This window comes from Helicoverpa zea, chromosome 5 (genome assembly GCF_022581195.2).
Source record: "Helicoverpa zea isolate HzStark_Cry1AcR chromosome 5, ilHelZeax1.1, whole genome shotgun sequence".
Lineage (NCBI taxonomy): Eukaryota > Metazoa > Arthropoda > Insecta > Lepidoptera > Noctuidae > Helicoverpa > Helicoverpa zea.
In genome coordinates, this window is record NC_061456.1 from 12,357,286 (window position 1) to 12,429,374 (window position 72,089).

At 35.6% G+C, this 72,089-nt stretch overlaps 1 protein-coding gene across 1 annotated transcript; it reads right to left on the reverse strand.

Moving 5' to 3' along the window:
- Window positions 1-2,369: 2,369 nt before the first annotated feature.
- Window positions 2,370-43,778, reverse strand: LOC124630454 (elongation of very long chain fatty acids protein AAEL008004-like). The gene is made up of 7 exons (XM_047164365.1): window positions 43,509-43,778; window positions 10,639-10,698; window positions 5,705-5,895; window positions 5,323-5,403; window positions 4,974-5,136; window positions 4,521-4,657; window positions 2,370-3,789 (listed from the first exon to the last, which is right to left on the reverse strand). The coding sequence occupies exons 1-7, from the start codon at window positions 43,513-43,515 to the stop codon at window positions 3,583-3,585; spliced, it is 846 nt and encodes a 281-aa protein (XP_047020321.1). The 5' UTR covers window positions 43,516-43,778; the 3' UTR covers window positions 2,370-3,582.
- Window positions 43,779-72,089: the final 28,311 nt, after the last annotated feature.

Consider the following 72,089-nt stretch of genomic DNA (forward strand, 5'->3'; position numbering starts at 1 on the left):
CATTCCTATAGAGACCATTTAAAAATACCCTTTGAACAAACATACATACAAGTACAATTTATATGGTATAAATGCACTGGTTTATGTTAATTGTAAATTCGAAGGAATTCTGATTGTTTATTGTAATTTTTGTGGATCATTTCACACCTTTCATTGATAGTTTTATCATCGTGACAAGTAATAGTGAAAACATCACTACATGGTATAAAACAAAGTCGCTTTTTCTGTCCCTATGTCCCTTTGTACGCTTAAATCTTTAAAACTACGCAATCGATTTTCATGCGGTTTTTTTTTAACAGATAGTGTTTCAAGAGGAAGGTTTATATGTATAATAAAATCCATTAAATAGTGGGAAAATACTGTTATCCAGTGCGAAGCTGGGGCGGGTCGCTAGTAACGTAATAAAAAAGTCAAAACATTGTTGCAAATATGCCAAACACATGTAAATTAAATGCTAGTATTTATTGTTAGATAAGCTATTTCGCTATTTGCATTTTCATGAAAACTACAGTTAAGTAAAAATAGAGTATTTACCATACATTGTGGATTGGGTCTTAGTAGTTAATACTTTACTGTAAAGGCGCGGCTCCACCGCAGTGCACGCTGTGCACGGACACGCGGCGCATTTTAGCTGCGTGTATTCATTTGTTTGACAACGTGGGTCTATGTTTCCACTGAAGTACACGAATATGACCCACGACTATGTATAGCGTGGCATGGCGCACGGCTAGACCCACGCTGACAGCGTTGAGCTACGTAACCGCTTATTCGAGCAAGCTATGCGTGTGTCAAGATCATCAATCTCACTTTCGGATTCATCGTCAGAAGAACTGTCTAGCAAAGTCAGTACCAATGCCATTCTATGAGTACCTCGATACGATATATGTATACGAGAAACACGAAACGCGTCCGTTCCACAACGTGAATGACTGAAAACTGCTCTGCGATAACCGAGCTGTACATAGTCGTGGGTCTTATTCGTGTACTCCAGTGGAAACGTAGACCCACGTTGACAGCGTTGAGCTATGTAACCGCCTATTCGAGCAAGCCACGCGTGTATCAATGACGTCAATTCATGCGTAGCCTCTCCGTGGGTTGCAGTGGACACAACCACATACATTTTCTTACAAAGCGAAGCTTAATACACGTGCGTAGCCTCTCCGTGCACCGCGGTGGGCCCGCGCCTTAAGTGTACGTTCTTTGCAAGTTTAAGGTGAAAAGGTCAACACAAATATGTGGAATTTCTATTGACTATTACTTTTGTAATTGTAGTCAGTATTTATACATTTTTTATTTTTAGAACACACAGGTGTATTTTAAAAAGTTGTGTCATCATCATCTGTTTAGTCTTCATCCAACTATGTTGGGGTCGCCTTTCAGTTTAACAGGATTCAGCTTAGTATGTATGTCGTGAAGTGATAGAAGAGGTAGGCAGCTATCTGAGCTCCTCAATCGAGTTGCCTCGGCAACCAGGGTGAGGGGTATCCTCTTGTTAAGACTGGTTGTCAGACGTTTCTGGCTTCTGATTCGTCATTAAAAGGTCACCCCATGCCAGGCGTTTTATTCAATCTTGTAATAGTTCGATCCATACGGTTTTGATTTGGTCACGAGAGCAAAGAATGCTAAAAAGTGGTGAATTAAGTGAAAAGTGTGATTTAAAAGGTGTCTTATGACCACAATCAATCCTGGTTACAGGGGCCATATTACTTGGTCCCTTTTTCAGTAGATAGTAATTAGTTTTGAAAGTGTATTTGTTTAGCCTTGAGACTAAAACTATTGTTAGCATATTATTATATAGTGACAATCATGTATGTGTCACATGATAATTATACGGTTAATCGTATTTTGCGTGTAAACAATTTGTGTTTTTCGATCAAAATAACTAGACGATTCTGTGAGTTAAAACCAGAAACTTCTTTTGTTTATTTAGTTAAACAGCATGTTTTGTTTTGGTTCCAATATGTTTTCGAAGTAAGGCGATTTTTGTGAGTTAAATGTGACTTCATTATGTTCCAAAATATATTCAACTTTTTTTTTGACGTCAAAAATCGTCAAATGACCCCTCCCGCTGCCTGTGGGTTGGCAGCGGTGAGGGAGTGTCAGACTCTTACTGACTAAAAACCGTCGTGTTCCGTCGTAGGCTTTTTATGTAGGTACCAGGGCCGCGGTAACTCTTTCAAATAATCCCGCAGCCCCGGCAGAATCAGGTTTAACACTTCAAAATATAAATGCAAAGGTGAGTAAATAGTATTAGGTACTTCTCTTTTGTGCTATAAATATTGAGCCGAAGGATTCTCCAGATATCGGAAGATGTTCTATCAAGACGCATAATATAAAAATAGGGATAAATATCATATTAAACAACAGACTTATATAAAATTACCCATATATTTCAGATCTCTTAAATAACAAGTCTTATGTGATGTTTGATAAACTAACATTTTCTTTTCAATCTTGTATCTGATATTTTATGAAAATAATAATCATAATAAAAATATAGTATAAACAAAAATAAAAACAAACAAGTGTTTAAATTGTTATTACAAATACGAGTGTATTTCAATCGTATTAAAAAATAAAATAAACTTCAAAATAAAACAAAAATTACGAGTTTGATTTGGAGTATGGAAAAAGGTAACTTAAATTCAACGTAGAGTGTCTTAATTTCCCTACTTATTGATCTACTTAAAAAAATCTGGTATATCTCAAACAAACCTCTGACTTTACAGACTTGTAATTCAACTGTATCGTGTATGCTGCAATAAAATTATTTTATGTCATAAAACAATATAGGAAATAACAAAAAAAAAACTTACACAGTAAAGTAAAAAAGTCGAAACGCAAGTAAAATCAGCAGTCTTGTTATAATGAGATTATTATAAAAAATAATGAAGCAAAGATACATTTTGTAAAGTTTCTTCTCGTCTTTTCTTCTCGTGATGGCAGTATAAATCTACTTCAAACGAAATAGCAATATGTATTAGCTCGTACATAATAGGGCTCATAAATCAATATAGAGACGCATATTGCGCTCATCACAACGATCTCGTATCAGACCAAAATAAAGAAAGCTTCAAAAACATCAAAAGGCAATAAAACAAATAAAAAGTCGGTAAAAAAATAATTGCAGCAGCATACACAATAATACACATTCCATCCAAAGTCGAAATAAGGGCAAATATATCAAATAGTTTCTATCGATATAATAATATATTATACCTAAACCAAAAATTAAAACTATTTGTACAAATATACAGTCGTAAACCTAGTTTATGAAATGGTGGAAGTCTATACGAACGTTTACTTAGAAACTTAATTATGTTTAAGATTTTGAAAAATGATTGGACAGACTAAGAATGTTTGTACTTTCCAAAGAAGATACAAAAATAAACGAAGATAAAACAAAGCTTGATCACGTTAAAACTTCTTCAATAGACAGAGTAAGTATCGATGAAGACGAAAAAAAAGAATTGGCACACAGATTCTACAAAATCTTAAACACAGAACTATCACAACAAAAGCCAGCGAAAGCCAGCTTCGATTAAATTAAACTAAAATGATCACATTTATAAAGTCTTTTTACTAGCACTCTTTCGATTTCCCATTTGCGGAAACCGGGGTACTTTGAGCAGTCTGTTTGCTTTTGACATAGTTGACATAGTAGAAGTTTCCGAACATGTAAAGAAAAAGACCAGCGTTGAGGGACAGTAGGAAGTTGATGCCCTTAGGGTAGTTGCAGTCGCTGAACATAACGGTGAAGTTATGGTAGAAGATAATGCAGAACTGGATCTGAAAAGGAACAAAAGTAATGATGAGATTCAATTCTAGAGTGATGATGAAATAAACGACCTTGTAAGGTATGCCGGTCAAAATCTAGATAGTGACTGTGAAGATTCTACAAAAGTTAAATTGAAAATGGTAGGTACATATATTGATACTACATATATTAAACGTAATCAATTTTGAATATCATGTTTGTGAAACATATTCACTAATATAGTTCAGTTATTTAGAAAAAAGACATAATATTGAATTGGCAAATCATGATTAGTTTCACGTTACACCGAGACTCTTCAAATTATTCCGACTCATTTACAAAGTTAATGTTCATTAGCTTTGTTTTAATTCAATTGAATACTTATATCAAAATTATTCAACAGAAGTCATTTGGCACAGCAATTTCACCGTGACACGTCAACTATCACGCGAGTGTCATCAACCCACCAAACTTATTTTAACCTTAATTTTGGAAACAATGGTAATACTCGTAAGTTATTGCCACAATGTAAACCACAATCTCAATTTAAAAAACTTAGGTTTGATAAGTATCAAATTAATGAGGTAACTTTAAACACCCCAATCTGTCAAAATCACTGGGGAATTCAAGTCATGTAGAAATTCTTCGAGTATTTGTTTAGGGACATGTAGTATAGAAATAGCCTCTGTAAGGTTAATGTTCCCATCTCTCAGGTTTTCGTCCAGAATTTAGGGTTTTTGATTATCCTTAAGTATCAACTTACCAGCTGCATGGTGGTGAGGTGTTTCTTCCACCACAGGTACTTCTGGTACTGAGGACCAAGACCGGAGATCAGGTAGTAAGTGTACATGATGATGTGGATGAAAGAGTTAATCACACCGAGGAGAGTTCCGTGACCACCTGAAATAAAACAGATTTTATTAATAAGGATGAAACATTTGATGCAGGTAGCATTTTTTGTTGAGCACTGTTTCTCATTATAAGTTTTTTACTGGAGCATGAATCAAACCAAAGTTTAACATGTTTAATTCATGACGAAGAATCTCAAACAGGTATTTGTGCCACCATGATAGACATTTCAGAATTTACATAGGATCCATCTTTTCTGACAATTATTTTCTCTGTATCTGTTAATACAATCTAATATCTTAGATGAGAAGATTTTCGTCTATTACCAATTAAATGAGTTACACTATACTAATAAGTTTGTACATACCTGGCAAGAATTTGACACCGATCCAAGCGCAGATGGGCATCATGAAGTGATGGTACAGATGAAGGAACGTGACCTGTCTGTTCTTCTTCCTCAGGACGAAGAAGATTGTGTCCAGAAGCTCAATGATCTTGGCTGCGAAGTACCACCATACTGCTGCTGCCATCTGTAAGAGATTTATTTGATCTTGTAAGAACTGTCACTGACACTTGATTTTGATGATCCTATGAAAGTTTTTTATTTTTCTTTACCTAGCTGCAGAACAAGAATTTCTGAAGTGACGGTATATAAAGGGGCTATCATAGTAAATATTATAATCATGACTTTGTGGTTATAGAGAATTGGTACTTACTCTGTGAGCCTTAGGGTTGTTTGAGTAATCTACTGGCTGGCATGAGAAGTTGTAGTCGTTCCACCATCCTGCAACCATACCCTGGAAGGAAATAGATACATAGGTTAAAAAGGAAAAATAAATCTTTTAGCTAACTTTTGTTCTATCATTATCATCATCATCAGGTTGCTGATGAATCTGATTGTTTAAATTTTTACTCTACTATCCACTGCACTACACTTAACGTCGAGATCTGATACGAGCTTCAGGTAGAGTGTATTGAAATCCATCATGCCTGTAACCAGCTCTTTAAAACAAAAGTACTCATCACCTTCATGTCCAATAGAATTTGAAACCTATTCATCAGCATTAAGATCCAAACTTCTTTAACTCTCAAACTCACCTCATACACCAGATAGATGCTCATCAGTATCTGAGACACGTTATACAGAATCATGGTGTTCTTCAAGTCATAGGGTTTCCTGTCCCTCATGTACCGAGGACCGACAGAAGTGCAGAAGTAGATGTATGAAGCGAGGATGGTGAGTAGAGGACCAGGGCCTGACATTAGCCACCAGTTTTCCGTTCGCGGATCTGCAAAAGATGTAGGGGTATGTTTCAATATGATGTGTATGGCAAACTTGCTTTCAGTTCTGCTCTGTACCTTGTAAAGAGTGTGTCTTAACATATTTTAGTTGAAAATATGATTTTTGAACTTTACTGGTTCAGTATTTTTGTGTGCATGCTCAGGCTAACATAGATGGTAAGACATTTATTCATCGAATATCAGCTGAATAAAATGATTCAGTTCACAGCAGTGTGTGTAAATATGTAGTACAATTTAACCGTTGTGTGAGAAATAGGTATCCTATTAATTTTGTACTACAAATTCGATGGAATGTATTACATTATTAAAAGTTAAATCAAAGACTTTGTTCAACCAATTAACATAGTTCGATAGACTTATGACAAGTCACCTCATCATGTACGAAAAAAAAATCTTTCTCGTGTCAATTTGGTGCTAAGCAAAATCCAAGGTTGCCAATTTAATAGAATGCAAGAATTTATTACAAAATCAACATTGAACGCTAACATGTCGACGTCAAATAGAGAAATGCGTCAATTTGTAAATGACTATTCATAGTGCGTTTATTGTAACAGGGTAATTTGTTTGAAAAGTTGTGAATTAAAAAGATGCTAATTTTGTTTTTTGTCTACCTATGTAAAAATAAACTGAATAAAAATAGTATTCGAAACAATGACTGCGTCAATTAGAAATTAAAATTTAGTTTCATATAAAAAAAATATGTAAATGCATTTATATATAATAGATATACATTTGTATATATAATATGTAGATACTTCTTATTTTAATTTTTTTTTCACTCTTTGACCACACATGACTATTTCATGTGTGGTATTTTTACTGGTATTTTTTTTCAGTTGTTTATATGAACAAAGCGATAAACTTCTATGCATGTATGGGTTACTGGTTTATTAACCTTGAATACTACATATTCAAAAATAATCTAAAATCGATTATGCATTCATAGTTCAGTATACTACGTTGTATTTTTGTTCCTATTCGATAACAAATAAAAACCAAACAGTTCTGCTTACGACACATATGACTCAATATGCCCATAACAATACGATCGAGTATGCGTGAGCGCATCAGTACGCACACAAATATGAATATTATTGTAATTGCCAGGTGTTAGTTCCGCCTTCTTTTAGATCAGGTTTCATTTGTTTAATCAATTTTTATTTAAAATTTTATTCAAGATTTTGTTTTTACGTACCCACATACGCACGTAACATGTTCAACTTGAAATAACAAAAATCCTTTGAGATGTTTCTGCACACAATTAATTTTTATTTTGTGATTTTTTTACATTACTTCATGTGAATTTATAAAAGTTTGTGGCAAGCTTTATACTTAGATGAATTGCTACATATAAATCATCATTAAATATTTAAAGCTTATTCATGATTTTAGACTACTCAAAGATTTTTTAGACAGTTCGATATCCTGATTTTTATGATGTCTAACACCATTGTTGTCCAAGGTTTTGTGTAACTACCGCGGCCCTGGCACATAAAAGGCCTATGACGGCACACGACGGTTTTTAGTCAGTAAGAGTCTGACACTCCCTCACCGATGCTAACCCACAGCGGGAGGGGTCATTTGATGATTTTTGACGTCGTTAAAAAAAAAAAAGTTTTGTGTAACGGAATTTAAATCATGCGCAGATTATTGGATCAAAATCAAAACAATGACATATGCTTGGACCTACCAGTGCGAAATGATTGGAAAATCTTCTCACGTATTGGCTATAAAATATAGTTAGCACTTACTTAACTAGTTACGGATAGAATGAAGATATAAACTGGTTAATGACAGGGTTTGGAAATAATTGTGTAGAAAAAGTATCAAATCACAGCAAAATTTTAATATAGGGAAATCAGTCTTGATATTATATATTTTTTGCACCTAAATATCCAAAAGTTCGAAATAAATTAATTTACTACTCTCCGCTTCATTCTAATTATGATTTTTCATGTAAGATGGCAGTGATGCGAAAAGGTTTTGATATAAACTTAGATATATTTTTGCTGAATTACATTATATTTATGTTTATTTACATTTTTGTATCTTAGTTGGATCACAGTTATTGGCGTTCATGACATAAAAATAGTACAATTCCTTGCACGTAGCATGCACACATTGTGCATAGGAATTGTATAATTATTGTGATCAACAATTAACACAGGTGTTTATAAATTAATAATTATTGAATTTATTTTATTCTGGGTGGCCACATAAGGATTAAGTTATTTATATTTTGTATGTAGGTTATTCTAATTTATTGAAAAAAAATTGTTATGAAAATAAAAATGTTGCTGTCTTTAACGCAAAAGCAATTAGTAAAGTTTCCATCATTAAGTTACAAATACGTATCGGACATTTTATACAACATGCTGCTATTTGATGTTTTAGCAAGGAGTGCTTAAAAACAAATTTCTACTTAAAAAAAAAAAAACAAATGCAATGTTACAAGAATTGAAATGCGTCTGTCACGCACGTGTGATTGAGAACAAAAGTTTTGTTTTATTTGTTTATACATAGTAATGTCAAGTTTCACTTTCGTAACCTTTTTAGTTGTAACCCGAGGTTTGTAGACCGTTGACCGTTAGAATTTGTCACCTACACTTTTGTATAAAATGGACACAACGAATTTTCTAGTTTTATTATTTATTTTTTACCTAAGTTAATAGTATGAGGCGTGATCTTATCATCTTAATAATATAATTAAAATTCAAAGTAATTTTTGATGTCTTTGTCTAATCTAAAAAAGTTTATAGTTTTTTGAATAATAATAACTTTGGAAGTTAAATAATACATTACATACTACATTTTGGTAACTTACATTACATACAAGAAAACCACGTTCATTAGTTTTGAGATCGTAAGATTTGCAAAATTCACATTCACGACAACTGAACTACGCTAGCAAATCAAATAACAAATATTGAGCAGAGTAGAATAAATAAAAGTAGCTAAACAAACAGAGACATTACTGTTTTGCTTATTAGTAAATAGTAATTATAATAATTTATAATTAGTTCCGTATAGCAACAGAATTTGAACTTAGAAATAATACAGTTCGTTGCAAGTTAGGTACTCTGCATTTCTGAAGTTCGCTATTTGCCACCAGCAGTGTTTTGTTTATATTTTATTTGACTTTTGTATAGTAAACAAATAGTATCACACATAGTGAGCAAATGCGCAATTAGTCAAATGTTTTCGAGTACCGTAAGTCATGAATTCACTGTACAATTACTATAAAATTCACTCTTATTATTACTGAAAAAATGCCTAAATCTTAATAAAATACCTATGCTTTATATAGTGCTTATTTATACACCGGTTAAGGATGGTCGTATAGTTCGGCCATTCAGAGAATGCGTTCCTGACACGTCGCGATTGAACTGACGACGTAATAACATTCATTGATTATTGATATAATAATGTTGTTTTAATGCTCCTCAATTGTTAAAACGGTAAACAACCAGCAAAAATATTTTTATCGTAACTGCAACGCCATTGCAAAGTTACGTCGTCAGTTCAATCGCGACGTGTCAGGAACGCATTCTCTGAATGGCCGAACTATAATCTACATTATCTCAGAAGCCGTGACGGTTAGTAAATTATTAACAAACCATACACGGATCAACCTTAAGTAATTAATATTGGAATACATAAATAATTAGGTATAGGTTTTCTTTTTCTATAACTAAATCAGGTACAGAATATTAAGTTTTGGCATTAAAGCAAAATCGATCTCAGTGGCGTGCACTTGGAGAGGCCTATGTCCAGCAGTGGACTGCGATAGGCTGATGATGATGATGATGATGATGATTGAGTTGGTTAAGCTTATAAAGAAGGATTACTCAGTTACTCATATCATTGTTCTAATCTCTCATTTCTAATCCACTACCGAGTTCAATTGTTTAATTTCTAATACCTTTGCTAATCCGGTTTCAAAGGATATTCATAATTCTTTTGTTATTATTTTTAAATTGATTTTTATGGACTCTACGATTTTTCCATAAGGTTCAAAGTTCATGTAATTTGTACATAAAGATAAATTAAAAAATATTAAATGTCAATTCAACTCATTAATTTTGGAAATAAATCTTTTTTCATTAATCCATACATAATAATTTAACCTTGCAATTATTAATATACAAAACGTATTTAATTCATTCATAAGGTAATAGTAAATGTAATGTATGGCTGTTTTGCCCTCGATATTATGATATTATATATTTATATCTGTTTATAAATATGTGCGTTTGTAACCTTGACCTAATGGCAATGAGCATAACCATACCATTTCTACCACGTGGTAGAAATATTTCAGGTACAGTCAGCGTTCTTAATTTGTTAACGTAGTAGGTAATTGAGTTGCATTTTTCGCCGAAGCGCTTTTGAAAATGTGAATGTGTATGTGTATTTTTTATTGTATTTTATTATTTATTCTATATTACTTTAGTATGTATTTTATTATATAGTTTTTGCTCACATGTTGCAAAAACAATTTAATGTACTTGAATTCGGATTTAACGCTGAAAAATGTAGAGAAGTTTTATTTTTATTAAATTATAAAAAAATCTTATGAAAAATTTGCAAATGCTATATCCTGGTTCTCACAGTCAAACGGGCTTTTTAATTTGAATAAAAACTTGTCACAATTTATATAAACGTGTTATTTAATAATAATGATTTTAGTTTATTAACACGATTTTTATGATATACCTAATAAAACTTACCGCTATTGCGTTCCATGAATTTTCGGTACGAGTCGACGAACGACATGGTTGTATTTGGCCCTGGAGACAAAAGAAAATAAAATGTTAAAATAAGATAAGAAGAGAGAACCTGTAAACTTTGGCGCTTAAAATACAAAGAAGAAAAAAAAAAATATAATCTTGGGTAAGTGAAAATATAAATAATTCCGTTCATCACTTTGATTGTAATGATTCAAATAGTAATGCATTTTCATGTGCATTTATCGAATACAAAATAAAAAAAAATCTAAACGACCAACACACCTTATGTCCAAAAACAAATCCAAAAAATAACACAAGCACTCCAAAAAAATACAGTTCAAAAAACGAGAACTACAAAAAAAAATCGAATTATTAGAGAGGAACCACACTACTCATTCAGTGACCGATCGGAAACTAACATTCAAAATAAATTTTGCATTAAAAGTAAATTAGTCTATTGCGAAAATAATAATTAGCCTTGAGATGACACTGGCCCACTTGTTCAGCAAGTTATGCGTCATTAGTATTAAAGCTTATTACTTAATAGTGCATTGTTTCACTAAAATATGGAAATATTTCTAATTACGCAACTTAATCTACGGCATTGCTGTCATAATGTCAATCATCTGCCTTTTCCCAACTATGTTGAGGTTGGCTTCCAGTCTTGTTGATTTGAAATTGAATATGGTTCTGGACTGCTGACTGACACTCCCTCAGAGAGCTGAATACAGTGAAAAATAGGGATGTGATTGAAAATCCCTTTTCTCCGGCCAGATCGCATAACAGGGTTACAATTCAAAATCGATAAAATATACCTTCACAATTTATTGAATTGTAAAGTTATGTAACTGAACCATATAAAAATACATGTTATCAATGTTACGAAATATGTTTTTTTTTTTTTAAAGGCGTGGTCGACTAGAATAGCCGGTTTTTGAAAAGATTATTAGATGCTGTTTGGTATCTAACTCAAAAATAGCATTTTTATGCTTCGAAAATCTACGCATGATTTTATTATTGTAGCGCGGGGTTTTTGAAAGCCATACGTCTCGCGCCGCGCGGCTAACGGAACGCGGCCGCATCCCCGCGCCCGCTTCTACCGCGACACCCGCGACCCTCACCCCGCCGGTCCCCGCGCAGCGGCGCAGCCCGTGACGCGCAAGAGAGCCACCCGACCGCCGTGTGATTCGGACGCGAGATTTGATTTTTTCCTCCGCGGTGCTCCGCGTTGAGTTTTTATTGTAAATTCTGATTAAGTTACTTTTGGTTATACCTATTGTTGTAAACTTGTGTTTTGTTTATTACACGAACTATATTTCTAACAACGTGTTTGGACTTGTAACAAACCCTGTGTTATAATGGCGCCCTACTCGTGGCACGAACTTACCTACTGACTAAGTGAGTAACACGTGCAAGCTGTGAACATTGTGTGATTTGTGCGAACTGTTGAAGTGTGCAACTACGCGTTATCCTATCCAAAATGCCGTTAACGAGGCAGGAAGCACTCCGGCAGCGAGGCCGTGATGACGACGCCACGCTCACGGAGGACGAGGACAGCGTCGTGGAGCTTGGTCGCGGGGACGCCGCGAGATCCAGCAGCACGGCACCGACAGCGCCGCACCCCACAATGCAGCCCACGGATCAATTTTTATCCACGCTAATCGAGGCGATTACGCGTGCGCAGATGGAGGCGAACAAAAGCCTCATCACAGCGTTGACGTCCACCGGCGAGTTTAGGACATCCACTCCCATCGGGGCCTCTCTTCAACCGAACGCGTGCAGCGGCGACACCGGCGCAAGCAACGGGGGTGCCGCGGCCGCGAGCAGCGGCGACGCAGGCGCGAGCCGCGCCGATGCGCATGCGGGACACGCCGCAGCGCGCGCGGGCCGCGCCGACACGAGCGCGAGCCGCGCCGACGCCGGCACGAGCGGGACCGCCGCCGCCGGCATCAACTTCGCCAAGTGCACGGCGAGGTTCACCGGAGCCTCCAAGGACGCCGAGGTCCTGGAGGCGTTCCTGGATTCCGTGCAGATATACAAAGAATGCACGGCCATCAGCGACGCTCATGCCCTTCGAGGTCTTCCTATGTTGTTGGAGGGCGAGGCAGCGGTGTGGTGGCGCGGCGTGAAGGCGTCGGTGAGCACATGGTCCGACGCGCTCGCGCGCCTGCGCGATACCTACGGCGTGGCGCAGCCCGCGCATCAGGTACTTCGCGAGATCTACGCCGCCGAGCAACGTGACGACGAGCGTGTTGATTCTTTCATATGCAAAGTGCGTGCATTAATCGCAAAGCTACCATATAAGCTAGATGAACAATTACAAATAGATATGTGTTACGGTTTACTACATAGACGTGTAATTAAGCGTGTACCCCGCGATAGTATAATAAGCTTAGATAAGTTATTGTATAGCGCCAGAATCGCGGAGGAAAGTTATTTTAAATTGAAGAAAAATCAAAACAAACATTCGTTATCTAAGATACCTACCGATAACACGGGGACCGAGACCGAGACCGCGACGCGCAACCATAATAAGACGAAATCGCGTTGTAGGCATTGTCGTTCTTTCGGGCATCTTAGTGATGACTGTCGTCACCGTGATAAGACGACTGGTGATAAGGCGTCAGGTACGGGGCCAAGTAGCGGGCCGCCCTTCGCGAGTAGGTTGCGGTGTTACGGCTGTGGTAAGCCGGACGTCGTGAAGTCCCGATGTGACGTATGTAATGATAAAAGTACAAAACCGGTCGAAGCGTCGTTTAATAATTTTAGTGATAACGATTCGAGTTACGTACGCATCAATAACGTCACATCGCGGGAATTATACCCGATGGTAGATATAAATGTTATGGGCCGTCACGGCGTGGCCGTGGTGGATACGGGTGCAACACATAGTCTTGCGAGCCCTTTATATACCGAGTTTTAGTTGACTCCGGAGTAAGTTTCAGCGACACGAAAAGGTACGTTCACCTTGCTGACGGAACACAAGGGTGGAGGCACTTGTTGTCGGCCGAGGTAAGTATTGTCATTGAAGGTCGTGAAATTGTTTGCCCAATGTTAGTGTTGCCAGGGGCAAACACCAAGACATTACTAGGGGTCGATTTTTTGACCCGGGCGGGAATAATAATTGACGTCGCCCGCCGCGTCTGGACATTCGCGGATGATCCCGATGTCGTTTATAATTTTGTTTACTCGTATGTTCTTAGTGCAAGCGATGCGAATACGCAGCGGCCCGCCTCGTCTGACACAGGGCTGATGTACGCCGCGCCGTCGGAGTTGACGCTGCGCCCGGATGAAGGTTGTAAGTTAACCCCCGAGCAGCGACGTTCGCTCGACTCGTTTATTGATAGTCGTGCGCCGCAGTTCGCGCGCAACGGACCGCCCACGGAATTTGCTACGCATCGGATAAAGGTGAGTCCACACCAAGAACCTATTGCGTGTCCACCGTATAGGATGTCCCAGACCAAAAGAGAGGCCTTGCAGAAGGAGTTGGATAAACTGCTGCAAGACGACGTCATCGAAGAGTGCGAGTCACCCTGGGCATCCAACGTTGTACTGGTAGGTAAGAAGGACGGGAGTCTGAGGTTGTGCATTGATTACCGTAAGCTCAATGCAGTAACAGAGCCAGACCGATACCCGCTCCCACGCATTGAGGATGTCTTGCATGCTGCTAAGACCAGTGAGTACATGACCACGCTAGACCTTCGGTCCGGATATCACCAGGTGAGCGTCTGCGCAGAAGACCAGGACAAAACGGCCTTCACGACGCCGCTTGGAACATTCAGATTCAAACGAATGCCAATGGGCCTACGGAATTCCGGGGCAACTTTTCAAAGGTTGATGGACCGTTTCCGCTCCAACCTAAAGGGGGTTGAGCTGTTTTGTTATTTAGACGATCTGATCGTGCTGTCTCCTGGACCTTTCGAGAGGCACCTGGCAGACCTGGAGGTCGTCTTCGATCGTCTAGCAATGTTTAAGTTAAGGGTAAATAGAGACAAGAGTTTCTTTGCCAAGGAGTCTGTTCAGTTTCTGGGGCACATCATCGTGCCAGGTGGTATCCAGGTAGATCCGGATAAAACGGCAGCTATCGACAACATGGCTGCCCCTAGGAACGTTAAGCAGTTGAAATGTTTCTTGCAGACGTCGAGTTGGTACCGACGTTTTATTAACAATTATGCAGAAGTCGCGAGACCTCTCACGAACCTGCTGAAGAAGTCCAGTGTCTGGCAATGGGACGCTGAGCAACAGGAGGCCTTCGAGCGCATCAAGTCTCTTCTTGTGACCGCTCCCATACTGCGTCAGGCTGACGAATCGAAGCCGTACGTACTCTGCACTGATAGTAGTGCGTATTGCCTTGGAGCAGTTCTTATGCAGGGGGAGGGCCAAGACGAGAGGCCGATTGAATATGCGAGCCGACTTCTCACCAGCGCCGAGAGAAATTACTCAACGACCGAGCGCGAGGCCCTCGCTGTCGTATGGGCACTTGGTAAGTTCCGCGGTTATGTTGAGTCCGCGAGGATTGTAGTTAGGACAGACCACCAACCCCTTCGGTGGCTGATGAGTCAAAGGTCACCCAGCGGCCGACTGGCAAGGTGGGCCCTAACATTACAAGAGTTCGATCTTGCTATCGAATACACTCCCGGTCGTTCGAACGTGGTGGCGGACACACTATCGCGACCCGTTTGTCCGGACGACCCGGATGAATGTGAACTACGCACGACAATTGTGGACATGCCGAAAAGAAGCGGCGCGGATGTCCGCAGCAATCAGCTCCTGGATCCAGAGGTTCGTAAAATCATCGAGGACATGGAGTCCGACGAACCCTCTAGGGGGAGACCATGGTCAGATCGGGGTTACGTGATGTCTGACGGAATCCTTTATAGGTACAGTTTGGAATCAGACGACGGAGAAGACTGCTGTTTGGTTGTTCCAGAGCAGGAGCGCAGGCAAGTATTGGTTGACCTTCACGACGCGCCTACAGCCGGTCACTTCGGAGTAGAGCGCACGTTGAGCCGTGTCCGGGCCAGGTACTATTGGCCGGGCATGAGGGCATTCGTGACCAATTACATCAAAGAGTGTGTACCATGCCAACGGTACAGGGTCGACAACCGCAAGCCGGCAGGGTTGCTCCAAACCCCTGCCATGGCAAGGAGGTTCGAAGTAGTTTCGGTGGACCTGTTTGGTCCCCTAGTCGAGACGCCTCGCAAGAACAGGTGGGTACTAATCGTGGAAGACGTTTGCTCGCGATGGGTCGAGCTATTCCCGCTAGAGAGCGCCACCAGCGTCGAGTGCGCACAGACGTTGGCTAATGAGGTGTTTTTGCGGTATGGAGTCCCACGCCGCCTCATTAGCGACAACGGCGTGCAGTTTGTGAGTGAGGTAATGCAGCAGGTGTGCCATGTTCTGGGAATTAGCCAGGCACTCACACCATATTACCACCCTGAGGCTAACCCGATAGAGCGCAAAAACCGGGACCTCAAGTCTCAGCTGGCAATACTTGTCGGTGTAGACCATGCGACCTGGGATCTGCATCTGGCGGCTGTCAGGTTCGCAATGAACTCCGCCGTCACCAGCAGCACAGGATTTTCGCCGGCATACCTGACTTTCGGGAGGGAACTGCGAGCTCCCTCGGACTCTGCGGCAGACATGAGGGCTGTCGTGGAGAGTGATAATTTTGTACCCAGCATTACTCCTTACCTAAAACAGATGGCGGCCACCCTGGATCAGGCCAGGGACACTCACGAGGAGGCTCAAGCCGCGAAGAAGGAGTATGCCGACAAGAAGCGGAGGCCACCGCCGGACTATAAGGTAGGTGACCTCGTCTTGCTAAAGACACAAGGGCCAAACGATGCGGGCCGCGGACAGTCCGCAAAGTTCATCCCGCGCCGTGACGGCCCATATAGGATCGGGACGATCGTAAGCCCCACTACGTACGGCTTAGAGCACATCCAGACCGGGGGGAGCGTTGGGAGGTTCCACGTCTCGAACCTGACGCCTTATCATGGTGAAGTAGAACCGCCGGTCCGCGAAAAACGTAAGCGTGGTAGGCCGCGCAGGTACCTAGACTAGTCCAGCTGTGGGGGCACGCTAGCTGGACTAGAGGGGGAGACTGTAGCGCGGGGTTTTTGAAAGCCATACGTCTCGCGCCGCGCGGCTAACGGAACGCGGCCGCATCCCCGCGCCCGCTTCTACCGCGACACCCGCGACCCTCACCCCGCCGGTCCCCGCGCAGCGGCGCAGCCCGTGACGCGCAAGAGAGCCACCCGACCGCCGTGTGATTCGGACGCGAGATTTGATTTTTTCCTCCGCGGTGCTCCGCGTTGAGTTTTTATTGTAAATTCTGATTAAGTTACTTTTGGTTATACCTATTGTTGTAAACTTGTGTTTTGTTTATTACACGAACTATATTTCTAACAACGTGTTTGGACTTGTAACAAACCCTGTGTTATATTATGTAATTATGTTAATCGTAGACACGTAACAGAATCCGGATTTTGAATTCTTTAATTTTGCTATTTTTAAAACTGCGCATTTTTACGCAGTTTTTTAAATTCTTCTTTTAGTAATAAAAGCGAATATTGTTTTTGTTTATTTGTACCCTAAAGGCTCAGAAACTACTGAATCGAATAAAAAATCTTTCACTATTAGAACGCTACACTCTTTCCGAGTAACACAAGCTATATTTTATCCCGGTACGAGCAGTAGTAGTCCCCACGGAACCTGGATAAAATTTCACGCGAGTTCTTCATAAAAAACCTAGCATACTATAAAGGTCTTCAACCTATTTACATAATCAGCAATCTCTTCATTCACCATTGTAAAACAACTAATCGTCAGCTGTCTTCACCTCGAATTCAATTGTTACCCAAACAGCTGACTTTTGCAGTTCTTATTATAAACACTTCACAGACTGATTAAATTAGATGGTTTTTATAACCATGTAACTGTGTTGCAATTGAAATTATTGCATCGGGACGCCTATCATCATCATTTCTGTTATCTACGCCTATATTGTTAAAATGTGTGTAAAATTACAAAAAAGTGTACAAAAAAAATAGGAAATAATTTGCCTCTAATGCATTTTTTCGCAATCTATATTTATCTAAGTACACTATCTTTATTTTCTTAACAGAAAATTATCAAATAGCTTGTTAAAAATTGAGCTAAGTAGTCACCTGCCCAGCCATTTCTTTTGATTTTTTTTATTGCCGCTGAGTACCTGCTACTTTACATGAAGCGACTATCTGATCTCCTTAATCTATTTACCCAAAACAGTCTGATAGTCTTTGTAAAATTTCTAGCCTGCCACGAAGATCGCCTACAAGTTCGAATGACAGCCGAGACCCATCAATTGTGATTTCCAAAATATGGCTAGAAAAATGCATCTCAAATATTTACTGTGAAATTCTATTAGATACGTTAATAATTAACAAACTACGTTGCAGTTATGAAAACACAATATATTTCAAGGCTAAGTTTAGTAATAATAGTAAATTGTTATTGAACAAATCAATATTTAAAGATAGTAGGTACCCATAATAATATTGCTAGTATTTGATGTATATGATGAAATATTTTTTTATGAATGATAAATGGTTTATTAAATGTCAACAGTTATAAAATTTTTGAATTCTATTAGCATTTGAATAAAAAAAAAAAACATTAGTTTAATTTACGCATTAAAAAAATACGATGACTATATTTGTGTAGCAATATTCAAAATCATTCTGTATTTAGATATTTAATGAATATTTTGTAATTCAAATACAAGAAATGATTTACGATTTAAAAGTAAAGTTAAAGTAAACGCACACTACAAACTTTTAGTCGGCCGATAGTTTGTTCGGGCTCAAAAAACAAGTGAAGATGAATACTATAACCTACCTACGTAAATTACAAATATCAGGTATTTAGCTGTGGTGGTAATTGGAATCTTTAAAAAAAATTGACGACCGTCAAGTCAAATTGTCGGCCGACTGTCTAGTCTGTATGCAGTACTTTGTAAACCGCACAATAGTTGCAAAACTTTTACAACAGAAAAAATAAAATATGATTATTTCCTAAACTCGTTTTAAGAAATTTCAGCCTATAACAAATACACTGATTTCAGTCATTGCCAAATTAACATCGTACTTCATACAATATTTTGTAATAATTACTCTGAATTCCTATTTATAGCAAGCATTGTTATAAACACGTTCAAACTTATCCAATTGCAAGTAATTTCAAAGAATTAATAACGTAATTTTTGAGTTTCTACAAAAACATATTTAATAATATATTAGGAAATTCTTAAATAAAATTGTTATTTTTACTGTGTTTTTAATTTTCAAGTAACTTTTACTGAACCTTATAAAATATCAAACCTTATAATAGACACTTAGACTACTGATTTTCAATTCAAATAAATAATTCTAACCGCAATATTAATTGAATCCATTAAGAAATGAACATTAATAAAAATTCCTACTTTTAAAATTGACCTTAAAACTATTTAAAACCACAAAAACTATTAAATTACAACATCAGCGTAATTGCAACGGAATAAAAACTACGACAATGCATTTTACACTGATTCTTTCTTCATGTTACCAAGCTATTTCAATATCAAAACTATTCATACAACATTCTACCTTATTTCCACAGTTTACGGTTCATTTTCAAGTGAGTTATAGAACGTGAGATAGGACTTTCAGTCTTGAATCGTGGATTGTTTTCGTGAGAAAATGATTATGGTCTTGTACTGTTTAGTTCTTTGAGTGTATAAATTGCTCTACTAACATGTAATGTTGTTCCTATTCATATCGGAAATGACAATTATATGCGCTGTAATTTTAAGTTAAAATTAAACTATTAGGTACCATTAAAATGTGCAATAACAAAACGATCATTTTGTGCACCTCCATTGAGAACAGCATTCTATGAGTATTCCAAAATACATAACATTTTCCTAAAAAAAAAACAGACTTTCATTTGTTTTTTTTACTTTTAAGTCTCAAATTTGGATACTAATCACAATCAAGGGATAATTAATGACCCTATATCTAGATTAATCATAGAGTGGTTCCATGAAAGAAACAAATATTTAAATGCTTCTTATCATTTTGTAAGGCAGTTCTAACGTTGTTGTTAGGAAAAATATAAGTTTTACGACATCTTTTATGAAGGTTTATTCCTAAAAGAATATAAAACGGAAAATTTGTATGTAAATATAAAAGTAAGACAACTAGAAATGCTTTCGTTCACAATACCTTGTACTTACTTGAACATTGTAAAGACCTTTGCCCACTAATCTATGTAAGCAAAACCAAATATTTATCTTGTCAATATTACCCGTGTAAACTACGTCACTGTATGTACATTTGTTAAAACACATAAACCGGATCGGAATATAGAAATAACAGTAAACAAGAAAGTGCATGGTAACAAAAAATACTTGGATAAAAAATACAGACTAGACTAAGAAACTGGTAAGCTGGATTTTTAGGGTTAAGCATTAGTAAACATTAAAGCCTTTTAAGCCATGTACCTATTCACTGAGAAACAATTGTTTATAAACACTGTTTCAGAAACAATATCTACGTGTTTCTGTGGACGATGTGGACGGCAGAGTTTCCGAAACATTGTTGCTGTAAACATCTACGTGATGTTTCAGAAACTGTGTATCTGAAACATTGTTTCCCAGTGAATACATGGCTTTACGGACTTAATTCAGCTGATTGAGCTATGGCCCACTATGATGTCTCCCAACAATCATTCAGTTATTACGTACATAAATAAGTCATCATCATCTGCCTAGCCATTTCCCAACTACATTGGGGTCGGCTTCCAGCCTAACCGGATGCAGCTGAGTACCAGTGTTTGAGAAGGAGCGACTGACTGTCTGACCTTCTCAACCCAGTTACCCAGGCAACCCAAATACCCCTTGGTAAGAGACCTAAGTATAGATTCCGTATTTGGATTTATTTGTGTGGTCTATTCTGACAGTTATCACAAATTTTATACCGTGTAAGTACAAACGCACATACAAGAATTTTCTATCAACCTTCATTTTAAACTTATAAAAATCTAATTACACATTGCAACACTCAATAACGCGTGCCGGTGCGTGTCAGTGACATTCAAATAATTAAGTCTGCTTAAAACGGAACGTAATAGCGTACTGAGAAGGCGTGGCCTCGATTTGACAGCTGGGTTCCGTATGATATAACTTAAAGTGATTGACGATGATCGGATGCATAGATAAGGGGTCTGTTTTTTTTTGGTGGGTTGAACTTGAATTTTGTTTGAGTAGGTAGGTGTAGTTGGTGTATGTAAAAGAAATTGTTACCTACGAGTTACGGGCTTCACTTTATAGATCCCTGAAGTTATTCGGAATGAATGACACTAGAGTTTCAACAGTTGACAATTAATACTCAAAACTGAATAAAACCATAGAGCAGTGAAATTATTAAATGTAGAACTTAAACTTTTACCAGTATGTTTTAATATACTTATTGTTTTTTTTTTTTTTTTTTCACAGGACTAATTTCTAGAAATTCACGCGATGTTTTAATATTTCTATTAGTCTAACATGGAGCTTCACCAGGACCTTTCGTATACATGCCAATAATAAGTTATACAATGGGAAAAATCACGAAACGTGTACATATAGGTATGTATGGCAAACAAACATACGGATGCGTGACTCTCGTCATATTAGATATAAGTTGTGAATTAGCAAACAATTTCTGTTTACTTAATGAGGCCCATAATTGAAACATGAAGAAATCTTCATCACCTGCCTCGCTTTTTTCCCAACTATGTGAGGCGAGTAGGTACCAGTGTTTTACAAGGAGCAACTGTCTGTCTGACCTCCTTAACCCAGTTACCCAGGCAACCCAATACCCCTAGGTAACACAGGTAGTCAGACTTACTGTCCTCTGATTACCCGTAACGTGCCAGAGATGTTCAAATTACTGAAATATGTAGAAATCAACTTGATAGATCAGTGTTTTCATGGTAATTGATAAGTACATGAAGGTTTTTAAGCCTAACAATAGCCGTGAAAATCAAATACACATTCCTAATAAAAGTCGGCCTATTGAGAATAAAAAAACTTTTAGATTGTATGGTCTTTGCCACTTTACGCACGATTCAATTTTAATATAATTTGTTCGTGGACAATTCTGGACATGATTTTTATCCGTGTGCAGTAGCAGAAATCAAATCATTGTTGTAATGATTTTTTTATTAAATAGTTTATGATATCTATGACTATGACTATAAAAGACTGCATTCCTGAGACCCATATACTACAATATTTATATCCACGTCAAACCACTAATATGTAACTCCTAAGTCACAAACTTCAATAATAATATCTAATTCGGTGATCATCTAATGCTGTCAATGAACCTTGATATATAATCCTGTTTCACTAGTTGAGACTAGAACTGGCATCATAATAGGATGAATAACAATATGGTAATCGGCCATCTGTTCAACGGTCATTTTTCAATCGTAGTATATATTTAGTAGAATTTAAGGAGACACGTCTAGTAATAAAATTCTTTTAAATAGAGGCTGTTTTAAAAAGGCAGACGTGAAGTCTACAAGCAGTGACACTCGACAAATTGATATGTCATTTAATGTGGGCTAAGCAACATCTCGCCCGAGTCAAATCTAAACCGAGGGCGAGGTGTAACCTATGGTCAAACGTTGCGGCCGAATTCGCCCAAATGCGTTTTCATGACTAGGCCAGTTGTCCCCATGGAAAACTACTGGGAGTCAAGTGGTCTGAGGTAAATTCGCGTTGGTCACCAATTGAAAGAAGTTGAAGATTTTAAGATGACCCCAACATAGTTGGGAAAAGGCTAGGCAGATAACGATGATGATGAAGAAAGATGAAGATGCTTAAATTAACCTTTGAAGGTGTGGTTTCCCAGTATTATAATCGCGGAAATGAATGATGCGATTTGTAGCTGTTGTTTCATATTAGTCAGATTTGGCCATAGCTATTTAAAATTCTGCGCAGTTGCTTGATATTTTGGATAAACCACAAGTTCTCTTTGAAGTTAATAATAATAGAGACTCTATTGAATAGTTTTTATTAGCTTACTCATCAAAACACTCTGTGTGGAATTCCCCTGGTTACAATTTCTTAATCCGGCATTCATTTATTCTAGAAAGAGTTTCGATGTTACTTTTCATTCTATGTTGTACCGTAAATAATTTTATTTTTAAATCAGAAAGGAGACTTTAATAACTTATTTCTTTGACTAAGCCAATAATTAACCCAATTTCCTTCATGGAGTAAATCATTAGTCTTGCTTTGGTACAACTTAACTTACCAATTTAATGCCCAAGCTACAATTATTAAAGCACATAATTCACAAACCACTTAATAATTACGCGAGACAAAAGAAAATTGCTTAATAAAAAATTAAAGACTGTGAAGTCAAACAATGAGTAATGGGCTAGGGGCGTTGTGCGACGAAATTGTCCTTACTTAACTTAAAAAACTACCTTGGGTTTAAAGCTAGTACTAGGAACATGACTGTGTATTTTCTTTATTAATTATGAAATCTTCGACTTGTAACCGCATTTTAGGTACTAAGGTTATGTTACGCCAAAATACAGTTTTTTTTTTTGTGTTAAAATACCTAAAATGCGGTTCTTTGGAACGCAACCTCGACCTATTCAAAAAAGACCAAACCGTATTGGGTTACCCGGGTAACTCGGTTGAGGAGGTCAGATAGGCAGTCGCTCCTTATAAAACACTGGCACTCAGCTGCGTTCGGTTAGACTGGAAGCCGACCCCATACAGACATAGTTGAGTAAAGGCTAGGCAGATGATAAAAAATTTAAGCCTTACCTCGCGTAGTTGCCTAGGAAGCAACCTTCGCGAAAACCATCGAACGAGTTTTCTTACAACACTGAAAATACTCCAGGGCTTCATGGCTTAAAAATGTACAGAAATAACGGTAAAATAATAATCATTACAATCTTAATATATATAGCCTTTTCAGTACTAAATGCATTTCTAATGGATTTGCAGAACAATGTTCGTAATTGAATATCAATTGAAAAGCAGGTAAGTGTCATGTTAACCATAATTGGATTTTTCATGTCGTAGTCAAAGCTACTTTCCCAATGTCGGGGATTGGTTAGTACCATTCAGCTTAAAATGAGTTTAATACTGGTATCGTAGCGTTAAATTAATCAGCTTTCATTCGTAATGGCAACCGTTGTAATGGAAAACATAGTAATATACTTTTTATGGTGTAATAAATTTAGAAAAGTTAAGAAACTCTTTAATAAATATATTTATTTAAATTATTGAGATCTGGTACAGAAAACCATTAAAAAACATAACAACTACACACGTTGATATCTTCATTCTTTACTTCAATTTATGTATAAAAATAGATATAGGTAAAAACCTAATAATAATTAACTGATGGGTTAATCAACTTATCTACGATCAACTAATCTATAAATGAACGTTCTCTGTGGAAGCAGGTCAAACCGCTTGTGAACCAAAAAAGCATGTGTCTTAATAAAACAGCTTTATAAAACAAATGACATTTGATTTCCAATAGTGGTGAAAACAATAACATTAATTTATTATTGTAATATTTAATTTTAGAAAAAATCCTAATTTTATTCACGGGTTTATCCAAAATCCAGCTAGATTATTAACCAAATAAAATTATATACTTATCCTAATCGAAAATATCATATCCTATTGGAAATTACTTTTTTTCAGGTACGGAGGAACAGGGCTTTAGTCAGTAAGAGTCTGACACACCCTCACGTTGCAACCACAGCGAGAGGGGTCATTCGATGATTTACTTCCAAAAAAAGACATGGAGGAACTCATCATGATACGTAAATAGCATATCTATGAATAGAGATGTGTAGCTGTTACTTAGACACGAAATTACATAATAATGTCCTCAGTAAAGAATGTGAAGGTCAAGTTAATGTAAACAATTGTATATCGTCATAAAAAGAACTTTGATAAATCATTTAGAACTTTGCAAGTATGGTGATATTAGATCCTGTCAAGTGTAAAACAAACATTCCATAAGCGGTGATCATAAAAATTGATTTTAGATTTATTTAGCACCTTTGTTACTAACTGGGCTTTTAAATTAACGTAATAGTATATTATGAAAATAACCATAATAATGGCCTATTTGGCTTTTATTAGTTAGAAGCTAGACACTCGTGACTTTCGATTTTAAACAAATGTTTGAGTTCAATCTATAGGTAAAATTTAAAGTCACGAAAATTCATAAATATATTGTATCAGTAAATAAATGGCGGTCATTTATTTATAGCTTGTTTTGCAAATATATAACTTGCAGTAGATGAGAGAAATATGACAATTATTTAGAGAGATCTGTTTAACGCAGTTTTCATTTGAAACAGGAACTAATCAGAACAACAATGTACCTAAATATTGATGCCGTTCCATAGGTAGTATATTGAAATCAAAATTCTCCAAAACATAAAAGGCATGACTGCCTTTCTTTGAACGAACTTTTCTAGTCGTTGAATGCATTTAAAACGGAACCCTAAACTTCGTAGTCATTTTAATATCATGGTCACGGTCCCCGCACATAACGAAATATCTTGTTCATGAATATTGCTAAACAGCAATAGTAAATAGCCTTAATGTATTTTACATCCTTTCACATAGGCTTTATTATGTGGATAATGGTTAATTATTGTGCCTGTTTACAAAACTTTCAGATTGTGATCTTTTATTGAGACCTTCAGTTTTTTTATTAACTGTGTTTCACGATTTCGGACGTGTGGAGGGAACCCCTAGCCGTACCCGGACAAAATATAGCCTATGTGACTCGAGAAGAGTGATAGCTTTCCAACAATGACAGAATTTTTCAAATAGTTCAATAGTTTTCTTATTAAAAAAATAATAAAAAAGGTTTCGTCTCTACTATATTACTAAACTCTATTTCAACTATTAAGAGTTAAAACTTCAAAAACTTATTTATTTTTAATGGGATTTTCAATCTCATTAAATACAAATTGGTGAAAGGGAATCTTAAAAGAACGTTACAAAATTATCAAAACATTTTCAAATCATCCTTGAAAGAAGTTCAAAAATAGAATTTGCCATTCGAATATGTAAATGTCATAAAAAGTGCATTCCGAATTTGAATACTGACTTTTTGAACGTTTTAATACGGTCAGTGTATGCATTCCAAATTCGAATTCTATTTTTAATGTGCACCGTTTTGAAATAAAAAAAATTGGTAAAAAAACTTTTAAGTTAAACGGTTTTATCTTATGTGCACTGAAAACTAAAAAATAAAAAAAGAGTTACTTACCTGTCAACCTACGTAGGTGGTCCCGGTCATATTAGACTAAAATAGAAACGTGGGGCCCATTAACTATAGAGCTTCTTAATATTTTAAAATATTGGTACAGCAATCAGACTAATAATGTACGCTGGGCGGATACGTTTTCAGATCCGTATAAATTGGAATGTGGCGTAAGACAGGGTGGTCTAAGCTCACCGCGTCTTTTTAATTTGTATATTAATGCCCTTATCGAGGAGCTCAGCAGCAGCCACATCGGTTGTCACATAGATGGAGTTTGTGTTAATAATCTTAGCTATGCCGACGATATGGTGCTGCTGAGCGCCTCGGTTTGTGGTACGAGGAAACTTATCGAAATTTGTGAAGCGTATGCTGATGGTCACGGCTTGAAATATAATGTGAAAAAAAGTGAGTTTGTTGTCTTTAAGGCGGGTAACAGGTGTCCATCTAGCGTGCCCCCTATAAGGCTGAATGGAGTTCAGTTGGCTAGAGTGCGTGAATTCAAATATCTGGGTCACCTTATTACCGAGGACCTTAAGGACGACATGGATATTGAACGTGAACGTAGGGCACTGTCCGTGAGAGCAAACATGATTGCTCGCAGATTTGCACGATGTACAAGGGAAGTTAAAATAACTCTCTTTAGAGCCTTTTGTACATCTTTTTACACCTGCAGTCTGTGGGCAGTCTATACTCAAAAGACGTACAGTGCCCTACGGGTACAATACAATAATGCTCTCAGAACGATGTTGCGGCTGCCCCGGCACTGCAGTGCGTCACGTATGTTCGCGGAGGCGCGCATCGATTGCTTCTACGCTACTCTGCGCAAGCGGTGCGCGTCAATGCTGAGCAGAGTGCGGGCTAGTCGTAACAGCGTTTTGAGTATGATAGCCAGTAGGTTGGACTGCCCGTACTTGGGTCGATGTATTAATGTTCACATGAATATTGATACCTCGAGCCATGGGTCTGGCAGGGGGCGAGTAGAGTAAGGATTTTTATTTAGCTTTTATTTATTTTTAATTTTGTTAACTAACATTAGTTTATAAGTTATTAACTACTAACAATGTGGATCTGTGTTATCTGAAAATAAATGTTTTATTATTATTATTATAGCTGTAGTACTTTCTTCTAGAGGTATAATAGGTGTGGATTGCATCGACTTACTATAATCGTAACTGGAGATTTTGACAATCAATAATCAGCCGTAGCGGCTTAACCAGCGAACGCCGAGCTCATGATCTACCAGAGTATAAAGATATGCTTTGCCATAGGTAGGATTTCAGAGGGCCCCACGTTTTTATTTTAGTCTAATATGACCGGGACCACCTACGTAGGTTGACAGGTAAGTAACTCTTTTTTTATTTTTTAGTTTTCAGTGCACATAAGATAAAACCGTTTAACTTAAAAGTTTTTTTACCAATTTTTTATTTTCTAGTTTTTAGTATTTAATGATAATGCCTACCGAATATTCTTCTTTCTATATATGGTTCAGCAGCGGTGAGGGAGTGCCAGACTCTTACTGACTAAAAACCGTTGTGTTTCGTCATAGGCCTTTTATGTACCACGACCACGGTCACTCTTTCGGACAATCCCGCAGCCCAGGCAGGCCTTGGCCCTGTTGGGCAACGCTGGGGTTGCTGACAGTATTCTACTTGAGTAGCCCTTTCATTTGATACCCATATTGAGGGGGTTGTAGAAAAATATGTAATCCGCCATTTTGTATCGGCGGCCATATTGGATTTACAATGTTATTGATATTACTATATTGTATTGTCATCGGAATTAAAGGTGTGTACCAAATTTCAGATCAATCTGACAACAGGAAGGTACTTAATTTTGAATTACTAAATTTGACCCAAGAATAAATAAAACAAACGGGGTGAGCTAAATAAAACCGTTTAAAAATAGGATAGTAATTGGCTGTGAAATATTTTCTATCTGCGTGCTCAAAAATAGTTGTTAGTGGTTAAAAGGCGCATAAAATCAATGTTGAAATAACCATCACAATTTTAATATTTATCATCAAAAATTCAATATTCCATTGCAAAAGACCAAAGCAATCATTCATATTTAAGTATTTTTAAACCTTGATAGAAATATTCCGTGAGTTCAATCTAATTGAATCATGATGATATTCATCTTCATTTTATAATTTGGTCGTTATAAATAATTATGGTCCTTGAAAATATTATAAAGCGGTAACTATAACCAATACAGTTACCTATTCAATTCGTGTGTTGATATCATCATCATCTGCCTAGCCTTTTCCCGACTATGTCGGGGTCGGCTTCCAGTCTAACCAGAAGCAGCTGAGTGCCAGTGTTTTACAAGGAGCGACTGCCCTATCTGACCGCCTCAACCCAGTTACCCGGGCAACCCAATACACCTTGGTAAGACTGATCATAGGAGCGCGTTCACCTACATACAAACTTTTTAGTACCTAGATTATTATTCATTTCCACAGTTTGGCAATAAATTATTGGATAGCAATCAACAACATCTTCTTTGTTTGATAAACAAGCATATTTGACATTTCTGACCTTTCGTTGCTTGACCTGTGAAAATGCACCAGGACAATGCAGTCATAAAAACATCATTAGTTTTTTAACACCCATAAAATCGATGGCATAAAATAACTTAAGGTTAATCTTTCAACCTCTCAAATTTACGATTGGTAGGTACATAAGAGTGTTTTCGCACTTTCGGATTTTGCTACATAGGTACTTGTCTTAAAATCATATCGCAGTTGTTATGATCGCATAAGCCAAGCGTATTACTATAGTGCGATCCTAATTCACTAGCATAAAAGCACTCTCACGGTGGCTGTCGGTTAGATGAACTCGCGGTATAAAATACAGGACTCAAGCAAAAGCCTAATTTTTAAGGATTTGTGAATACTTCTAGTTTGATTACTAAAATAACAAAAAAAAGTAGAATATATACTCGTCAAGTTAATAAGGCCTCAAAATTAACAAAAAAAAAAAATACTTCTGTCGGTCTACACTGTTTAACGTTATGCAAATCAATATTAATCCGTCAATATTTAATCGTCGTTTAAGTATAAATCCATTTAACTTGACATTTCAAGTGATCAAGTGAGTTCAATACAAGTTTACATAAGAAACTTTGTATTCCTAACTTGCATATTTTCATATCTATGGTTTGATAAGCAATGCTTACTAGAACAGTCTTCGATAAAAATTGATCACTACTTGTAACTGAATTAGCAAAGCAACTTGCTTATTGCCGCGGTTTGCCCATGTCCCGAAATTCTACTTCCCATACCAGGATAAGGAATATATACATCCCTTTACAGACCAATAAAGTATTCTATTTGTATTACAGATCAAAATCAAATATTCTCAGTCTCCATAAGATGCCAGAAATTACCTGTTATGCTGATATACAGGTACGTATCATGATTTCATAAAATAATAACCACTAACAATATATATCTATACATAAATTATATAGTGACTCTAAACATGGGGACACCTTACACTAAATATGGGAAATTAACATTGTGTTTCAAAAAACCAAGGTGAATGAACTTGATGAGCATCAATAAGAAAATGATTCTACGGTCATTCTTTTAATAAAATGCTGACCATTTAAGAAGCGTTCCTTATATAGAAATATTTGTCACACATATGGTGATACTAGCTGTTGCCCGCAACTTCGTCTGCGTGAGCAATATAGAATCGTCAAAATACTACTTATCCCGTAGGTGCATTCTTTCACGTGACAGTATAATTAGGATTAGCACTTAGCAGTCGCATAGATTCATTGATCAAGGTTGTGTTGTGGATGTGACTATTTATCTAAACAAAAGAAGTAAAGTTTGTGACGTTGTTCAGCCAATTTCTAAAATTATTACGTATGGTGCGTAAGTAATTTTCACAGGAAACAGGTATAATCTATGTCTACATGCTTTGAGTCTGACAAAGCTGTCATTTGTACATTTTCTGCAGCTGCTGCGACTAATCAGAAGCCAGAAAGTCTGTCAGTCTTACCATAATATGGATATCGTCTTGTGTAGTTGACTGGATTGTAGATAGGTAGTCGCTCCAAGCAAAATATTGGTACTCAAACAGATTCGGTGACTGGAAGCCAACACCAACATAGTTGGGGAATAGCTGGATGGATGATAAAATGAGTCATCATCATCAGCAGGCGCATAGGGTAGGATAGTTTCACTTACTCATGGTAAGGCTGACCCCACATTAGGCGTGCGCGATCCTCGGGCGTGTGAGTAGCGCGGGCTTCGCGAGCGCGCTGCGTGAACGTCGCGTTTTGCTGCCCTGCGGCATGTGTGAAGAGTGCAGGCGACGCGCTCGCGGCGAGCACGCGGCGCTCGAATTGCGTTCTTACCCCTTCGCCTGCTATCCCCGCCGCCCGCTAAAAGCCTTAACAGTTAAACGTCAAGGAGAGCGGCGCGCACGCGCCGCGAGCGCGCTGAAAATGCCGCAGGGCAGCAAAACGCGACGCTCACGCAACGCGCTCGCGACGCACGCGCGGCGCCCGCGCTACTCACACGCCCGAGGATCGCGCACGCCTAATGTGGGGGAGGCCTAAGCCGGGACTCCACCGAAATGTTTGCATTAGTTCACGAATAGGCAAAATGTACGTATCTGTGAGAGTCCACTTCATGTGTTCGTACTTGAAACCTGCAGTTTTGCCAAGATTTTCAGAATGTACGCTCGCAATTTGTCATTTCTTGGTGGAGCCAGCAAATCAAAAGAAACATAAGTGTTGTATACTGTGCGTCACTACCGCACACCGGGAAAATTTCGCTCTTGCGGAGGACGTTTATATACCATATTTTGTGTCACACGTAAACAGGACGACAGTAAGTATCCACCGAAACACTTTCAAAGATCTGATGAACGAACAAATCAGACCTGACTTGGTCACCTGGGGCCAATCAGAGCTCTATGAAGCGATAATACGCTTTGGCTCCTACTGTTATTGTGGTTTCTGAAAATTTATTCACCTCATTCAACGATGTAATTCTGATGGTACTATTAAGAACACTTGCTTAGCGCAGAAGCTGACGTTGGCAGGTCAACTCTTTTGACTTCTCGAATAGGATACCATTGGTTTTTGTGCAATGCACACCTGCAATGCATTCTGGATTAGGATAGGATATAGGTAGATAGGATTTGCAACAGAGAACAATTCTGTCTTTGTGATTAAATGACATCAAACGTAGTTTTATATAAAAGGTGTTTTTTAGGGTTTTTAGACTTGGCTCGGGTCTTACTGAGACTGTTCGTAATCGTGAACAGTGTATTTGCGATCAGAAGTTGAAAGTAAGCATGTCTCTGGTATGCGGCGCGTAATTTGTACGTTTTCAGACGCATAAAGCATTTTACGTGTGTATGGTATTAAATAGAGAGAGCTCCCATTTCTTATCTGCACTTTGTATCTGGGCTTGTTTTTAAAGCTACAGAATCCTACATTACCTTCCTCACGCTTAGCAGCGCTTGCGAGAGATAGATCCTCATTTCTTCTAGGATTAAGTTTACATATTTTGCATCAGAAAAAATAATTAAGGTCTACTTAATACTACTCACTCAAAGTAATTTGTTTTAAGGCCACCACATTAGTGGAAGATAAGCTAAACTATGTTTATGAAAAAATCCTGATATGAACTCCATCTGTAACTTTAAATGATAATTAATTGTTCCACTAAAGTCATCATTTTTGACATAATGTTCAAAAAATAATTTAGATGGCACCGTTTTAAATTTGGCTGAGAACTATTAATTTTCTTTTTCATCAAGGTAATAATTATAGTTGGATTTTGATGTGGCACGGCAAACTGACAAACACTATTGAAATGTCTATCGAAAAATTACTCTACGTGTTAAAATATGGTGAATTACGGAAAATACACAACTCCATCTGTTGAAATAATAATCCTCTATAAAGAATGTATGGTAATATTGTCATTTACCACCTCGCAAATCGCACTCTCTCCTTTGACAAATTTGATGTATTTTATTTACCACAGATGGAGCTACTTTAACCTTGGCTAAACAAAATTTTCATTTTTTTTTTTCTTCCGAAGTTACGTATAAAAGTGTGATTTTCTGTGTAAAGATTAATAATAGGCCGATCAACTAATATAAGTACAACATTCAAATGTACAATTTTGACAAATAGATTGCGTGTCGTGATATTTTACATCTTGAATTCACAAAATTAATCATATCTTTTGATAGAGTGAATCGATTTCGATGAAACAAAAACTAAATAATACCCCAAGTTACGTAGAATTTTTGTATATAAGCATTGTCTGCATTTAATTCGTAGATTTTACGTGAATCCCGAACAAACAAACAGATAAACAGACAAACAGACAAAAATGACAAAAATGATTGAAATGGGTTCTGTTAGTTATCCTTTAAAATGCTGGCTATTTTTTTTGTCAATTTCTTCAATGTACAAAAATTACTTTTCTACAGATTTATTATATATGGTGATGGTGATGGTGATGGTGATATTTTTTCCACTGATATAATAATAAACCCTAAGTATTTAGTGAATCAATGGAAAATGCGATACTTTAAAAAAATATCAATCTGCAGATGATAATACGTTTATATAATAACTCCCATTATAGGTAAGCAAATGGAGTGTAAAACACCAATTAATGGCCTAGACTAATGAACTATTGTGTAGCGGAAACTTCCCTAAGACGTCATAACAATTTATATTGCGCAGGTTAGTAGTGCTTATGCATATTTACTTCAGTTTAGGTTTAAAAAAAATGTAAACATTAAAGAGTAGTATTGACTGTTATATTTTGGTGATTTGTAATTTGTGACCAATACTTGAACTTTCCCAAAGAAACTTTTTAACATACTCATTAGTTTAATCCATGGAGAACAAAATGACTAGCGGAGATGTCATAACGCAAAATCTCCTAAAAGTAATGCGCCAAAATGCGGGTGCTGAAAACGTTGCTAGCTCCGCCCTTAGATGCCTTCTATGGAACCTGACAAAATATTATGACCAATCCATTAAAACCAATCTTTGACAGATTGGTTTTGATTTCACAAGGAACATAAACGTTTTTTATTGATTTCTGACACTTACTCGAATATTAGACATTTAAATAAGACTACTTTTACGGATTGTATCGCGGTTAAACGTTATAAGCGATGTTTATAAACGTTTTTTTAGTTCTAGTAACTGATCATGCCTGCCGTAAGTTGCTTGACCTACAAGAAGGCGCTTGACCTATCTTCCTAATGGCTTCTCCGCTATCTTTCCTTCCTCCGTGGTTTAATCATACAGACAGTTGTTATTTTTGCCACCAATTTAAATGTCTGATTGCATAAATCTTCGAAATACTAAATCTAATACCTAGGAATGACTTGCAAGGCCTGCATGACGAAATGAACTTTGGCTAACACTTCGAAAACCTTTTGCGTGATATAGCAATACTTTTAAAGTGCACTCGTTATGGCCGTAACAAAATAAATACAATTTACATTACTGACGCAAGTACGCAGCGATCCTTAGGAGTAGCCGCACACTAAAGGCTAAATAGTCGGCCGATAGTTGTAAAAAAAAAATAAAAAAAAAGTTTTTAGTCAGTCTCGAGACCGGTCAAATTTCAGATCGTTGTTATGTGCGTACTACGATTCATCTTCATACTGATTTACGAGCTCAAACAAACTATCGGCCAACTAAAAGTTTTCAGTGTGCAAGTACCTACTATTAATGCAGCTATTTTACAATAGGTAGGTATAATGTTTTTAACGCTTATTTAATCACTAACGTATAGCAAATGACAGTTTAACGCCAATAAAATAAATACTTGCGACACGACGACTTCTGCAATTATGTCATTCTGTGTTGCATAATCTAGGCTCGTGTAAACAAACAAATAGGCAGCTGTTTATGTTTTTGCTGATCCTTTCCAACAAATATTAGAAATACGAAAGTTATCTACTTGATAGTAGTCCTACCTGATAAAATGTCCCTTTCTTAATAATGATTCATGGGAAAAAAATCAAGCCAAAAAACTATCGATTTCACTCCTGAAAAAAATATCATTATAAAAAATATATAGAAATCAGTTTTGAAAAAGAAAATTGTTACGTTTTCGTACAATAAATCAATGTTTTCATAACATTCACAGATATATGATTGTATTGACATTACAACGTGTTTAGTTAAAAATGCAACGTTGTAATTTGTATTTGCTATAACATGTCGAATTGAGTCACGATTTCTTACGAAACAGGATTATTCTTCTATTGATTCATCTTCATTAATTTATTGTGATGACTTCATAACCCATCATAGTTCATCATAACAAGCTTGGTATTATTTTATTCAAAAGGAACTCCAACAAAGGATACACATTACATGCATAATAGGGTGGTCCTTATTTTTCGACTCTTGAATTATCCCCGGGGCACTTTCTCATTCGATTATATACCTTTAAATATGAAATTAGCCTTTTTGTTTTTTTTTTTGGTTAAGATTTAGAGGTCGCTACCAGCTGTCAAATTTTTTACAAAAAGGAAGGATATCTTAAATCATGGTTTCATAAATGTTTTATTTAAGTGTTTATAAAACATTTTACGTGCAAATGAACATCGCATAGATAGAATAAACAATCGCTTCTTGTCAAAATATTAAATTAATTACGTTCAATGAAGAACAAAAGCAATATTTGCATTTGTTGGTAAAAGAGTAAAGGAAAAAGTACCCTAATACTAACAAGTCAACTCTTATATCTTAAAAATAATTGATTCAAATGTGTACATTAATAACATCTTAGTTCATAGCAACAACAAAATTTGTAATATTTTTATTTCTTGTCTATAAAAATAAATGAATCTAACAAATACAGATTTTGTGTTTTTACTTTAAATTCAAACCTTGGTAGCGACCCCAAAATGTCTCTTAAAAAAATTTAAAAAAATAATGAAAGACTTTCTTATGGTATATATTCAAATTACGTGGTGCCCCGCAAAATAAAAGAAAATTTTTTTTTTCGTAGGAATAAGGACCACCCTAATGCATAATTATAAAATGTTATTTATTCATTTGTGCTCCTTCAGTTACAGGAGAACACATCATGCATACATCATCTTCAAGTTAAAATCAAAGAAAGTTAAACAATATTAAATTAAACAACACATGAACTTACAAATTAAATTAAACATTTGAAATTAAAAATTAAATTAAATAGTAAACAATTAAAGAGAAACATTTAAAAAAATTAAACATTAAAAGAATAAAATATTCTAAACACAATTTAAATACCTTATTCTAGCTACTATTCTGTATTTACTTCAGTTCAATACCCCTACCTGCTTTCCGTCTTTTCCCGAATTTCCTAACACCTTCTACATATTAGAGGTATGTAATAACATCCCGTCGTTTTTGCGTCGGGGGTTAAAAAAAAAAAACAGTCACATATTTGCTAGCTAACTGTGGTTTAACATAAATATTGAACTTTGAAATAGATTTTATAATGCATAATCTTCTTCTTTCTTTATAAATAAAAAATCATTGTTGTTCGTTAGTTTCACCAAAACTCGAGAATGGCTGGACCGATTTGGCTTATTTTGGTTTTAAAATGTTTGTAGATGTCCAGGGAAGGTTTAAAAGATACGAAGTTTGCCAAGTCAGCTAAAGATACAATAAATATGGTCTAAAATATTTATTACTCGAGAATTTGAGCTTATTTGCGTGTTTCTTGTCTATACATTGCTTGCTATAGTTTTTTTCTACATAAACAATAAAAATGCTTAACAATGTGCTAATAATTTCCCACGATCATTGAATGTAACTTGATAAATGATTTAATTGATATTTATAGGGCATTATTCCTTCACAATTAAACTTTATTAGCTACTAAGTTAATGTGTAGTTGATTGTACTACATAGATTAATACATTTGGACATAGTACAACGAATAAGATTTTTTGTAACAGTCGAATCGGGTGATTTTTATTGTCGAACATATTGTTTTGTTGACTTTACCTTATATACTTTTGCAAAAACCACTGGCACTAAGGGACCCATCCCTTTAGTGCCAGTTAATTAATGCTTTATTATTATAAATTATATACAAGTCCCTATAACCATGATTCTCATAAGTACCCGTTGGGTACTAACTAGGAAGTATGTCTTTACAAAATTAAGATTCTTAAATATCAAACTCTTTAAGACGAACACAAAAATATGGCAACCTGGGTCTGTAAAAAATCGGCGAATTTTAAATAATATATTTTTTAAGTCAAAACCATAGAACCTCTACATCTACATAGATCAACATCCCAAAGTCTTGGAGAAAATCTGCTATTCACATAAAACAGTATTTTTATAATAAAATCGATATAAAAAGATGCGTGTGCTCCGACCTTAAAGGCGCGGCTCCACCGCAGTGCACGCTGTGCACGGACACGCGGCGCATTTTAGCTGCGTGTATTCATTTGTTTGACAACGTGGGTCTACGTTTCCACTGAAGTACACGAATATGACCCACGACTATGTATAGCGTGGCACGGCGCACGGGTAGACCCACGCTGACATCGTTGAGCTACGTAACCGCTTACAACAACTGCTCTGCGATAACCGAGCTGTACATAGTCGTGGGTCTTATTCGTGTACTCCAGTGGAAACGTAGACCCACGTTGACAGCGTTGAGCTATGTAACCGCCTATTCGAGCAAGCCACGCGTGTATCAATGACGTCAATTCATGCGTAGCCTCTCCGTGGGTTGCAGTGGACACAACCACATACATTTTCTTACAAAGCGAAGCTTAATACACGTGCGTAGCCTCTCCGTGCACCGCGGTGGAGCCGCGCCTTAACACTGCTAGTGATTACATAACGTCAACAATGTCATTAACATTTGACGTAACTGACACACTTGTATTTGCAAACACGATGCGAACTTGTATTTGTTACATTATTTGTACTTAGATTTTTTTGTTAAATAATTCAATTTTATTATGAGTAATTAAAAAATATTTTTGTAAGGTGTGTCGTATTGTCGCTCTTTTAAAGCAATTGAACTACAAAAAGTAGTAATTTTTAATAAAATGTGGTCTGCACTGCATTATTTTTCATTCTTCGATTCCAAGGTATTCTAGTTCAAAAACAGACTTGACCCAGAATATACATAAACACTAACTTGAAATATTTTAATTTACAGGGCACTTACAAACTATGTGTCACACACACACATTTTTACTGTAGGTTATACAGGCGAATGATAGGGTAATTCTCTGACTATAATTGATATAGAAATCAGTGTACAGTCACTACCGATCTTTATCAAAACGACTATCCATCCATATCTTAGCCGCAGCCCGGAAAGCTTAACCTCATCGAAACCTACGTGATACAACCTCAAAAATAAATACTATTGCAACATACTCGTATATATATGAATTTAAAACGCTATGCCGGAGTCACGGCCTGACACTTATTTCGGAACCTCTGAATATAATGATAAATGATTATGCCTAAAAGCTGTATGACCTAGTAATCTTACCTAATGGTATGCACAGGCATGCATGTTCAAAAGGATGGGTTATGCAGATTGGAACATAGTGCCTACACTATCTTTAGTTTGCGGTTTCACCCGCACTCGTAGGAATTATTTAAATGGATAAAAAGTAGCCTATAACTTTGCTCATTTACGGACAGTTTCTTCATCAAAAGTTAAAGTTAAAGTAATGTCTAAAGTAAAAGTAACGGTCAAATTCGTTTTTTCAAGGCTAAAGTGACAGCAAAATTCATAGAAAAATTGAATTTAACCGTTACTTTAACTTTAGACATTACTTTGACTTTTACTTTGGCTTTAACTTTTGATGAAGAAACTGGCTGTAAGTGGGTTGTATATAATTCTGTAAGGTTTCAACTTTTACAAATCCAAATTGGACCGATAGTTCCTGAAATCGGCGAAAATGTATTTTATAATTTTGATTGAAACAACTCGATAGTGCAACAATCTTATTTTATAAGGAGCATTAAACATGATATTATTATATAAAAAATATTTTTCTGAACTGCAGTTATTAATTTTAACTTGATTGACAAAAACTACTTTCTACCGAAAATTGTATAGCAACGAATTTTATAGGAATTTCCGTGATTTTATTTATTTATAGAATAATTAAATCAGAGTGCAAGGACTTAATAATCGGAATAAAATACACACTCGATTTTTAATCGATTAAAGAGAATGTTCGAGAGATATCGATGTTTATTGTTTTTACGCAACTGCGTGGAATTGTACATGGTAAATAGACAATTAACTATGTAAGGTGATTAGTTTATTAACTACGGTATTTCAATTATTCATAGTTAATTTTCCTAATGAGGTGTTACAGCTGGCTTTTATGACATTGTTTTGATATGATGCGTGGAATGGAATGCGAATATTTTATTTGTATGTTTACGCTTGATTTGATTCGATATTTGACGTTTGAGGACTGAGAATACAGAATCTTGGCTTACCTGCGCTCCTTTCATTAATTAACTTGATAAGGATCTTTTGAAAGTTCTGATTAATATTATAATCTGAAAGTAACTCTCTTATCTAAAACTACTAAACTGATTTAAATAACAGGCACACCTGGGTTGGTCCACAGACTGAGAAAGGTCAAAGGATACTTTTTTATCCAAGTGTAACATCTAATCTATCCATATGGTACCTACTTAATATTCTGCAAAAAAAAAAAAGCCGTTCTTGTCCGCTACCACATAAAAATAGGTTAAACACCCATGCTTCAAAACTTGAAATACGAGTCTAAATAAAATGACAAAAATTAATGTGTTCTCAAAGTCCGCATTCTATAAAACTGGACTTCCTAATAAAAATGGTGAATCGGCCAAATTTTTTCGGCCATAATAATTTGTGGTTTCAAGATTCATACTTGTCTAAGATTTGTAAGTTAAAGGTCCAAAGTTGGCATTTTAGATAATCCGTTACAACCTTGAATTTGCTTACGAAAATTCTAAAAAGAAACTTAACAGTATTTGTTTGATAGTTAAATTTTACATTTTAACTAAATTAGTAATCTATACTAATATTATAAAGAGGAAAACTTTGTTTGTTTGTTTGTTTGGTTGTAATGGATAAACTCAAAAACTACTGGACCGATTTTAAATATTCTTTCACCATTAGAAAGCTATATTATCTGCGAGTAACATAAGCTATAGCCGTACCGGGAGAAAATATATTTTATCCCGGTGCGGGCAGTAGCTCCCACGGGACGCGGGTGAAACCGCGGGAAAACGGTTAGTCATAAAATAAAGTGAAATGGCTATTTGAATGTTATTATTTTGAATTACTCCGTCTTGCAAAATATTGAATATTTAAAAATGCAAATCTTATCAAAAGGTTATGGCCAGGTGTTGTTTTTAATTTGTTATTGCTCAATTAGTAATTAAAAGAACGAATACTTAAAATATATATAAGTTGTAGCTTTAAAATTCGCGCCGAACATTATAGTCTTCACGAAACATTGCACTGAAACTATTTTTAGGTAAAAGCGGTTAACTGATTAGTATAAATACATCTGCTAGGATTTTTTTTTTCAGAACGTCATCGACTTTTGCGAGAACTATAGATATTTAACAACAAAATCCAGTGCTCTTAGAATGCGAGTAAAATCGAGAACAATCAGTAGTATGGACAAAAGACGTTGAAGTTTGAAGGGTTTTAGTATAATTATGGTAATCAGTTCGTCACAAATCTGGTTTGTATCGTATTCATATTCTATCCTTTAAATAATACGAGAACATAATTTGATTACCCACATAATAGAGCACTGACCCCGCGAGAAAAAAAAACAGTATTTTTTTCTGATAGGTCATCATCCTCCGAGGCTTTTTCCCAAACTATGTTGGGGTCGGCTTCCAGTCTAACCGGATTCAGCTGAGTACCAGTGCTTTACAAGAAGCGACTGCCTATCTGACCTCCTCAACCCAGTTACCCGGGCAACCCGATACCCCTTGGTTAGACTGGTGTCAGACTTACTGGCTTCTGACTACCCGTAACGACTGCCAAGGATGTTCAATGACAGCCGGGACCTACAGTTTAACGTGCCATCCGAAACACAGTCATTGGTGTCTAAGATATACTTAGAAAGTACATACAAACTTAGAAAAGTTGCATTGGTACTTGCCTGACCTGGGATCGAACCCGCGCCCTCATACTCAAGAGGTCTGTTCTTTGCCCACTAGGCCACCACGACTTTTTTTTTTCTAATAGGTATTGATCACAATTTTCAACATGACATGAGTACCTCAGGTCAAAAACTTTTTATACAAAAGCTCACCTATTCAAACTATTGTCATAAATATTAATACAACACTAGCAGTCCTTGTGATTTTTATGTTAAACGAAATCTGTCGCAACACTAATAGAAATATTATAAATTATTATTTTTATAAATAATTATTTTTTTACTCCTTTACCGTTATAAATCCATATGTCATTTCCATTAGAAATAACTGCATCTGCTTTTACAGTTAGTTAAAAGCCTGTTTAGAAATAAATTAGAAGTTTTACTGTTATCCTATGAGAGGCTCTCATTTTTTTTATGCAAATAAGGTATCTATATTAAAAGTTACAAAATATCTAAAGTGGAATAGGTGTTCCCAATTATCATTTCTGAGGAAATGCCTAACCTATGCTGAGGTTTATCATCACCTAAACAATTTCAGGCATAAGATGTCTACTGCTGAACACAAGCCTTCTAATCATTCCCAAAAGAACCGGTTTAATGCGGTTGAAAGATCATAAATTCAAAAATGTTGATGACCCAAGACAATATGGTTACCCAATACGATTCTGAAGGTCATGTAAACAGTGGTATATTCTATGTTAAACTATTTCGCGACATCCGGCTAGATTAGAAGCCGATGACATAAATCTGTATTATTTTCAAGGGGTTCAGTACACATGGGATAAACTGGGACCCTAGTCTGTACTAAGGCTTCGCGATCAGTCTGTTTGTCCGTCTGTCTGACACCAGGCTGCATCTCGAAAACGAAAATTACTAGACAGTTGAAATTTCATGAAATTATGTGGATATTATTGTTGACCGCTATAATAACAAATACAGATTTTTTTATACATATCCAATAGCAAGGAACCTTTCGTTTGCGAGTCCGAATCGCACTTGACCAGTTTGTTTTAGCAACACTCACTCACATATTGTTATTTTTCTATTACGATTTCAACTGCCATAACAAATAAATGGGTTCAAGAAAATTCTTAGCACCATTCCTTCATTCAAATCCAAGGTTAAGTATAAGCATGGTGCAATAATTGCGTCAATTTCATTGATAACTTCAATTAGAGAGGCCTTGGCGCCTCCATAATAATCAGTTACTATAATAGTAAATTGTAGTAAAGGTGCTATGCTACTAAAGTCATAATTAATAGCTAGGTGTCGCTCAGTCATCATAGGCCGATGTCTTTTCTCGACTGTGTTGGTGTCGACTCCCAGTCTAGCCGTATGCAGCTGAGTACCAGTGTTTTACATAGAGCCTACCTTACCTTTTGAACACAAGTACCCCGGCAACTCAATACCCCTTGGTAAGACTAGTGATCAGACGGTCTGGCTTCTGACTACCTGTAACGACTGATGTTCAAATAACAGCTGGGACCCATCAATTTTTAAGCCTTTCAAGGCACGGAGTAATTCCTTGCTTATCTTTAGGACTAATCAACCAGTGTGGCTACTAGTTAGCCACGAGCCCCGCCAGACGTCAATTACTCTAATATCTAAGTACTTAACGGGTTTTTTTCTTGACCGTTAATATGCGACGCGTGTATTGCAATAGCTAATTATTGTTTACTATACAAAATCACATAATAGTAGGCGTATTCTGATGTCTTTGTTCCGGTGAATGAAACTCCGTAGTTTACTAGACAGACACAAGAGATACAACAAAAAAAATGTAAATAGAGCCATTAAAGTTCATCTGTCAAGGAACAATTTCCTTTAAGGAAAAGGAAACCTTTATTTTTTTATCCACAGTTGCGTAAACAATAACACACTATTATATTCTGCTTTGTCAACCACCAATCACCTGATGAGTTATTTTACAACCATTATTATCCTGATAAATAATTCACTATTTATTTATTTATTTTTATTATGCAAATAAATTCAAGTGAACTGCTCTAATATAAATCTATTTGATACATTGCACTATTTCTACATACGCATTAACAATGGGACTGAGTTTATAACCTATTGTGTGTATATTTCACAGGCTACCTATGTGATCAATTCAATCTGGTTAGAATATAAGTAGGTTCTTTAGGATCAAGGCTTAGGGTAGCCATTGTTTGGATAGGTCAAGATTGTTAACACATTAAAAAGGACTAACTACCTTTAAGTAGTCCTATATTCACATAAAAAGGTGTCAAAGAAAAGTAAGCACTTTAAGTGATGTCCGCCAAATAATAATTATTATTCAAATAAGTAAATAATAATGTTGAATAAAAATGAATACAAAAAAATATTTTATAATTATTAATCTGAATAAATATTAAATTCATGAAATGAATTTGAATTCTCTCATCCTTAAAAAGATCTTTTGGCTTTATTTTTTTTAGTTCAGATCAACGTGCATATAAATTACGATTAATTAATGGACATACTGCCTCTAACGTAAAACACATAAAGATCGGAGTTACGATTAGATGCCAATTTAAAATGCATTTATCTTATCAATAAATCTCAGTTTTGAACATTTATTTTTGACTGCTCCAAAGCTTACACTTATTTTAGCTATGTGATCATCGTGTGCACTATATATACGAACAATTATTTACTCGAAAAAATAATGTTTATATGTATAAATATCGCGTGTGTAAGAAGCGTACAAAATAATTTATCCTAATAATACATTTAAACTTTGTATCTAATCATTTAATTGTAAACCTTATGCAAATCAACTTGGATTTTAAAATGTTTTTTTCTGCTACAATCGACGTGACCGTTTTATTGATTAAGCTAACGAGGAAGGATAACAAAATGACATAATTTTACGTCCGTATTTTTGAATATAGTAAAATCCATCTATCAAAATACGTAATGTATATTAAATTAGATTAAAGAGTTTTACGATATTTTAATAATTTTAGAATCTGAGAAAAGACTTTAGATTTTCATGTCCAGTAGTTTTAGAACTAAAATTATTGAAAAATAAAATTCATAAAGTATAAACCTTTTGTTAAAAGATATATATTATGCAGTATTATAAAACGAACTTAATTAATTTATGCATAAAATTAAGATTCGTGCTTATGTATTTTTAATTTCGGCAATCAATGAAATTAATAAATAATTTTAACAAAGCGAATAATTAATTAGTGGCTGTCTTTAACAAAGGCTCTGTGGACAACAAAGTAAAAACTGGAATGTGACACTTCTAATGAGAACACGTCCATTAATCACTTACAATAAATTGCACGGTTTCACAAAGAAATTCCCAAACGCTTATGTAATATGTAATGTGAAAACAATAACTTACCGTTCATGTTTGACAATTCCAACACTAATTAATTAATTGTCCAAAACCACGAACTAAATTACACTAGAGCAATTATTACTCTAATAATTATTGAGTCACTACACTAAAAGAATTACACTATTATTTTTATTTGAGGAATTATTATTTATTTTATTCGTACAACCCTATTTTAGGGTGTTTTTTTTTATGTTTATTCGTGTGCACTGGAGTCTGCGTGCGGGCAAGCGCGCGTGTCGTCAGATCGGAACAAAATGCAAGGGAGTCGGCCAAGCGCCGTTGTAATAAACATTCGGTGCGCGCGCGCAGATAAAGATTCTGTAGATCTGACGTGACGATACGGCGTATCTTACTAATTGATAGGCCCATTTTTTGTTGGATCTAGTTTTTATATAAATCTATATATATATAAATGAAACTCGCTTTCCGTTGTCACGACATAACATGAAAACGGCTTGATTGATTTGGCTGAAAATTAGAGGGGAAGTAACTTAGACCCGGTAGAAGGTTTTAGGATAGTTTTTGTCACCATCCGGCTACGGGACCCGGGTGAAACCGCGGGCGAAAGCTAGTTATTTATATTTAATTTCCCTAACTACCATCACAGCTTTTTTATCGTCCCACTGCTGGGATCAGGCCTTCTCTGACATAGAGAAGGATTGAGCGTTAATTACCACGCTTGCATAATGCGGGTTGGTGATTTCAGACTTAATAGTCTAGGTTTCCTCAAGATGTTTTCTACTATAGGATTTTGATTTCAATATTGTAAATATTTTTAGTTACTAGTCACGAATGCAATATGATGTACTGGCTTGTCACTTATATACAAATAGTAAAAAGTGACACAACGACATTGGTATAGCTCAAAGGTGTTCATAGGTCATAGAGGTACTTTTAATTTCTTTTTGGAGTAACATAGCAACTGCATCTTCTGAAAGTGCCTTAGGCCAGTTGTCAAGGTGATATTGTTATTCGACCCGATTGGGATTACATTACATTGTTTTAATTATGACGGACGTGACAGAAAAAGTCATTGTATAATTTTTGAAATATAAAGGTCTCTGCACACAGCGGGCGCGGCGCGGCGGAACGGGACGGCGACGCGACACTGAGCAGTTGTAATGTACTAGATATTACGGACGACCTCACACAGAGCCCTCCCGCTCGACGCAACGATTTAGTACATTGTGTCACGTCGCTGTCCCGTCCCGCCGCGCCGCGCCCTCTGTGTGCAGAGACCTTAAATTCTACATATTATGCTTATTTTTTTTGTAATTTATGGAATGTGATCGTGGGGATCCACGTTTTGTGTACAACGTTCTTTACTAAAAAAACGATTTAATTCTCAAGAAGGTATTTAAACTAAGATGTGTTATTTTCTAATAAAATACTTTTCTCTTAGCTTTTTTATTACGAGGTTAATATTTATCTAAAATTCAAGTGATGGGACATTATTCCCATACTTAGAACTTAAACTAGTCTTTTGGCCCCAATGGTCATAAAACTGAGTATTTCGGTTGAATCAGATAAACGGAACATGAAAAGAATGTGTCAATAGTCGATAAAGTAATCGAAAATTAACTATTCGAATTAAATATAGTACGCATTATCGAAGTATTAGTATTTTAATAGTTATTTTATTGCTGCATAAATTAAGAGAAAATACATATTTTATCAAATTGAATAACACGTGTAGAATGTGTGGTTTGAAATTTCTAGAAAAGATTAATGAACGAAATAATTTTCTCTACACCTAAAAACCTACTTTAATTATTTGATTTGATAAAAATATTTTTCTATCTATAGGTCCTAATATTATAAAGAAGAAACATTTTTTTGTTTGTACTCTAAAGGCTTGAATCTACTGAAATCTTTCACTGTGTATTTTATTCCGGTATGGGCAGTATTTCCCACGGGATGCGGGTGAAACCGCGGGAAAGCGACAGGCTATTAATAGAAGTTATTTCAATATCAGAGGGCATTCATGATGACCTCTACACATGATGAACATTGCGTTATAGGTACACATATGAAATAAATATTTTACTTTTACAAAAAAAGATGTCCTTTTATTTTTATCAAGATAAAGGCAACTATCGACTTGCTAAGGAAACAAAAGTAAAGAAAACTATGCAGAAAATCGCTATCAATGTAAAAGATCATAAATAGGCTAAAAAATGAAAAATACACTGATTAAACAATTCATTTTACATATTTAAATTCATGATCTTTTTTTAAATAATACTGGTTTTGTTAATGCTTAACGAAGTCGGTCCATGGATGGGTGGCCATGTCATCATATTGTATCTTATTTCTGAAGGCATGTTCAATTGGTAGGGCCCGGCTGCCGCACGTGTTTCGGATAAAAAGGTTGAGAAGTCAGATAGGCAGTCGCTCCATGTGTACTTAATACGAACTGGCAAAAGACTAGGCATTTTGAAACACTAACAGACGCATTAATTTACAAAATACGAAATATGGGAAAGATAAACACGATATAAAAACTGGACCGGAATTTGCGAAAGATTTGAACCATTTTCATACCAAATTATAACTATGTACAATGGAATTATTTGAAGGTTAAAACCATTTCACAAGTAACCGAGGTTTAAGACGGTATGTGTTCATTGGGTCAGTGGAGTTTTAAAAACAATGGATAGACATTGGACTGGCATTCGGTTTACTCTAACTATGTTTAATTACGAGTATGTTTAACAGCTGATGTTGAAATTTTCTCGTGCAATTCTGGACTTTTTATGTGTACCATCTGACTGAATCGCGTTTTTTTTGGTGATTAGTAAAATATTTTGTGGATAATAAATTATTTATAAAAAAATATTTTGAAGCAACTAACGTAAAACATAGGAAAATTTCTTTCAAAAATTCCCAACTATGTAACATCTCGAGAAAAACAACAATATTGCGTGTGTAACATATTCTTAGGTAATTATTATTCTACACAATTGTAAAATCTTTTGATTCACGATACACGTAAATTCAAATCTGACTGATTTAAGATACTATATTTGCTAACGCTATAGATTAGTCATACCATAAAAATACGATTCTATAACAAAAACATATTTTTGTTGTTATCTACGTTTTACTTTTAATCAATTTACTATAAATGGGGATTTTTAAGCTCTATGTTGTTATTTTAGGAAAAACCAAGTAACGAACGAACGAACATCGAACGCATTTTTTCATATCACATGCTAATTTACCAATAAAATGTCGAAGACTTTGACAGAAAAAATTTGAAATTCATAATAATGATATTTTACCGCAACAATTTTCCATTCACACAATGATAATAATTTGTCTTATAACTTTTTTGCAGCTTTTTCAGTAGAAAATGACTACGTACGAGGAATTTCCCTCGTGAATCATGAGTCCAAAGTCGATATTGTGTTGTGTAACGTATAAGTACAAATTACAATGATTTCAAAGGTTTCTTAGTCATTACTACGTCACACATCGTCATGTGAAAAAGGTCTTTCGGCAACTGCTTGTCTTTTCACAACGAACCTCAAAACATTAAAATGCGGTTTTAACTTACATAAATTCGTAGAGTACTTAAGGAGTTTAAGAGACGGCGGAGTTTTAAGTGAGTGCAAGCTGTCTTCTCCTTCTGCGAAGCGGTTATGCTCGAGAAGGAGGAGGCGGAACGCCAGAGAGTTCGCACCTCTCATCCCGGCCGCCGCGCTGGACCAGGTAGACACCATGGGCGCCGGGTGTCGCGAGATGACACCCGGCCACCGTAGGCGTGGGTCTGTGGACGGTGAGTTCGGGTGGCTCATCGTCCCTCTGTCTACTTAGACGACAGACCCGTGTCGACGGCGCGCGTTGTTCCACGCGCTCCTCAAACAGATGTCAGCAACCCCAGCGGGGCCCAGCAGGGCTAAGGCCTGCCGGGGCTGCGGGTTGTTCGAAAGAGATACCGCGACCCTGGTACACAAAAGGCCTATGACGGAACACGACGGTTTTTAGTCAGTAAGAGTCTGACACTTCCACACCGCTGCTAACCCACAGCGGGAGGGGTCATTTGATGATTTTTGACGTCGTTAAAAAAAAAAGGCCCACATAACCACATCGTTTTTCCCCGAGCATTTTCACTTATTGACAAAAAAGAAAATGTTTTCATAATTTTAATTTTCTTTCCAAAGTGTTAAATTTAGGCGAGTTGCTAAATCGTTACTTAAATATTAATTGATATCCCAAACGTTACTTGATTTGTCATCAAGTGACCAACCTTCAGTGTTCATTAGAACTACGTTAGCAACTTTCTACTTACATAATATTTTAGTCATCAACCTGTAAGTAATTAACAGTGTTTTATAACCCAGAATAATCGATAAATTGTAACCAATACTTTTTGTTGTATTTCGTTACTTTACTCATGTTTTTGTCCTTATCAATTTAATATTGCAGTTCATAGGTAATGTCGAACACTTGAACGTTTTGCAACAATATGCTTATGTACATATATTAAACTTCTTGAGACGGGTACAATAATCGGCTACCCCGCTTTTTGCTGGGGAGTTTGGTGCGCCATTTCTTCCCAGCAAAAACACGTATGAAGTGGTGAAGAGAAAATTTTGGGGCTGTCTTTTGTTTTGTTCGAAATGCGCTGACTTATTCATTTCAATTATTTTTTCAGCCTTATTAAAATAAACGTTTTTGAGGTTGAGTTTTTTACTTACCTAATAAGTCGTCTTGTCGCCGATTTGACAATGTCGAAAATAAAATCTGTTTTTTCCCATGTTTACGTACTGTTACGAAACTGTAGATTCCGCGGTCACTACAATTTCATACAAGTAATGCTCTACTTATAAATACTGGCATCACAACAATATGGCAACGTCTATATTGAGACCAAGAGAGTCTAAGCGACCTCCGTGTCCTTGTGTCAACTTTTACAAGAATTGCGCTACACACGAAATTCCTGTTTCATCAATTTCCTGGTCGCTGTTATTGTTAAATTTTAAATTATATAATTTAAATATTTAAACAAATTTAAAGAATAAAGATAAGTATATTTGGAAATGTTGGCTGCTGGGAATTTTTTCATCATCGTCCATCATTGTTATTTTTCGTTTCCTTCCCAGTTTGTATTTATTTGACTGAAAGTTGCTTCACCGGCGTAAAAGTAATACACAAAAAACTTTATTGTCTTCACAGCACGTTATACGTCTTTGAATTTTGAAAATCACTCTCACGTTACTTCTATTACTTCCGACATTTATAGATCGAGACATAAGTATGTATGAGCCTTTAAGTAGGTCTTAATTAATACTGATTGACGTTTGGACTTAACTTGGTCCAATACCAAACCCTGTCTGCTGTTTAATACTTGAAGCTAAGAAATAATCGCATATTTCCTAACTTCCTACTCCTAACACACTAGGAAGTAACGAGTAGGTGTTTAAAGGTCTCTAAAATACATAAGCTATTCAAGAAGTGCGGTTGAATACATAAAACATTTTAATTAATATATTTTGCTATCGATTTCTTAAACCAGAAGTGATTTTTGGTCATACCATGTTATAGTGCTTTGGTTTGCGGAAGTCTGGTGATTGATTTATGGCGCTATATGTGTGGGCACGCCTTTATGAGGTGAAGTCATAGTTTTACAATGATGGAGGGAGTATCTTCTAATGCCCAAGTTCACTGACAGTGTAAACGTCAGTTTTCTTTAAACAACTGATTACTATGAATTTTCAAGTCAAGGTGGCTTAGTGGGTAAAGAGCCAACATCTCGAGTGTGATTGTGTGGGTTCGATCCCAGGTCAGGCAAGTGCCAATGCAACTTTTCTAAGTTTGTATGTACTTTCTAAGTATATCTTAGACACCAATGACTGTGTTTCGGATGGCATGTTAAACTGTCGGTCCCGGCTGTTAAAGAACATCCTTGGTAGTCGGTACGGGTAGTCAGAAGCCAGTAAGTCTGACACCAATCTAACCAAGAGGAATTAGGTTGCCCGGGTAACTGGGTTGAGGAGGTCAGATAGGCAGCCGCTCCTTGTAAATTACTGGTACTCAGCTGTATCCGGTTAGACTGGACGCCGACCCGAAACCGACCGAAAAGGCTTGGATCTCTCTCTCTACTATGAATTTTCACGTTCGGACAGAGTTTAGGGTTTTCAAAGTAAACAGGGTTTAACACGTTTAAAAACGGGAGTTTATACTGTCAGTGAATTTTGGCCTAAGTATGAAGATCATGTTGCGGTAGAATGGTGGATATAATATATTTTTTAAACAATACAACTGAATAAAAATAGTAGCAATTAATCGATGACATAATATCATTATGTAAATCATTCAGATTGTTAACGTTTGATTACTAATTGATTTACGGAAAAATAAGTTAACTGTATTAATAGTGGATTTTATTATTACTTTCATGTATTTTTTTTTTTTTGTAATTTTGTCTTCGCTCATCATTCGATACTTTAACAAAATATTAACCGCAAGACTGTAAATAAGAGTTATGTTTTTATTATTAGTTTACATTTTAAGAAATTTTTAAAAAAGTTTGTATACTAGAAAAAAGCTCCTGAACGACCTTTTGAAAAGTGTCTATTTACGTCATAAAGATGACAAAATAAATCAATTTTTCATCTTATTTTAATCTAGGCTCTTCTGAAGTCAGTTGATCAGTAAATTATAAAGTTGTGACTAATCTGGGTGCTTATGGACTCGTTCGTACGTTTATACAATCTCGAGAATCAATTTTAATGTTACCGGTATTGATAGGTATAGCTTTACATATTTGCGAAAAGATTTGTTGGTTTATCTGTAGGTAAATAATTTGACTAACGGTATATAAGGTGTTTATGAATAGATCTTACAATTTATTCAGCGAAGAGCTACTGTTCATTTAATAGGCAATAGGTATATGATTTGTAATCCGCAATGAAAATATGTATTTTTTTTTTTACTTTTTGGGTGCCAGCTTTTAATAAAGTTTTTTTCTAATTTTATTAGATTTCAACAAACATAGAGAAAAAATAACTTTTTGTTATAGTCTGTTTTGTGAAGATATGAGAAGACAAAACCGCGCGAATTACTTGTATAGCAAAAATAATTAGTCGACACGTTATTAATGGCGTACAATTTAGCGTCTTTTGTGTAGCTTCCCATCTTCTAAAGGTTAGACAAGATTTTAGTGTTTTGATTATTTTAAAACGAAATATTAACAACCGAAGTTTGTAAAAAAATGTTTAGTTATGAATCAAATATGGTTGATCAAGGCTGTTGACTTTTCAACTGATATTAGGAATTGCGTAATCTTCGAATGAATAGTACTTTAATATATTTTGACCAAAGGTTATATTTTTGTGGAGGAGTGTTATAAATGTTTGACGAAATGCGTAGCAGGATAGTCACCATGACTGTCCTATATTTTATTAACATGATTTGCTCGATTTAAACATCGCACCTGTATTTTATCGAAGCCAGATCACATTTAATTTTAAGCTTATATTTAGGTGATTCACACATGACACCGCAATCTCATATTGTATTGGTTTCTATGAAATCCTTTCAATCTTTCACATGAATACAAAACGCGAAGATTGTTTGCTTTTGTTTACCGCCACGTTACTACCCTCAGCGGTCAGTGAACGGTGTCATGTGATAATCACGTTGTTCGGTACAAATGGACCCTGCCCATGCTGCGGATATTGTTCAAAAAAGTTACTTCATACATAGGGCCTCAAGAAGGAACAAAAGTGGGTTTTAGACAGTTAATCTCTGATATCTACCATTCCCATCCATATCTCCATTACCATCTCTGATTTTCCACAAATGAAAGTGCACATTAAGTTTATTGCAAACATGGATACCTACAGTTTAAAATAGTACTGACATGCAACTACTCTAACGATTGAAGTAGCTGAACTATTTATTGCACAATCAGATTATAATCTTAATATTTTTAATAAGATTAACATGGTTATATTAACACGAATGAAGTATCTGTCGCGTAAATAATTTATAGCAGGTTATTATGAAATAAGAGCATAATAAGCCATATTTGGGTCTTCTTCAAGTTAAAAATATACTACGTTTTAATTTTGACCTTTTGCTTACTGAATATGCGCGTAGATGTTAATATATTTTTATAATGAAGATAGATTTAAAAAATTATAACTGTTATGACAACTAATTTATATGTATTACGAGTATGAGTTATATTTTTTCACTAAACAGACGAACCCTTGCCATTTTGTGGTCTTTTCTTTGTCTTCAAATTAATATTAGTAGACGATAAAACACAGTAATTTATTTAAATAATTTTGTTTAAAATATAGTAATATTAAGAATTTTAGATACAAAATAAATGAACTGAACAAAAGCGTTTCTTTTTGTGTCATCTTTGTCCTCTGTGCATGTGTCCAAAAACATCATTACATTAAATTATGTACTAAGGCGGATCAGACAGCATGTAAAGAGTTTGAATTCCTTTGCCAATAACTTCTAGAAAATGTTAACTATATTTTTTTGAGTACCTTTGGTTGGGGTATTGTCTTGGTATTCATTGAGAAGAAGGTATTAGTAAGACGTCTGTCTAATAAGTTAACTCACAAACTTTTCCTTTTTTGTTACAGGTATGTCATCCTATTGGTTAGTAATGGTGTCTGGTAGTGTGAGATCTGCCTACATGTTAAAATGTTTAAATAAATAATAATCAGTCGTGAACACAAAACATGGGTTTGTCACGGATCAATTTACCATAATAGTTAAAATGCTTCTGTCTTACATTGTGTGAATTAATTATAGTTTTTTTGTGTTTTAATGAACTTTAATCATAAAGGATCGGTCAAGATAACGTAAAACGCAATTTTAAAGCAAGCTTCATAGCTGAATCTTCATCTATAGTCATTGTGAATTAAAATCAACGCGTTGACTGGTGATTTTACACACTAATACTAATCACACACTACATGCCATATTAGGAAAACAGGTTTCGAATTCGGTTCACTAGTTCGAAAGACCTCCCACAGACTACATTATTACGTCTTATCAACATTCAAGTACAGATTAGCAATATAATGATATACTTACACTTGACATTGAAATTTATCTTATGTAAGATGCTGTGACCGCATAGATTTTTAAATGTCATGTGTCACGGTTATGAATAATGGCCCATAAAAATTGATATTTTTGATTTAATCTGAATAATTGAGGGATTTTGAAGGGCTAATATTTGGCCGGATGTTTTGAGGTGAAGAAGTCTTAATTTAAGTTAAAAGCTTTTTAATTGGTACTAGCCATTTCATTCGCTCCACGTAGGTACTACGGCCTGTACCGGGACAAAGTATAGCTTTTGTTACTAGGGAAAAGTTTAGTTTTCCAACAGTGAAATAATTATTCAAACCGATTTATTAGAAACAAAAAAATGTTTAGTACTCTTTCTTATATTGAAAAAGTCGTGGTGGCCTAGTGGGCAAAGAACCGACCTCTCGAGTAGGAGGGCGCGGGTTCGATTCCAGGTCAAGCAAGTACCAATGCAACTTTTCTAAGTTTGTATGTACTTTCTAAGTATATCTTAGACACCAATGACTGTGTTTCGGATGGCACGTTAAACTGTAGGTCCCGGCTGGCATTGAACATCCTTGGCAGTCATTACGGGTAGTCAGAAGCCAGTAAGTCTGACACCAGTCTAACCAAGGGGTATCAGGTTGCCCGGGTAACTGGGTTGAGGAGGTTAGATAGGCAGTCGCTTCTTGTAAAGCACTGGTACTCAGCTGAATCCGGTTAGACTGGAAGCCGACCCCAACATAGTTTGGGAAAAAGGCTCGGAGGATAGATACTCTTTCTTATATTGGTATCTATAGAAGAATATAAAATCTGTGATGTGGCAGTCCACAGGTCCTAGTTGGCTTTTATGGAATTTGTAATTTTCATGATACACAGAGTCCGTTACATTTTGAAAAGCAAACGTTAAGAAGTTATAATTTCTAAATCAACGTTTGAAGCTAAGAAGTGAGAGTGTTAAAACTTTACCTTATCGAAGACCTTGATAGTTGCGACACTAATCGCTCACCAAATGATGCGGTTTGTGTGACCGATCACTCAAAGTATTGGAACAGGTAATAAAACGTAATTTGGGCTTAATGATAGTCGTTACATAGTTTGGACATATTTTCTAGAAAAGTATTAAAATATTCCCAATAATATCTATCACTAGTTTTTAAGCTTCTTTTAGCACACTGTAGACTAAACAGGGGAGTTTGTTCCACCACTTCTTCTTCCCAGCAAAAACACATAGGCAGTGTTGAAGGGCGGGCGTTATGGGGGCTGTCTTTTGTTAAATTGACCTTCAAAAAGTGCTGACTTTTAGCCTACTTTAAATAAATGACTTTTTATCTTTTATCTTAACAGTCGGCCGACAGTTGACCCGATGGTGGGCATTTTTTTTTAAAGAAAATCTCGGTTTCGATTTTTAGTCGGTTTGAACCTTCTAATACCTGAGCTTTGTAATGTGCGTAGTACCAATCATTTTCATGCTGATTTATGAGCCCAAACAAACTACAGGCGGACTAAAAGTTTGCAATGTGCGGGTATACTTTGAGTTCATTTCTTTTGGCTACACCCGGAGTCGGTTGATCACATGAGCCCATTTCATAATTTCCCATCGCATTACTGTCAATTAGAGATTACTCATAAAAATAATTTAAAAGTAAAAGCCGTCTTATTCTGCTTTTGAGGAAACACAAAAATTAATAACAAATTTCTTTATACAAGAATTTGCTAATTGGACTTCCGGAAAAGAAGACACGACTAATAATACGGAACTGAGGTTCTGCTAATATTAAAAAAAACAAAGACATTTGAAAAATTACAGATTCAATGTCTCTCTTAATATTAGCTGCATGCATTAACTTCTACTGATAAGATGAACTTAATGGCACTAAGACACAGACTACTTTATTTTATGATTATTTGAACAATACTTTATTATTTTATTTATTTGTGAAAAATAGCGCAATAAGCAAATATCAACAATTCTTGAATATGGTTACCTATTTCGAAATATACCTAATGACTTTTTAGTTTTTAATTTATTAGACAATTCAAAGACTCAGATCACAGATACTTACCGAATATAAATAATTTAATCATGCTTTTAATAACTCATCAAAAACAAAAGAAAATTGCATGTTGCTTTTACGTAGCCCTAAAATGTCGCACTCACCAAATCAATGGTAAGAACATAATTTGAACATCATTACTACCAATTTTCACCGTTTAAAAAGCTGCAAAAATTGGGTGCTAATAACATATCTTTATATACTTATTTTCAATGATACTTTCCTGTGTTTTTAACGAAGACATCTTTATTATTTTCTTTGAAAACGACAGCGTGAGAAATGAAGATCATTATCATTCGTTAAGGATAAAAATGATAATTATGTCCCAGTTTCCAGGTTTTTAAATAATGTCTTTATTTTTGTGACCTCCTTACTAACAGAAGAACGTTTATTGAAAGTAGGCTAGTTTTTAGCACTTTATCATTTCATTTCATTTACAAAAGGACAGCACCCCCAAAACGCCCCCCTTTCACCACTTCCTAGTGTTATAACTGGAAAGAAGAAGTGGCGAAGAACAAACTTCCCAGCAACACAGCTGTCTATTACAATTTAATTGTAATGAAATTGTAATATTAATATTTTATATTGCTTGAAAAAAAATATATAATTAAATTATAAGTTATACAATTCAATATTGTTTCAAATTATATTCACAAATAAAATAAAAAAAAACACATTTTGTCACTTGTTTTCTGCATGTAGAAGTTGACTTCAAATAAACTAGTGACATTTCAGTCAACATGATATGACTTCAGAAAAATTTCAATTCGAATACACCTTTTCATTTTAGGGTAAATCAGGCATATGTGCCCCAGTCGATAATGTGCCCCACTCGCAGAACTGACAGATGCATTTTGAACTTGCCGCGAATTTGGTCCGTTCGGGTTAGCGACAGAAGTATGGCGTCGATGTAAACAACTCAGTGCTGTTATTTATTTGTTTTAACGAAGAAAAAGTGGTCACAAGGTATATATCATAGTCTGAAAATGTTTTGTCTCTGTTGTAACATTGAGTTAAAGTGTTTGCTTCATGTTTTTTTTCCATTTTTAAGTTTTATTCTAAAGCTAGCCTCTTGGAACTATTGTGCACCTACAATTGCGTTTCGTTTTTCTTAAACTTCTTTGTTGAAATCAAGTGGGGCACGTTGCACTGAACTTTGGCTAATGCGCCCCGATTTCTTTCGGGTAATGTGCCCCAAGTCTGTATTAGTTTATTATTTTTATTTTTAAGTATTTCTGATCGGTTATTTTATTTTTGCAAATAGTGAAGGAAAAAGCTACAGATTCAAGAAAATGGACAAAAGAAAATACGAAAAAAGCTATAGAAGATGTCATAACCATGTATTTTGATATGTATTTTAAGATGTTATTGAAAGTGTTGACTGAAACTGATTTAATTGGTAAGCCTGAAATAATTTTCAACATGGACGGAAGTGGCATTCAAATTAACAATAAAAATGGAATCGAAGGAAAGGAAAGAAGACTAAAAAATGAGAAGCTTTATTGAGGCACATATGACTGATGTATCCGTGAAATGTGCCCCACCCTAGACTTTAAGAAATCGTTGATATCAGCTATTTTAATTACTTTTAAGAAGTTTTTTTTTGTTATTGTTATACCTATTGAGTCAGAGGTTTAGACTAATTACTTTAATAAACATGCTTTAAATAACACTGTTTATTATTTCAATTTTTCGAATGGTGGGGCACAATTGCCAGGTTTACCCTACTCTTCATATTATTCCTAATTTATTTTTTTTTAATTTCAAGCTTTTGCTTTTCTTCTTAACTTCTTACTTTATGCTTCGTTATTTGGAACTATCACCAAGCAGGCTATATTTTATCTGAATAAGTAAATCAGTTTCTTCAGGACGCTAATAAAAACGTGGGAGTTAGAGATTTCTAAACTGATAATTAGGAAGTCAACAATCATATCTATTTTAAAAACATTAGACGTAAAATATTATAATATATGCAAATATTACGTAAGGACACCAAAATAATACAATAATTAATTCTTGTTTCCAAAAAAGAATAAAACAACTTTTGAATATCGTAATTTATGTCCTTGAAATTCTCAAATCTATCCACAATAAGCTTAAAATAAAAGCAGGAAGACTTAAAATAACGAAAGTGAATAATAAAAATATCGAAGGTCAAAATTAATACAAAACAACAATACTGCATAGCAATTTTTGAATAGCAAAACCCGGTTTTTAAAACCAATTTAAATATTTTACCTTATATTAGTCTATTTTGACATTAGCTTTAGAAATAACCAGTTCCAATCCCATGGGAAGAAGTCACTTTGGTCATTTTGAGACCAGTCGTTACGGGTAGTCAGAAGTCAGTAAGGCTGACAACCAAACCTAAGAAGGGGTATTGGGTGGCCCGGGTAACTGGGTTGAGGAGGCAGTCGCTCCTTGTAATACACTGGTACTAGCTGAGTAGCATCTGGTAAGAGTGAAAGCCACCACTGGACACCAAAATAGTTGGGAACAGGCTCGGGAGATGATGAGTGGGAACTACACCGCGCAAATGCCAAAAACTAGCCCTCCTCGATGAAATAATGGGTAAATAGCACTGAAAGATTTAAACTAAGAGCGAAAAAAACACACAAACTCTTGAACTTTTTAGTATTAAAATAGATATGTATGTAATAATATATAAATATACCTACTTTACGTCCTCTTTTCAATGGTTTTTCCATTAAGTTTAGTCAATAATAATTGAACTTCAAGACCATTCAGTGAGGTCAAAAATGGAAAGTTAAATGACGTGTTACCACATTACAATGAGATAATTTTAGAACTAATAGTTACGTAGTCGTACATATTTCATCAATAAAAAAAATCCTGGAATGTTTTCTATGTAAACCGCGAAACCACTACTCGGCCATAGATCTTTTGTGTAGTTAGGGTTCCACAATTAAGTAGGAAAAACCGGATTCTTTGTTACTTGGTGTACAATCGCCAAACACTAAAGATATTACTGCTTGCTTAGTTAAATACGGTAAATGATTTAATCAAATAAGTCATAACTGAAAAATAGTAGTTTTGTACCATTTATTTTTTTAATAAAATCTTTTATTTTTCATCTGATAATAAATATCCCTACCCAAAATGCTGTAAATGTCTCACACTTAGCTACTTTTTTATTTTAAACTTTAAACAATACTGTTGATTATGTTCGGCAGACCATCAAAGGCTTTTCATATTTTTTCTCATATATTTTATATTGCTGGGGTTTTCTAAACATTCATAGTCGAGCATTCACAGGGCTAATTATAGATTATTATGAAGTTTTTATGAGATGGTCTACCGGAAATGAAAAAAAACATAATCATATTACACTAGGCAAAAGTTTTTATTTCTGAACTTTATGGAGGTGAACGCTCTGTATCTTTTATTGTTAGTATTTACTGGCTGTTTCTCGCAGTTTCTATTTTAATTCATTAATTATTAGTAAGGATATAGGTGTTTCTTGAACTTCGTTAAAACTAGCCGTCTTATAAATAAAAAGATGCTATATTAAATGTCAATACGATAAATATAGGCACGATTTTAGAACTTTGAATCTCAGGCTATACTTGCCGTGGTCCATCTCATACTTGCTTCCACCAGTTGATTCACCCATAGAAACTGCTCCATGCTGCCTGTCAACAAAAAAACACTGTATTCTCTTCTATAAATAGGCTATCAAACACATTTTTCGTTTCAAATCTGATCGGTGGTTGCTGAGAATAGTGAGTTCAAACAACTCTTAATCTTATAATATTTATAAATAAATCCTACTGAGACTCGTCCATTTCTCAAAGACCTTATTTATCTTAGACAGAAACCACCGTTACTCAAGGATATATTTTGCATAGTTAGATCTTTGACAGATTGAAAACTAGTCTCACGTGTTGTCTTAACTGGTAACTGGGTTGCGGAGGTCAGATAGACAACCAATCATTATCGAACAGTTACTTATCTAGTTGGAAGTTGACCTCAACCTTCTAGAAGACACAAATTATTCGCACATATTTGTTCGCGGAGAAAAAATAGAAGTCGGTGGCAAAATTAACCTAGGAACATCCATTAGACACCGACTTCTAGGCCGATGCACCTACTTTTTTAGTTTTTTTTTTTTTTGGTGTTTGTGGAAATCGGTTTAGTTTTACAGTATTTGTTGTTATAGCGACAACAGAAATACATCATCTGTGAAAATTTCAACTCTCTAACTATCACGATTCACGAGATACAGCCTGGTGACAGACGGACGAACAGACGGACGGACGGACAGAGGAGCGAAAACAATAGGGTCCCGTTTTACCCTTCGGGTACGGAACTCTAAAATATGAAGCGTCTCGATGCGAGTTCACTGTTAGCATGTGTTCGATCAAATAGGTATACAATTTCACATACATTTCAGAAATGTACGCGAGCAATTTGCTACTGTTTACTAAAGCGAGTAGACCAGCAGAAGACACGTTTGTGTGCGACGTGTGCGTCACAGTGCCGCTCATAGATGGACTCTCCTTGGACACATACGTAGTTAGACTTTCCCGAAATGGGTTAAGCAAGTATTTACAGATTAAGCTGTAATCTTAAGTCTGTGCAAATACTCTTCAATGAAAACAGAAGGCCAGCAAAATAGACGAGTCATCATTGATCAGTCGTATGATTTTTACAATCATTGTAATTGCGTACCAAACGGAATGGGTTAAGGTCATCGACTTTGTGTGTGAATTATTATTATCAATAAGCTTTTGGACTTTGGACGCGAACTTGAAAAAAAACTGTTAACGATAGTCCTAAAGTTCATAGTTGATAAAATACGTTTCAATTTTTGGTTGGTACTAATAAATTGTCTATTAATAAATATCTAATTGTTCGTGAATATTCTTCAAGGAATTTCCGGTTTCCTCAAATATGATAAATTGTTTGATATCGCTTGATTACAAAAGTGATTCGTCTTAATCATGGTTCAAAGTTTATACCTTGGTATTTAAAATATTATTATGAGCTTGATTTGAGTCCATTCTGGATTTATTAAGATCTTACATTGAATGTCTTAAATTAGTGTCAGGAGATGGGTTTCCAAATAAAAAAAAAATGATAAGATCAGTCCTATATAAAAATTGAAGCAAATTTTTACAGTTCTCAGCTAACTTACAAATTAAATATAAGTCGTCAATTATAAAATTACCAAACTAGATTGTAATCTCACTGAATTTAGTAACAATTTAACAAGCACTAGACCATTTGCTCGAATTAAACAGATGGCTTAGATAAGTTATTTTAGTTAGGTAAGTAAATAAATGCATTATAAGGTAACAGTATGAAACTGCTGAATCATTATATTTCTCATTAGCCACTTGTTAAACACTAAAAAGCCTCTTCAATTTGATTAGGTGAAGGTCATTATTATTAACACTTTCGTCACATAGCTACAAAAGGTTGTACTAAGAATAAAACAAATGAACGAATAGGTAGTTTAAGGTGTGTTAAAATACGTCAGTGTACTGGGGCCCATTCATTTTGATACTCTTTTATATTAACATGGGCAAATAATCATAGGATCATATAGGTAATTCCAGCTAAAACTATTGGATTTTTTTATACTTTTTTGAATGAAACATGCACACAGTAGTTGAATTAAAGATGTAAGTCTATTATCGTTAGCATAGTGTGGTCTTAAACTAAATATACGTCTAAAATTAAAAAAAAAGTCTAAACATTAAAATGTCCAATCATTATTAGATGAGCAAAACTAATAAAAATATAGCATTAAGTAATACGTAGAAGTATGAACTATGAGCTTTTGTATAAAAAGTTCATAATAAATATTACGTAGGCAGTCTTCCTTATCAAGTTATGATTCACTCTATATCCAGTTTCGAAGTATTTTAAGAAGTGATTCGTAACCATCACTGAGCATATTTAGATTTTTTTCTGCAACAAAAAATAGAGTAAAGCCCAGTCATGATGTTAAATGTAACTCGATTTTGTGTTGAACTTTGTAACTTTCAACTGTTGTTTACACTAACTATGCTTGTGTGTGAACTATGCATCCATAATATATACCTGGTTTCTGCACGCGGATTTACTCGAATCGCTTTGAGACTTCGCGCACCCGGGTAAAAAAAGCTTTTCTTTTTTATAACCAACTCCCCATCTGCCTATCTTTTTTATTAATTATGTTTAAGACAACTTCCAGTCCTAACAGGAGCTTGGTACCACTATTTTACATGGAGTAGTATTGTATCTGACCACCGAGGTAATAGCAGATCATAACTTACAATATTATCACAAGACATCATGATTTGTGGTGGACATATGAAAAACAAACGAGGCATTTTCTGTATATGCTTACATTATGTATTTACTTTATGACATAGGAAAACTGTATTTGCATACATGTATGATGATGATGATGACTCCAGACCGATTTCGGTCACGGCGACTGCCTCAACTCCGTACAGATAATTGTCGCTGGTGTGCTCGCATATGACTACAGTAGCCAATCTTCTTTGAGAAGGTCCGCGCACATTGCGGACATGTGAGCACACCATTATCATAATTGTAACTGATTGCCGCGGGTGGTCGGGCTTTCAGTTCGTCGCGTCTAGAATCAAGCTCTGACCGACGACGCTCCTCAAAGTCAGAAACTTTGTTTCTAACTAGAGCTCTCCAATCAGGCCGTTGGGCTGCTAGCCCTTCCCATTGCGAAGACTCAATGTCACATTTTTTCATGTGACGTTTTTGCACATCTTTATATCGGAGGAACTGTCCGCCCTGCTTTCGTTTGCCCTCCTTTAGTTCGGAATAAAAGATGCGCTTAGCCACTCGCTCCTCCGCCATACGTGACACGTGACCGCACCATCTAAGCTGTCGCCGCATAAGGTAAGCCTCAATGCCACCGACATTAATACATGTATATGTATTATCTTAAAGCACCTGCTAAGATTGATTACTGCTATAAATATAAATAATCAGATCAACTACTATAAAATATAAGAAAACGTATGTCGTATAAGGTATTATTTATAAAGATGACTACCTATTTTTATAGTCCTGTGTTATTTTATCATTGTGTAAGTCATATCCGGATGCAGGGATAAGTTTTTATATTGTTTTACCAAAGTTCCCATGCGAATATCTGGTAACTTATGCAAGATTTTTCATCAAAAAGAAAACAAATAACCTTTACGCAGGTACCTTTAAACAAAAAAATAAACAATCACGCTCCAATAATAAATAATAATCTATAAAAATAATTGTAGTACACTCGTAATTATGAATCGTACGTGAAGACGTTCGTCCTTGACCTTCGTTGCGACGTGCGCCCACGCATCGGAACGTTGCACAACTGAACGGAACTGAAGTGTTTGCTAGTGCAAATTAAGTGCTTGGTTTGCAAAACCTATTAGGAAGGTATGAAAGAACACATGCTGTGACGATCCCAAATAATACATTGGAGTAAGGGCAGGAGAATGATGATGAACAGGATAAAAATATTGGTTAGGAACAGTATAATGATGTCCAAGGTCGATTGCGGCCACGGCGGCTGTTCTCATACAAGGAGATCAGCCCGTTGAGCGGGATATAGGTAAATGTTGCACAAGCATTTGCGCAGACACAGGTGCACTCAGTATTCCTTGACACTCATAGTCCGATGAGACGGCAACATGACACGATCGGAGATAATTCAGGTGCAGGACCGACATTTACGTGCTCTCCGATGCACGGGTGTATCAATCACAAACTTCCGGACTTCGGGCTGATTTAAGGATGTTGTTTAAATGCCACAAATTAAGATTCGTGGGTTTTTTTGAGTAGGTGGACAAATGATAGTGCTTACGTACACAGTAATTAGGTATGTTCTAAAATTAAATTCCTATTTTAGGAGTTCCGTAAAAGTCACATTGGGAACTCAGTCCGTTGATCCTATGGAAAAGCACTGCCAAGACAATACGTAAGTCTAGTAAAAACTGTGCACTGGTTTCAATGTTTCCATTACGTTTGATATTCTGATTCATCTTGAAAAAAAATATGGTAAAAAAGTAAAAAGGTATTTCCTTCCGAAAACCAACCATGTCAATGACCTTAAGAATCATTAGGGTGCGTCCACATCTGGCGAATGCGCAGCACGCGAGCCGATCGCGAGCTGTCCGCGAGCTGCGCGCGTGCATGTTTGTTCGTGCGCCGCTTCTGCTTGGCCCGCGCGCAGCTCGCGCGCGACCTAAGCGCCGCACGCGAGCGGCGCGCAGGCGGCGCGCGACGTCTGCCATCTTCGATAGTACTGAGCCAATATACGGATGCATTCGCCAGATGTGGACGCACCCTTATTGCAATATTAAGTGGTCTGCAAACCTATAAAAAACAGCAGTAAAAACCACCTGTACCACTAACTAATTATCATATCAATATGTTAGTATTTATTCGACATCCATATTAAAATTTGCAGAATTATATAAACTCTTTCAAAATTGCTTTGATATCTGTCTATCAAGGGCGATTGTCTCCAATTTTAAAATATTCCATTCATTGTATTAATTTGTTTTTAAGTTCATATTTAATTAAGTGAAGGATTTTTATTAAATGCCACTACCAATACCAGATATTGACTTACTAATTGATAAAGATAATAATGATGCTATTCATTAAAATGTTATTTAATAAACAATAATATTTTCCTCACGAATTATGGTACAATACGTCGTGTCTTGCGATTTTACCTACTACAAACTACCCTCCATGGCTTCGTGAAGTCGGGTAAAAAGAAGCATTTAACATGCATCTAGTCCTCAAAAGAGTTACCGTGCCTTGGAATACCAAGGGCTCCAGAAGTTCAGAAGGAAAAAGGATTGGTTTTAGTCAGTAAAAGTCTAACAGTCCTTTCTGATCAACTCACAAAGGTAGGATTCATTGGATGCTTCTTATAAGGTCTTTCTCGAATGCGATTTCTACCATCAAAACAAATGACTGCCTTAAAGCGAATGTTTCTAACCATACATTACTATGGTTTTGGTCATTATTTTCATTGCATATAATAATGCTTTTTGTGCTGCTTTACGCATTTGATTACTCGTTTGCCGTGAGCAATTGCAACATGATAGACGAAATGTTATCATTGTAATATTTATATTATGCGCGAAAATAATGATTGGACCACTTTCATGGTCAGTGTGTCGAAAGCCTTAGAAGTTAATGGATTCAATATTATTATGTTATTTGTTTGTTATGTATTTTGATGGGATATACTTATTGAATTCCAAATCAAATCTATTTTAATAAAGAGATAAATAAATTGGGTACTTTTATATCTAGTAATAGAAATGAGTAATAAATATTAGTGTGTGAATTAGATATGGTAAGAAAGAATGTTACTTGTGTGTTGATGGCAGATAAAAGATTATGGAAGGAGAAAAAATGCTGCGCCAACCCCAAATAGGATTGGGATAAGGGCAGAAGGATGATTAAACTTTCGTTTGTAAGTGCACATTTGTAAAGTATAAAGGTATGATGATACCTTTTTCTTAACCCGAAGTTTCCAGTGAACCAGAAAACGGCTGGATCGGTATAAAAATTTACCATTCGATTATAAGTTTAGATTTTACCCAATAAAAAGCTATAATTTTATTTACAGGATATAGTTTCTTTGAAAAGTACTAAATTACTCATATGTATCATGTAGAGAGGTATATTAATTACAAATCAAAATGTGAGGGTCGTTAAAAGGTATTAAAATTATTTTAGACGGATGCATATAAATTAAAATCCATGGACGGACAATAATAAGAAACCAGTTTATTTTCAAAATTAAGACTTACTTAATGCAAATTGCTGTATTCTGGTTTGACTAACTAGTAATAAAGCGTTCAAAACCTGAAAAACTAAGTAATTAATTATTATTCAAAATCTTGATACTAACCGGGCCATGAGAATTCGGGGACTGGATTATATAAAGTTCTAGAAAAACTATGTATTTACATAAAAATAAATTGACAAACATAAAATTCGTGTTGAATTATTATTATAGTTCGGCCATTCAGAGAATGCGTTCCTGACACGTCGCGATTGAACTGACGACGTAACTTTGCAATGGCGTTGCAGTTACGATAAAAATATTTTTGCTGGTTGTTTACCGTTTTAACAATTGAGGAGCATTAAAACAACATTATTATATCAATAATCAATGAATGTTATAATTTTGTGCCAAACTGAGTGTCAAATAACTTGGTAAACAATATTTTTCTAAATCTATACTGCGCTATTACAAGGTTATGTCAGCGGTTTATATTTTGTAGTGCTGTGCTAAAAATAACAGGCAAGTATCGTAATCTGTTCTTATACAGTTATAATATAAAATAATACGTTTTGATTTTCTTTTTAAGAATTGGAAATAATGGACTATAAGACTTAATTATAACTTTTATGAAATATAAAAATAAAACTATGACCAAACCGCATTTTTATACTTAGATTAAAAATGGTAACCCCAAATGGCGTTATGGGCCGCCATTTTGTGACGCTAAAACAGTCGTCCGTTGTCATTTCGTGCGCATAGACCACGTTTTTCAAGTGTTTTCGATCTGTTTTTATTTGATTACCCGGCTTTTGTTAGACCGAGATATCAGGATTGATTCTGTTATTGATAATAATATAATTATACATGTAGGCGAAGATGATGATGAAGACACCACCTCCTCAAGCAAATCGGAGTCTGATTAATATTCTGTTCGCACATTCAATTCAATGTACTTGTAACAAAGAATAAATAAAACAATTTTATTATATGAATATTACCTTTTTTTGGTTTCCACTTAAATAACTAAAATATAAAACAAATGATTCCGCCAATTTAAAACGAAAATAATCTTAAAATAATGCGGCGGTTCATTTTGAAGGAACGGTAACGAACTCAGTGTTATGTTGTGCCCATCACTAGTCGTGACTAACTGATAGGTGTCAGGAACGCATTCTCTGAACGGCCGAAGTATAATTTTATTTTGTCTATTCAAGAAAATGTATCAAAATGATGACAGCTTTCATTAAACTAAATTAAATTTAGAAACTGAGAGGCCTGTGATTCTTGATTTCGTTTCGGTGTTTCTTCTCAACCAAGGTATTCTAAATAAAAATTTGACGAGAAAGTGTTGTTCTCGAGTCTTCTTTTTAACCATTTTGCAAAATAAATATCAGTTAAAGATTGAAGCTGAATTCAAAAGGAGCTTTATCAACACAACATAGGTACTTCTATACTAAAATAATAGCCGAAACTTCCGAACCAATTTGAAAAATTCTTTCACTGTTAGAAAGCTAAACCTTCCCGAGTAGCATCTAGGCTATACTTCACCCTACAGGCAGGGTAGTAGGTAGTCCTAACAGGATACGGATGGAACCGCGGGAAAATGACTATGCCTACTTTACTCGTCTATTTTTTTCTTGTTTTTTTTTTTTTTTTTTTTTTTTTCTCGTTGTGTGTGATACGTGTGCGTCTGCGCAAGAATAAATTCTTTCTTTCTTACCTAATATATTAATTGGGCATGTATTTCTTTATTTCTCAAGCTATGCCATAACAAAGACAAAAGCATGTATTGCTTACAATGCCATGATTTATGGTGTAAAAATACTGGCTGTAAACATAACAAGGACAAGCCTTTCACTAAACAAAGTAATGCTAAGGTTTGGCGCAGATTTTACTTCAATGCGTTGTGGTACTTTTCTGTGCCATTTTTAATCTATACATATAATAAATCTGTAAAAAAACTTTGTCTGTACATTGAATATAATAAAAAAATAATAATTGAGTGGGGTTCAGAAACAGTAATAGAGCACAAATCCAAAAAAAAATTCTGTCTGTATGTCTGTATGTCTGTATGTCTGTATGTCTGTATGTCTGTTTGTTTGTACACGCTAATCTTCGGAACTACTGGACGGATTTCAATGATTTTTTCTTTGTTGTATTGGTATAAAGTCTGGGCAACATATAGGCTATAATTTATCTTCGAAACTTGAAGACCTGATGCAGAACTGCAACAGACCAACAAAACTATAAGAGATACAAAAATGGTGCCATAGCAAAAATTGTTCCACGTGATGAGCATTTTCGGCTGAGAGAATAAATTTGAAGATCTGGAACACCTGATGTGGAACCCCAAGAGCCCAGCTACTCTGTAGCATATACGGGTATGACGTTTTAGCAAAAGTTGTTCAATCTGATAAGCACTTTCTATTGAATTATACAAATTGAAGATCTAAAAGACCTGATGTGGAACTCCAGGGACCCAGCTAGACTATAGCATATAGAGGTATGACGTTTTAGCAAAAGTTGTTCAATCTGATAAGCACTCTCTGTTGACTTATAAAAATTGAAGATGTAAAACACCTGATGTGGAACCCCAGGAGCCCAGCTAGACTATAGCATATAAAGATATGACGTTTTAGCAAAAGTGGTTCAATCTGATAAGCACTCTCTATTGACGTATAAACATCGAAGATCTGGAACACCTGATGTGAAACTTCAAGAGCAATACTACACTTGAAATATATAGAAATGAATGTTATGAAATAGGTATGGTGAATCAAAAAAAGTAATTAGTCCGTCTTTAAGATAACCCTAAAATAATGGACACGTATTTTTATTTTCTCCTTCTCACAAACAAATAATAACGAAGATATAACACGCTTGAATTTTGTGTTAGGTCACTGCTTAGTACAAATTTGACATACCTAGACGTGGCGTCACGAGCCCGCACTCTCCGAATTTGTTGCGTTATATATATCTCATTATTATTTTGTATGTCTCTTCCAGATCTCGGAACTACAGAGTTCCGAATTTTCGGGAGGCAAACGTGAGGCCGAAGCCAACACGCTGAAGCCCTTTTGAGACAACTTTAATGAAATGGTGACACAAAACCGACGATTATCCCTTTATACACTATAGAAATGAACCCAAGGACAATCCCCGGTGGACGTCGTTAAAAAAAAAAGACAATCCCCGGTTCTGTGCTATACCATTGCTAACTGTGGATGAATACTACTTGGGCTATTGGGATGGGATGCTAATGGACTAGGAATGGGGAAACTACGGGAACTATGGCACCTGCAGATGACAATGTATTAGATACATGTAAAAATGGCAGGTAGTTTATATGCCCCGCGGGGTCGCTACTCCCCGTCATCAGCCTCAGATGTCCCGCGGTGTTTATATCTCACCCCTTGGTAAAACTGGTCAGACTTACTGGCTTCTGACTACCCATAACGACTGCCAAGAATGTTCAATGACAGCCGGAACAGTTTAACATCCCCTCCAAATAACGGTCATTGGTATCCAAAATATTCGTAGAAAGTACATACTTACGAACTTAGAAAAGTTGCATTGGCAGGTACTTGCCAGAACTGGAATCAAAGACGCACGCTCATACTTGAGAGATTGGTTCTCTACCCACTAAACCACTACGACTTCCACTAAGTCATCACGACTTTGTCATCTCAGTAACATTTAATGTTTTTTTACGTAATAATACGTGTAATATTTTTGCCATACACAACTTAAATGCGGAATAATTAGAATCACTACTTTTATCCCTATGGTCACGTCTATTGCGGTTCAGTTCTCAGCGTTTTGTTTAGTCTGCTGTGCTTTTGCCGTTGAAGAACAAAAATTAAATATATGGAACGTTTCTAATGGCTATGCGTATTCCGTTGTTTACAAGTCAATGGGCCCTTAAAATTCAATATCAGACGATTCAGATCTTTGATTTTGCTGACCCTGTAGTCGCTGGCACAAGGGACAGGAACCGCGTACGAAGTCGCGGGCAGAAGCTAGTTTGAAAATATTATTCATAATATTGAATTTGGCATTTCATCAGTTTTGAAAAGGATAACAAGGACAAGGTATTATTATTTGGAGATCCAGATAAAAGTGTAATTTGACCGTCACCTAGACCTGATCAAGTAGATTTACAAGTAAGGATGCGTTAAGACCAAAACGAGCAAAGAACTAGAGACAGAACAGACACAGTTTTTGTCGACAGCTCGGCTCCAGCGTTTACGCCACAAACGCAATGAGCAGAGCAGAGAGATTTTTCTTGCTACCCATGGCAAGCGTGACTCACCATTTACTACTAGGTGCCAAATATTTATATCCTAGTTTAAGGCGACGAATTGGTCAACAATAATTCCATAACCGGCACGCGCATCTAAGGCGCCAAAAGGGGTCGGAGCGTCTGAGCGGGGCGAGGATAACAATACGCGCGCTAGCTTATAACTAAAAGACGTAAGCGACAAAATGGTTTTGTAATTTTATTATTTAGAAATGATAATTTGATAAAAATTTCTTCTACAATTTTAAAGAGTATGTATATACTCAACTACTAAAAAAGTTAAGAGGCTTAAATCGGTCCCGTTTGCCCATAATATGTGAATCTCTTTTTAAAAAGAGGTATATTTTTCTCTGTTATAAAAGTTACCTAATCATGTTTTGATGTCTAACAAAATAAGGTTTATATCATAAACTTTCAGGTAACCAAGTTGTATTTTGATCCGTTTTGTATTTACTGAGAAAAATTGAGATCCTTGGCGCCAAAAATTCCAATTCGTCCTCTTAAGTGCTCAAAAAGTCTAGATAAAGTTGCTAAGTCTACACCTACTCTTAAACAGTTAAAAGCTGTGGTTAGTGAAGTAATTATAAGCGGTCTTCTATTCATACTTGACACACTAAACGATGTTAAAGGTAACAAACAAAGCCTATCTACTCATTTTGTCAGTTGTCATGACTCCATTGTGGTTTTCGAATGACTTCGTTTAAATAGAATGTTATTTGCAAAACGCACTGTGTCTTCTGTATCTTTAGTTGATGAAAAGCTAACTTTTTTTTCGCTAGTTATGACCATTTTAAAGAAACTGGGCACTGTCATCTCGCGCCTAGCGCATATTATATACTACGTCTACTTACAGTAGATTTTATCAGACCAAAAGAAAACTTTCATTTTTGGTGGAAAGCCATCCTTTTGTGCCAAAAACTTATTGAATAAACCCACCATGTTCCTTCTTAAGCCCTTTATGTACCAGCGACGCTGTAACTCTTTTGAAATCTGGAGCCCCACAATACATACGAGTGTACCTTATGTGCCAAGAACGCAATGGACAGATACTAATTACCAATAAAAGTTGTCATATTCGGGATTTACGATTAATCTGAAGTTTATTGCCTAGACACATACTAATAACTATGTCTTGTTCAGTGACAGCGTGTGATATTGGTTAATCATGGGTCTCTGTTAGCTATGTAGCAATAAAAAGCTTTTCTTAGAAATGTATCTATGTCAGAACTTAATGTATTAAACCTAACAAATACCTAACATTTTAAACACTTTTGCCTGGAGACATAATATGAGCAGTCAAAGTCAATTTAATATTATTATTTTTATAGTTGAAACTTAATAAACCACCGTAATTAGAATATATAACATTATACATTTTCTAATTAACCCGCAAAATTTAAAGTGCTGCCATCTGTTATTCAACCTGACAAATACTTTAGTCAGCTCCTAAGTGAGCACTAAGTCCGAGCACTAAGTACACAGCTAAGAATATAGGTGGCGCTGCTCTAAAAATTATCAAGATATTTCTAATAGAATCTATTTATATCCTACTAGCTTCTGTCAGCGACTTCGTCCGCGTTAGATTCGGACTTTGTGCAAAGAAAGGAAGAAATAATAAACACCAGCATATCCAATTATCTAAATCTAGGCGTACCTACTACTACTTCACCTAAAAATAAATAAAATGTAAACTATTAATAACTAGCTTCTGCCAGCGGTTTCACCCGCATCCCGTGGGAACTACTTCCCGTACCGGGATAAAAAGTAGCCTATAGCCTTCCTCGATAAATGGGCTATCTAACACTGAAAGAAATTTTCAAATAGAACCAGTAGTTCCTGAGATTAGCGCGTTCAAACAAACAAACAAACAAACTCTTCAGCTTTATAATATTAGTATAGATTTAACAGTATTTTTGTCATTCGCTCCTTTTAGCCATTGGCTGGTTGTCACAACCAACTCGGTTATGAAAAAACTTAGATAATTTAATTTAATTTGACACTTCCCGGGACCCAAAGGCTGGCTTTTATTTCGCACAGAGGTTGAGCATTGCCATCCAACGTGGCAATGCTGCCAGCCTTTTGGGTACATTACCCAGTGACAGCGATGAGGAGCAATTTTTGGATGCACTGTAGTAGTTTTAAGTCATATATGTATATAAGTTTATTTTAATTTTTTTTTAATTATTAATATAAATATTTTGTAAATATGTTTCTTACATAATGAATAACTATGAATTGTAAATAAATTTCTCACTAACGAATGATGCAAACAATTTACGTGTACTTACATTACATGTTATTTTTGCCATATACTAATTACGTGATTAAATAAAATAATAAGTACCCCCTTACCTTCTGGTAGAACCTCCAAAAAATTATATTCATAACTTGTAACTTGGCAAACTCATCCGACAAACTAGGTATTTATCCGCCCATCTAAAATCCGTTAATTTGTAAAATTGAACTAGAAAAGTGTGGGAGTGCTAACGCGGCGGTGAAAGTTTTTATTCGCGAAACAACCCTCGCTGAAGCCCATTAGATGAACAAAATTAACTGAATTTAAAAATATAGGGGTTTAAAATGTGACCAGTTCCGCTTTTTAACCCCACTGAAAAAAGGAAGTATTTTTTCTGATAGATTGTAGGTACACCAATGTTGTTAGTCACAGAGTTTGTGTGTCTTTCAAAGATTTGAATGATGGAAAGGAACTATTTAGTTAGAGGTTTCTTTTAAGTGAACATCGTAACATGTAAATTATAAGATTGAAACTGAAAAAAAAATAAACGAGTTTATTTTCTACGGAGTTTATTCCCGTATATTTCCATCCCAAATTCGACCAAAAACTGAAAACAGTTCCCGAAATAAAGTCCGTGACACACCGCCTACTTTGCATAAGCAGCCTCTTTATCAAAACTCCGGCTTATATTTCACTGAAATAATGCAGCAAATATTAATTCAGGCAATTTGTTTTAATATATTTGCAATTTTCAGGCTCTGTTGTCCGTTTGAGGCTAAAAGTGGGCTTTTGTAACGTAAATATGAATTACGATAAAATGATTAGCAATTAGTTTGGGCTGTATTGCTGTTGTTTTTTTAACAGGCGCTAATGGTTCATTTTGGGTTAGTTGGGATGATTTGTTTAATGGTTTTAGAAATGTTTTTAAGTTTTGATAATCTGTTTTAGTCTGCCAATTTTTACCAAATGTATAAAACATGGACATAGTTAAAAGGTTTCAATGTATTTTAGGCTGTTAATTCGACTTACTAAAAGTAGGTATCATTAACATTACAGATTGAAAAATAATCATACTCTTGAACAGAATGTTTTAGGCAACTCATTAACAGTACCTTTGTTTATAAATTATATTTGATAAAAAATACTTCTC

Excerpts from the sequence above, each read along its gene's own strand:
- LOC124630454 (XM_047164365.1), bottom strand. Across the intron at positions 5,896-10,638 it reads ATTCATGGAACGCAATAGCG|ATCCGCGAACGGAAAACTGG; the intron begins GTAAGTTTTATT and ends CATCTTTTGCAG. Across the intron at positions 3,790-4,520 it reads ACCTCACCACCATGCAGCTG|ATCCAGTTCTGCATTATCTT; the intron begins GTAAGTTGATAC and ends GTTCCTTTTCAG.